This window comes from Takifugu rubripes, chromosome 10 (assembly GCF_901000725.2).
Source record: "Takifugu rubripes chromosome 10, fTakRub1.2, whole genome shotgun sequence".
NCBI classification, from domain to species: domain Eukaryota; kingdom Metazoa; phylum Chordata; class Actinopteri; order Tetraodontiformes; family Tetraodontidae; genus Takifugu; species Takifugu rubripes.
Window position 1 is genome coordinate 7,414,711 of NC_042294.1, and position 72,089 is coordinate 7,486,799.

A 72,089-nucleotide genomic window follows, 5' to 3' on the forward strand; every position below is an offset into this window, starting at 1 on the left:
GAGCCCAGCTCAGTCATGTCCTGTTGCTATCTGGAAGTTGTCATCATTTTTTCCCCTTCTCTCTGCAGGACCACAGAGGTTGTGGGAAGCTCTCCGTTTCCTGGCTGTCGTGGCTCCATGTCCGATCGTGTCTCCATCTGGACAATTTGTCACTCGATGGCTCTTTTTGGGAAAGGATTCTCCCATTTTGTTCCATATTTCTTTTCTGTTAAATAAAGCTGCTGCACAAAAGCGGCGCAACACGCCTCCGTGGTGTGCACGTCCTTTGTTGAGAGACGCATCCTCTTGGTTTACTGTGGAATATTAACACAGCTGTCCAAGCAGGAGGAGGGACAGGGCCGACACAGGCGGCGTTTGCCTGCTGTAAACACCAGAAGTGCAACTGGATGTGTGCGTTCGCAGCTGGGGTCAACTGGGGCGCGCTATATAAGCGTCAGGACAAACAAAGGACCAGAACATAATCACATATTTAAAGAGTTTTGTTCTGCTCGCTCAGAACGGCGTTCTGATGCGTGAAACTAAAGCACGTTGGACATAAGAGGAATTATTCAACATTTGCATTGACAAGATTAACCGACCAATCATTCTCCTGCTACAAATCTGCATTTCAAATGGTAATTCTTTGATTAGGCTGCCTCTCCCCCCTTGTGGTTGATAACGGAACACAACCAGACCAGAAGGAGCATGTTTAATATATGTTGACTTCTTTTCAACATTTTTTTTTAACTTTTAATTGAGTGTGTCGGGTGAAGAAACGGACATTTCTCTCCAAACATATTTAATCCCGTTTTGGAGATGGGCTCAGCTCGGTAGGTTCGTAATGACACCACAAGGGGGAGCGCGTGAGCTGCGGATGGAGCCGAAGTTGACTGAGGCTCCAAAAAGCCCACAAACTCCTCCTGATCCGCTGCAGTGGCCGTGAGATTCTAATTGCAAATGTGTGTTTTGCACTGGGAGCAAACTGGGTTATCATTTACAAACATCATTTAATAATAATGCCGATTCATTAACGCACAAAAAAAAAAAAAACGAAAGAAAAACATATCCGAGCAATCTTTTTCATCAGAGGAGAGGACTACCACTGGGGCCTGGAATGGGTGGTAAACAGCAGCGCCCATGTGCACGCTTGATGGTGGAGTAATTAATATTTTTTTGGGGGGGGGATTCGTGCTCTTAGCTTTCGCTGCAAAACCTGAGTAAATGTTTCAGCAAATGTTTCAGTGTTACGTGCCGAGGTGCTGGATTTCTCATCACCAAATGAAATGGTGCACCCTGATTTTCCCTCCAGATATCTGCAGGTCAGTTTTCAGCTTTGAATAGAGCTTGAAGAGGGATCGCGTCTCTGCTACGTTGGAGAAGAATCGAGGAAACGTCCAAAAGAAATGACGCATGGTCTTGCCGGAGGCCTGGTTTATCATCGCTGTGTTTGTGTCCGTGGAGATGTGACGGACCAGTGTGTCTGGTAGCCGGGACTCTGGGCCGAACAGAACGTGAGGGATTGTCCTCCAGGTGAGTTCGTGAGGAAACTCGCAAAATTCCGGTCGGATAGCAAAAGGTCCGACTTTGTCGATGTCAGCGTTGTTTTTACGGATGTAACAAACTTTACGTTTTACGAATGTCAAAGTTGTTGAATTGGAAAGTCAAATTGTTGTTTCGTTTAAAGAAACCTCATGCAGCAGTGGCGTCCCTCAAGGCTCGATACTCGGCCCGATCGTAGTGCTACTGGGACATAATGACCAAGTCATCGGCATCCTTCTGACACCCATTTCTCTGTACATTCTCCATCATTGGGTTGATATCGCTGTAATTCACCTGGTTTTTTTGCCCCAGTAAAAAGTTTTCAACAACAGATCATCTTAAAATATAGATTTCCATGAGTCCAGCCATAGATCTTCAGCTCCAAATTCCCTCAGCCCCCAAACCCAGAATTCTGCAGCCTCCTCAAAATCCATCCCAGAATGAGCCTCTTTCTAAAGACTTTTCTCTGCTATCACCTCACCGTGAGGGTATTTTTCTGCGCTCTCATGCATGGATTTAGGGATATTTCAAATAAACCTGCCTGATGTGGGTTCTCCAGGTACAACACATCAGAGTGATTAAATGGAGCCTCTCCCATCTGTCTGCATTTGCATTACATTTATATCATTAGCATTGACGTTATTGATATTTTTAGCCTCAAGGAAGCCGAGAAAGAAATAAAAACGTCAAAGATTTCCAGCGTAACCTGACGTGAATAGAGACGCTGCGCTTCTGTATTAAAGTTTCTGAAACCACCTTAAATGTGGACTTTCTGCTGGTATGTAAATGTTGAAGGACTTTCCATCGTTTTATAAGGCCACAGATAGTACTCATCCCACACGCTCCTCTCAAGAGGACAATAGCCTAGGAGAAATAATTCAGCGGAGAAAAAGAACTATTCTCTATTCCAGAGACGGCTCGGCGCCTCAGATGAGCTCCGCCATGCCGGGAATACAGATCATTTATTAACAGGTAGTTATTCTCTCGATTGTCGCTGCCAATCTGATTTTTCGCCATCCTCTCAGGTGTATGAGGTCATTGGTGCAATTGGAAGAATCCAGAGTGTTTTCATTACCATCTAGTGTGGTGTGAAAATGTCCCTTTTTTCTGTTCACTGCAGTTATTGCACAGATTATGGAAGCACCGGCAGGGGGCATCTACAACCAGAACTAGTCTAGCCAACATCACTGAAGACCGGCCTGATAGCTATCTCATTTATGCTGACTTGGCACTTTTTGTCGTCTGATTTTAAACAGTGAAAAAGAGAGAAGACGTATAGATTCAGTGGCTGAGAGACATAAACACTGTTGTCGCTACTGGATCGGAGAGCAATTAATCATGAGGACAGAGGTGAGAAAGAGATGAGCAGAAACGCCACGGATTTTGCTGTGTAGCTTATTTGGTTCCTACTGCTAAAGCAAACGTGTTACTTTGTGTTAAGAATCAATGACAGTTGTTGTTTTTTTTCCGATACCGCTAAAATGCTGCAACTGCTCGCATTGAAACTCGCGCAGGTGCCGCATGGCGGGTTTGTTCTGGAGGATTTAGAGAAGAAATGTGGAGAATCATGACAGCACCACCGGCCCAGGGGAGCTTTAGATGTCTTCACTGGTAAATGTTCGCACAAGCTAGCGTCCGGGAATGAAAGCATGAGTGGGTAATAGCGAACTTATTTGCATCTAAAAAGCAGCAGAGAATTGCCACTGGTAAGAGGAAATAAAAAAAACCAACAATATGTCTACAGCAGCTGACATGCAAAACACTTTCTAAGGGAAAATCCATGCAAAGTGTGTCCACAATGAGCAATTAGCCGTTAGCCTAAGTCTTTAGTGTTTGCTAGCAAACAGCTGCTTGCACACTCGTCACACTGTTGCACTGCTAGTTCAGACCGATTCTACGGGGTCATTACCAATTTTATGTTATTCAATTACTTGAAAATCCCCCTCATTTAAACCCCTTTTAAACTAAATTACTTGCAAATGGGAAAAAAAACCTGCTATGACACGATTGTAACAAGCCGAGCGAGCGGTGATGGCGCCTTTCAGACTGTCGAGATTTCTAAACAAAGACGGTGAAAAGAAATGAAACCGTAGAAAGACCACGGCCATATTTCACCTGAGAAGAAGAAAAAGAGGAAAAATAAACCTGTGAGTTTGTTGGCGGGAATAAGCACATCACTCAAGCGGCAATAATAAGATGGCCACCTGTGGAACAGTCTGTAAGTCCGACCTGCGAGAACATCAATTTTCACGTTGCGATTTCCCTGCCACCAGTACGTGCACATCCCAACACTCCCACACGGTGGCCCCACACTTTCTATGGCATAAATATTCCTCGTCTTGTCTGAATTAAATCACAGCAAATGGGCAAAAAGGCAAAGATTTTGGAGTTTTAATAAAATAATGACAGGAAGAAATACTATTGTTCCATAACTTCATGAACTGCAACTTTCAGATGTGGTCCCTTTCATTTAGGAGGGCTTTTCTTTTTTCTTCTCCCAGATCCACACCTGAATCCCATTAAGATCATCAGCTGCAGCACAAAAATCCACCTCTGCCAAATTCTTCTGCCAAGTCCTGTGGTACCATCTCTTGGAGTTAAACTACCGTCTTTTTCTATTTCCTCTAGCCTCTTTTTTCCTCCTGTGTTCCATTTGCCTGTGCCAGCTCCGCGTGTCCCGGCTGCCCTCTGATCTTCTGGCAACGATGCCTGAACCTCCGAGCAGAGCTAATCTTCAAACTCGAACACAGGAATGAACCCTCTCTTTTGGCCCTAAATGAAAAACCAGCCACAATTCAGTGGTTTTTGAAAGAAATGTGGCTTTTCAGTGGCAGCATCACTCCGACCGCGACTGATTATTGAACATAATTCATCCCAACATCAAAACTCATGCAGCGACGAGCTAATTTAACCACTTACTATAGCAACGTAGCATTGAGAGGATGCCAGATTCATGTTCTTTTTATCTGAAAGTTTCAATTTCTTGCATATTCCTGCACTCAAAGTTGTGCATATTTAACATTAACGCCTCATATATTGTATTTACAGCTCTTTCGACACTGAATTCTAGTGTAAAATTTGAATTCGACTAATCTCTAATGAAGTTTAGCTCTGTTATTTAGAAGGCTGTGAACAGCTAACGTCATTAGCTTTGCAGTTATTGTGGTTATTTGGGGTTTCCATGGCAATGAGATGCAAGGGTTATTTAACCAGGCTCCAATTGGACCCAAGTTCTCCGATAATTGGGTTTATTCAGGACGCGGTTTACTTTCACAGGGACACAGGATGTCCCCGGGATGCGAGGAAAGAGGCTGTTTACAGGGGGAAAAAAGGAGATCTTTGGTCTCGGGGGTGCTCAAGCGCTTTACATTACAAAAGAGGGAACCATTGACAGGGGAAGATAATTATTCACCTGATATTCACCATTCAGCCGCACAATCAAACACGTGTCTGTTTGTCGTTTTTGTTCCCGCATTTGATAAGATAGTGAAAACAGAGCTTCCTTTTAATAAGGAGCCGGCGCTGCCTCTCTGCTCTTCCAAGAATCAGCATTTCACCAGAGAGGCAAAAAAAACCTGCATACCAAATAGGAAATCATTATTTCTGCCTTTCACAATGTGAAAACAAGGGGCAGAAGGTTTTCTTTGCTTGCAAAATAGATCGAAAACATTGCATTTTCTTTCCCTTTTCCCACAGACTCTTTCATATGAAGTTACTGTAGAGTGGTTCTTTCTACTTTGACTTCAGACCAACACTCATTACAAAGCCCAGTTGTGATTTCCATTACAATACGAGCGCTAATTTAAGCTAAAACATCCACTGAAATTCTGCCGCTCGCTGCACTGTGAACAATTTTTAACCACTCGCTGTAAATATTCATTGTTTCCGATACTTTCGAGCCCCATACGCTGCATCTCAAGTTTGAAGAGAGAAAAGTTTGCAGCAGACGGTGGAGATGCTAGCTTTACATCAGATGTTAGCTCGATGGCATTTCACATGTGTCGGCCCTGTGGTGCCTTGTTAGCTCAGGTATGTCCTCATTTCACCCCAGGATTGCCTGAGTCCAGGAGACGAGCAATCACGGGCGAATTAGCCTGATTATGTGTAGCTGCAGAGTTCTAATCAACATTCGCGCCCCTGAGCCTTCTCCCAGTTGCCGGGATGGTTTTTCTTGTTCCAAGATTTTTTGATTGTGCTGACGCATTCATTTTTATACCAACTCCATCCCCGATGGTGACAGGAGGCTTCCTAATTTACTGCACAGTCAAGATTTCTTTTGGCCTGTTAGACTTAAGCTTTCTGTGGCCAAGAAAAAAATAGGAATCAGTGTTCAGCGCTAGATTACGATGCAGTTTAGTTGATAATTGCATTGATTTTGGAGCCATAAATGTAACAGAAGGCCGAGTCCTTCAGCCAGTTGGGCTAAAACTATGAAATTTTCATTCATGCAGGCATTTATGATCTCTGCCTCCACATCAAAAGCAATTTAATGCTCATAACTCAAACCTCTGGGTGTGAATTATCAGTAGGATAAAGTAATAAGGACAAAGGTTATTAACCATTAACAACCTGTAGTTCTGTAAAGACCCTAAACATCTTCAGGTGGTGATCAGGTGACAATCATGTGATTACAACCGGACAAAATGGTGGTGTCACCTGTACAGTTATTTAATACTTTAAACACATTTAACAGGCGTAAAGTTTTAATAACATATCCTATGTGAAAGTTAGGTTATGTTTGATTAAATGTTTGATTAAACATTAGAAATGTGTTCCGGTCACGCTGATATATCCCCTTTCAATGGATTCTTGTTTAGCAGCATTAGCATTAGCTAGCTTATGGCCATGAAGTTTTGATGGTCTTCATCTGCAGGAAATGAACTTAACCCAACTAAACGTGTCAAAAGCAGCACTGAAATGTGGAAAGAAATGAGGATCCAGGCAAAATCTGCAAGTTTCAAACGCTGACTGGGCCCAAACTGTGAGGTCAGACATTGTGCACGTCTAATTGCATTACGATTTAAATAACAACGCACAGTGGATCGTTAGTGAGCGACTCCAAGGCCAGTTTTTTGTTCTGAGGAAAAACAACAGATCAACCTGTTGTTTATGGAAAAATATGCAGCCTGAACTCTCAAGTTCTGTAATAAGATATTCTCCAAGTGCCGGTGGCAGGCCTGGAAACCATGAATTATTAATTACCGATGGCCGGGGATATTGTTCTCTGACAAAGTCTACATGGGTCAAGAACATATAATGTTTTATTCCCATTTTTGTCAGCGCCGCAAAACAGAGCAATAAAGTAAACAAGGCTGGTGCGGTTGTGTGCAAATGAGCGCTGGCTTCAAAATTCGTCCTTCGGAGGGAATCGATACGGATTCCGATTCCGATTCGGAAGAACAGGCGCCTACCGTGAGGAACGTGCAGATAATCAATCCATGTTTCTTTGGGAAAGAATCACGGTGTTATATGCAGGATCACAACCGCCGCAGTGGTGGAAAAAGTGCTGGTTCAAAGCCGATGGGGAGATTTATCTGTTGGCCAGCCTGTCTGTGCCTGGCCAACAGATGGCTGCCCTGTCGGACCTGGACCACGGGTCAACATTAGCATATTAAACCACTCCGTGAGCAGGAGTCCCTCCGCTCGTGCTCGCTCGTCCTCCAAGAGCAGGTGGTCGGCGTCAGATAGATGGAAAACGTGTTGTCCCCAAACAAGAATTCCCCTAGTGAGGGTTGCGGTTCGGGTCATTTCCATATTTCCATATGAAAGGGTGGTTTCTGGTGGTGTGGACGTGGTTTGATTTATAACAGCTGTTACGATCGCCTCCACGAGTAAAGGTTGCATCCAACATGGGAAGATGGTGTGAAGATTAGCTGCACAACTCAAACGCCGTTATTTTGTGGCATTGCTTGGGAATGAGGAAATGACGCCTCCTCTCGACAAAATGAGGGCCTCAACAGGACACGCGTCTCCCAAGAAATTGGTTCGCTCCGGGAATTTGCTCTAAAAATGAGGGTGTTTCTGTGAATCATCTGCAGGGGGATCTTTAGTCGCGCTCAAGTGGCCTTATCTTTTCTGTTGTTGTATAACAGTGATGAAAGACACACTTCCTGGATGATCTCCCCGGCTTTGTCGCCAACCGCTCCCTTTTTCCACCATGGTTACGGAGAATAAGGCATGTAATGAGCTCAGTCATCTTCCTCCTCTCGCAGGTTTATGGAGAAAGATGCCGGACTTCCCTCTCCGGTTACCCTTGGCCGCCTCTCGCCGGTGGTGTTTACGGGGATAGAAATGTGCTCGTATAACTCCCGCTCGCCTCCATAAATTAAAGGGGGGAAATGTGATTTATCTCCCCTCTCGCGTGGTTCCTTTCAGCTGACTCACTGAAATAACAACAAACATAAATAGGGGGTATAAAAAGGGGCTGTGAACACTTGAGAGAGTGGATTACGCCATGAATCAGTTTATTAACGACGGGCCGCGGCGTGGCGGCGGCGCGGGGGAATTTATTCATTCATAAAGTAGTGTTTACAACATTTATCTTCACCCAGGAGCAGACCTCTAAAATGTAACAAAGCACCCTGGGGTGGAGATGTGACACGATGGACCCAAGGCGACCTGAGGGCCACGAGCAGGCCGACACCGAGCTGATGTACGGGAAGCAAATAGATCCCCAACACCGCAGCTCCCCCGGAAAGGTTATACGTGATGCCACAAGGTGGGTTGTGAAATGTATAGAGATATAATGACATCATCGGCTCTTTAATAGAGTCAAACCCAGAAAACGGCCCCAGTTTGTGAAGAGCGTCCCGTGACTTCAGTGTTGTTGGAGGTGAATTAACCATGCTGGTGTGGTTGTGTTTGATTAGCAACCTTTGGAATGGGCCGGCCCGACAGGCTCGGTTCACTGTTCACTTTCAGCCTTCACGGCATTCTGCTTTCTACCTATATTCACAGATCCTCTCACATGGTGTCATAATTGGACTTGATTATCGATTTGGCTGCTGTTTGCGGCAGAAAAGATCCATATGCTTTAATAATCTTTGGAAAGTTAGATGGTAGAACATAAATAAGACCAATCCCCATCCAACCTTCAAAAACCTCTGAACAAGCCAAGGTCCGATTGATTACAGAATCAACTTGTCATTTATTCGTTGATGGAATCGAAATGAAAACTGAAAGCTTCACGGCGGTGGTGCAGATGGCGGCGCTCATCTGTTAGCATCCATCACAGAACTTAGATTAAATGTTGAACGAATAATAGAGTATTGTCAGCATAGAGCATGAATAAATGGAACGGGCCATGAAGGGAGGATTGTGTAGAACCCACGCAGGGGATGATTAGTGCAAACATAGTCTTTCTACCCGAGCAGAGCTCCGTTGTCGAGCAGAGCCGTTTTCAACCCTGAGGTTGGGGTTTGATAGAGCTGCTAACGCCTGCCAGCGAGTGAACAGATGACAGAACGGTGGAAACGATCCCTAAACCTTAAACTCTGTTTATACTCATCTGTGCTGGAGAAAAAATGAGGCCCAGCTATGCAATAGTGTCGCTAAATCTTCACATTTTCTCCCATTTCAAGTCTTCAAGGTCTATGACTTGCAGATGCTCTCAAAGGAGGTGGAAGAGTGGCAGGTTTCAACTCCAGCGAGTGAAATTTGGAACGTGTCCATCATGTCAGGCAGCTCCACTCGCAGCAGCGGCATCGCGGGAAGTCATTTTTTCCATGAATAAATTGAGTGGACGCTGCCTTGAGTTAGCCTAGAGAATAGAAACGATGGGTTTTTGTCTGTTCAAATGCCACAAAAACGCCTCCCCACGCCACAGTGGCAGAATATCACTGCCGCTCTCGACGAGCGGGAGACGGCAAAGTTAGAAATGAGATGCGATGCAGAGCAGATGGTGCCCTATATGTGGCGGCGGCCATCGCTGATGTGTGCGATCATGCTGGGTGAGAGTGAATCCATGGATGATTGGTATCTAACCCGCCAGTTGGCTGATTACTTGCGTCAAACACTGCGGGATGGTGTTTGTGTGGAGATGGAGAGGAATCGTTAGCACTGCTGAGTCGGCTCGGTCGCCATCCAGACAGGAGAGAAACACGATGTTCCCATGTTTGTACACAGCGAAGAAATGAAATCTAAGAGGAGAAAAACGCATTCGGCTGAGAGGATGAATTAAATGCCGAATGCGAAACCAAATTTAAGGCTTAATTTTGGCTAAATGCGTTGCTACAAAAGCATTTGCTCTTCAGCCTTGAACGTAGCCAAGTGTCGTTGAAAGAGGATGAGTCAGAGAGGGAAAGAAGAAAAGAGAAGAAGAAAATAACAGGACAAAATAAAGGAGGAGAATAAATCAGATGTTACTGGTGCTAATGATAAGAAAAAATGATAAAAAATAACAAAAACATCGATGAAATGCTGTTATACACACTACTTAACCGTGCAAATTAATGTTAGGACTTTCTTTTTTGATGATTCCATCCATTTATATTCATCTGATGGATGCAGCAGCAATCAAAATGATCATTTGTTGGTTTGCTCCTGGGATTTGAGGCATTCGAACATTGTGGCTCCCGGCGGCTCAATCTTCAGTGTCAGGAACAGTGTGAATGTGCGTATCGATGGACAAACAACCTGCCACGCTGAGAATAGCTGCCGTGGCAGACCTGTCAATCATCTGCCCCTTGAAAACCAATGAACTAGCACCATCCGCCGCTGTGAACCCAAGACCTCAACACAACAGTGGCGGCCTCCGAAGTGCCGACGAGACAGAAGCAGATGTAGCAGATGCCCGAGTCTCTGTCGCTGTCGCTGTCGCTGCCGAGTCTCTGTCGCTGCCGTGAATCGCGGAAATTAGGTGACGTGTTCGTGTCCAGCAAATAGTGAGGTGAAAACGCTAATCTGGGGTTGAGAAGAGCGGGTTTACGCGCATCAGCAAGTGTTTCTGCTCACGTCTGTCTGCCTGTGCGTCACAAAGCAGCTGGCGCTGAGGCCAGTTGTTGCTAGGAGGCTTGGCTGCATGTGGCAGGGTCAGACACGGGCCAGCAGGCGGTCGGCAGAGCGGCCAGAGCAGCGGTGACACGTGCGATCCAGTCAGAGGCTGCAGCTTCTTCTGCAGGAAACCATATTCACGTTTTAGTGTAAGGTTGGATTATTGCTTTTTTTCCTTTATATCACAGCTGTGGTTCAGGGCTGGGTGGGGGGGGGATGTTTCCATTCTGACTGAGAAAATGCATCTGGGTGAAACAGTATTGTCAGTTTTACAGTTAAAGCCTGCAGCATCTGAAAAATGTCAACAAGGGCCAAAAAAAGTTAAACTGGAAGTTTAAATATCTTTGGCAGCGAAGCGCACACTCGGCCAAACTTAATAACAGTGCAGTCAGCTCATCCCGTCTTAAAATATGCAGTTTACACGCTTTTCATGCATGGTTGAGCTCCGTCGGAAGGTTTTGAACCAACCGGCTACTTCCATCTGGGTTTGCAAGGATCTGCAGGGCTGGAAATTTGTATTCTCAACACTGACGGCCAGGAAGGGTGAGCAGAGACAGAGACGCCGGGGCGTGTAAGTGTTCCCTCCTACAGCGTGCTCTTGAATTGTCCGTGGCCTTTCGTGTGGCCGCGGAGAGATTCTTGTGAGGACTCGCTCGACAACCGGCACTTAGAATGGCAGAGAAAGCTTTCTGAGACGCAGGCGTGCTTTTGCCATTGTGGTGGCTTTGCAATTGAACGTCCTGCACGACGACTTTTCCACAGAAAGGAGGCAGAATGAAGAAAAGGTGCTGATATATATAAATATATATATATATAGCAGCTGAAAGGGTTCTTTTAGTGTTAGGATTTGCAGTGAGGGATGAGTTTTTTGCCACGGTGCCCTTCGGTGTCACTGTGTTCTAATGAGATGATGAGAGGTGAAAGATGAGGGGAGACAGAGCCTTTACACGGCCAGCCATTAATTGAGAGTGCTTAGCCGAAAATGTACTGGTAATTAAGTTTGGTTGTTTATAGGCTGCTGTTTGCGTTAGCTCCAGGACTGAACCACTAAATCACGATTCAGCGCACAGGCTCATACTGTGAAGTGGGGAACGGCGTTTCCAGGCGGCTGTTGGCCTGGCCTCCTGCTGCAGCCTTCAGTCTACATATTTAATGTGTTTAAATTAGGATCGGGCTTAGCTAAAGCTTCTGGACACAAAGACACAACGGTGCTAAATTAATCTGCACATATTACTTCTTTAGCATTCACAGACACGTCTGCATTCCTCTCAGAGTGGAGAATCAACGCTAGCTAGTCTTTTCCCTCAGTGCTACGCTGTTAGCATGCGATACCGCCATAACCTGATACCAACCGAGTACCTTATTAATCGCTTGAAAGGGGCCTTATGCTGATGTTCCCTTGCCTCTTGAGACCTGATTAGGCTAATATAGCACATCCCCATGCATGTACTGCACACTGATTCGCCCAATTAGCAAAGTGACAAACCCTGGACATATCTCATGGCATGATGACAACACATGAAAGGAATTCTGAAGCGGGATTTTACTACCTAGTAGGAGTGACACACAGAGAGATTGTGGCATGAGTAAAACTCCTACGGCTATTTGATGCTGAAGGACAGAGGAGGATATATGATGGAGTATAATTCAGCTGTCTTTTAGTCCAATGCTAAAATGTTTGAGCAAGTCAATATTTGCAGATAGCTTTGGGGAGGAAGGTAGCTAGGTCCTTTGTTTACACTCAACTTCACGATGTCGAAATAGTCTTAGAAGTGAAACATTTGTTGATTTATGTCTCTTATGACTGAGCCGGTGTTGGACTTTAATTGATTCCGAAGGGTTCCGAAGGACAACACCTCGCAGGTTTGTTTTCATTACACCGGCACGGGCGGGGCGTTCCGTGAGTCTGGGACAAGGAAAGAGCAGCAGTTACCAGAAGACCTGATGACTGTAATGGTGGAAATAGCAAATATTTGTGCCAGTGGAGTCTGGAAGATGACACAGGAGGTGATGTTAAAGTTAATAGCCACAGAGAAACTTTCAAGGCTATGTTTCCCCAAGTGAGTGTTTTCAGACGTGCTGGCGGTGTTGTGTTGTTATCCTCAGCTGAAGGTGACATAAATCACTTTCTTAGAGGGAGCTCTCATTCCACCTTGAGAGCTTGGAGTCCCATTTTTATCAGTATTAATGGTCGCCTCCTTACTTAGCCAAAGCTATTTCACACTTGGTTAGGTAAGGTATGAGAACATCCCCTCGGCTGTAGCTTTAGTTGGCTCTTTCTAAAGACTTTCCACTATAAACAAGAGCGGTTGTGCACAATAAAACACTCGCAGATATATTCGAGGCTCCGCTAGAGAGATGCTGTTAAACTTCCTCTAACTCGTGTCCTTTACATTGTCTCGGCCTGCAAAGAGTGAAAACAGAGACGCGTCGGCTCGTGCGCGCACACGGGCGTCCTGATAGGGATCGAGCCGAATTCAATATTCAATTTCCTCCTTTAAATGGGATGTTCGGTTTGCCTGCCGGGTCTCGCCAGGTTGAGGAGTCGGTGCAGCGTGCGCATAAAACGGCCTTATCAGCGAAAAAGACGACGAGAAACCATCAAAGCTTTAGAATTTCAAAGGTAAAAAGCAGGGGGGGAAATGCTTTGATGTTTTCAAACGCGTTCCTACGGTGTGATAAATTCCTAAATCTAAAATAGCAAAATGACAGCATTAAAATTCAGATATCGGTGGAGGAATGTTCCACGAGGCCGCCTGCTAGAGCCGATATTTGCGTTCCGATCCGTGCGTCACAGCGGACCTGTTCAGCCCGTTAACACCTCGGCATCACGCGCAGAACGTAACCTTTAACACCCCGAAGACACGTCCTTCTAGACAGCTCAACTTTAACGCGTGGGCTTCTCGTTGCCGTGGGAGATGTGTCTAAACTCTTTGGGACTGAAAATCGGACATGTGTGCCGCGGCTCAGTCGGAGGAAAGAGACTGAGGACAAGGAGCTGCAGATAATTACAAAAGCAAACACTCTGGGTGGCCATTTAGGCCTAAAGTATTTCTAATTTCACAGATGTGATCAACCTTGGACGAGGAGTCTCTCGCTCCCCCCGGCTCCCTGCGTGTGCTGAATAGCTTCTCCTCCCCTGGAAGTCGGTGGCGATGACGGAGTCTTAAACAGGTCTCTGCCACACACTTTGTCACTCTGCTGTCTGGAGACACTCCGTGGTGGCAGCGGTGCGCCGCGGCTCTGCGGTCCCGCCGGACCATGAAACTGCCGAGTTTGCCCTCAGAGCTGCCGGAATACCCTTGGGAAAACGCTTCGGTCCGAGTAATTTCGCTGCTTAAAACCCGACATCAATAAGGGTAAGGGTAGACATATCGCCACGGCGACAGGAATAATGACTTACGGCTTTGCGGCGTCTGTGCCGGACGTTGAAGCTTCAGCCAGCGTGAAGCACCAAGTTGACTACGTTGAACCTGGCTGTTTTCTGTGAAGGTCAATTGAGAACATTTAATGGAACTGTTACGCTCTTCTCCGGCTCCGCTAACGGCACCGCTAACGCTACCTTTAAGTGTGACTGCAGGTGTAATCTGTCAAATGGGCCCCTCACGGTGAGTCATCGGACAGGCTCTCCCGACCAGCCCGGCCCCGTGAAAGAGCCTGTTATTAAATGGGAAGTGTGGCATAACTCTTGTTTAATGGTAGGAAAACAGCGGCCAGCGAGCTGGCGCGTAGCCGAACCCACGGAACATCAATTTGGTTTCCTCGGAGATGCTGCTTGAGAAAGGTCAGAGTGACTTTGAATCATTTTGCTCCTAAAAATGAGAAGACAGAAGAGGCTAATCCATTGTTGTTGGCGTGTTGGCCTAGCCTAGCATGTAGCATTCATCAAGATGAAGCCTTAGGATGTCTTCGGGGGCAGGGAGGAATGGGAATGAGTTTAGCTGATCTCGGTGGAGTGGCACCCATGCGCACGTCCCTGCGCAGGAGCCCGCCACATGCAAATCAGCAGAATGCACCGGGGAGCCCATCTCATAAACTCGACCCTGCGGCTAAATGAATCTCTTCAGAGATCCCGCTCAGAGGCGGCAGGCGGAGTCATCCCAACGAGGAGCCCCGTGCACACGTCCTTTACTGTTAAAACAAAAAGGTCTGCAGAGGCAGATGTTTGACGCCCCGTTTTCAATATGAGCCGCTGCTTGATGAATGGGTAACCGCAGTGTCTGTTGTGTACGTCCCCCGCGCCAGGATCACTCAGCTGTCGTGCTGCCGGCCGCACCTCGAAGAAAAAGCAAAGAATATGACATAAAATCGACATTGCCGAGGGTCCCGCTCCGCACCGCCGGAAGAAGGGACAACAACTCTGTGACTTATTGGGAATAATCGACTTTTAGAGAGAGAATGCAATGAATAATTCTCTTTTGCCAAGCCAGAGAGGGGAGAAAACTCCCCCAGGGTATCGAACCAAATCGTCTTTTCTCTCTTCATTACAAAAAAAGAAAGGAAAAAAAGAAGTCTACAAAGCCTTATCAGCCTTCTGCATTCTCTACCATTGGAGCCCAGATAATTGATTATGTTTAGGAGGTTCACTATTGGATATGCCGCGCCTCGGCAGCCGAAGGAGATATAGCAGAAAATTAAGTTTACCTTCCCGGGGCGCAGTCGGACAAAGATTCACTGACCTCAAAGGACACGGTGAAATTGAAATTGCATTAAAGGGGGGAAAGTTTCATTTGGAAGTGTGATCCCGATTGGCTACGCCACACAGCCGTGTCCCTACTCCATAAACGTCGGAATGGCGCGGTGGCGTTCTGTGTCATCCACTGTTACAGGCCGCGGTTTACCGGCCGGATTGTTGCTGCTTTGGTCAGGCTGTCGATTCGCTGCCTCCGCGGGGCTCCTCGAGTTTTACGGCACCATTAAACTCCTCTTTCACAACAAAGAGCGATAAACTGTCTTCTCGGGCGTCGCGTTAGCTTGCGCGCCGATACGACTAAGCTGACGCGTTTCCCGGCCATTCCGCAGAAGGTGTGAGCAGATTTTATTCGCTCGGGTGGAGATTTTCCTCTGATCTTGTTTTTTCCCTCCTACACTGCAGCCCTGAGTAAAGGAGATAAAACAGTTTCCTCCGAAGGTTACAAATGGAGAAAAAAACTAATAAATCATTATCCGACCTTCCTTTTGCCTTGTGCTCGGACTCTCCGTTTCCAGGTCTTTGTAGTCGCTGAAGTGATGATGGACGAATGCACCGCCTAACCCTAACCCTAACCCAACCTTGAGAACCGACTCCACACATTGTCTGATTCCACCGGGCAGGATGTAATTTCACTGTGGACCAAAATAAAACATTAAAAACATTAAGCGGTGTGGCTATAAATGCTATTTTTAGCGCGCTATTTTAGTGTTTATAGCCACCACACGTATGTGTAAAATTAACAGTTTAGCTGGATTTGAAAGCTCCCTGTTTTAATTATTGCTGACAGGCCTTTATTGTTTGGAATGGCACCATTTTCCCTCTCTGCAGTACAGTAACGCAGTTTTTCAAATCCAAAAAATGTGTATTTTTATTCAAACCGACCAATTTTAGCTGCAAAACAACTTCAAAACAGACGCGCAGGACAAAAAGCCATTCTGACTGTTGAATCACGACGTTAAAATGTTCCGTCATTCAGAAAACGGGAGGTTTTCAAGGCCTGTTTAAAACCAAAACAAGATTTTGAGAGGAAGCAGCTTCTGCTCCGAGTTGTGCTTTTGAGAAGGGCTCTTTTATCAGAGTCCACACGGGGACCTTGGGAGATGAACAAGCTATTAAGGAAATAAATAACCGCCTGTACAGACACTTAGCTTGATCAAGACTGAGCATTAAATAATTACTGTAATTCACTAAGCTTTCTTTTAAGCTGCGTAACGATTCCCAGTGTTTCCCCTCCTGCATAAAAACCATCTCATGAGGGGAAATAAAGAACAACCGGAGGTCTTCTCCATCCGTCCGTCAGGTGACAGGAAGGCCGCCATCGCCGCCGGTGGGCTGCACCGGAATTGAGGGTGACGACTCTACAATAATCAAAGCCCCCAGTGAAAATTGGCATATCACCTTGTCCTTCACATCAAAGAGAACCGGAAAGAAAGGGAGCGTTGACGCTCACTTGTTTATCTGCCAGGCATGTGAGTGACCGTTCTGGTGCTGGAGCCAGTGAGCTGTAAAAGAGGGGTGGGGGGGGGGGGGGGGGGGGGGGGGGGGGGGGGATGAAAGAAATAGTGAAATGAATGACGGAGAAAGTAGCGAAAGCCCAAGTAGACATCAGCCGATCCCAACAGGGGCGGTCGGGCAGGTTCAAGGGGCAAATCCTCACGGAATCCATCCGTATTGACTGAGGTGGAGGCCGTCTATCTTTCAGAAGTGTTGTCCTGTCCACGGTCATCGCAGCGGCGCCGTACTCGCCACCTGCCTGGATCAAAGGACCGCCGCCTCCTTTGATCCGTTCCTCACATCCGCTCAGGAAGAAAGGTTCCCGTCTTCCCATAGGCTAATGAATCAAATTCCTCCCCTAATTATGGCTGCTTCTCTTCATTACTGCCGCTCTGGCTTTCCACCGGTGACAACACACAGATCACATAAGAGGCGTGATGTCATATAGCAAAAGAAGCATCCTCATTAACCCCGAATCTGCTGTCACGTAATCATCATTAAACCAGAAACCATATATTTCTGATGGAAACATAATTAAACTCCAAGTGTGTTTGCGTGGGTTTGCTGATACAAATAGCATCATGCTAATAGGACAGCTTAGCTGCTAATGTCATGAACTTTGCTAATACAGTGAAGAGGCCCAATTACTGTTAATTAAAAGTTGGAAGGAGCGCAGATGTTGATCCCAACCTCCAGCGAATGTTTGGGTTCGGAATTGGACAACTTTATTGATCAACAAGGACAGTTCATTTGCAGCTAAATTAGTCCGTGCGTGCATCTTCCTGCATGCCAATCGGAAGAACGGTGCCAGGACTGTGTCCTTTGTATCCCTCTGCCTCGATTATGTAAGCAAATTTAGAATTTTATTAGAAAGAAACACCGAAAAATGTTCTCGAGTTAGTCGTTAAAGGGAGAATAGGTCTGTCGTTGTACAGGGCAGTATCGTAATAGTGGCCTGAGGGTATTACAGACAATTCCTGACAAAATGTGGGTAGATAGACCCGACTTTGAGGGTTTTCCTGGAGGGAGAGCATGTCTCGTCACTGGACTCCAATTAGCTCAGAGTTGTCAGGACTTTTTTTATGGTTAAACTTGAATTTTATTGCCTTAAAAAATCCTTTATTCATCCCTCTGCTGTGTCCCCTCTTAATTTCCTGCCGTCATTGTCTCGGGCAGCAGCTGTTCTCATTAGCTGCTCGCGCTGATCCTCCAGAACACCGACACAATTAGAGTGGACCTGAAAATCCATACACCCCCTTAAAACGGCAACAGTTGTTGAGATTCAAACCCATGAATTAAACGATCCTCTTTATTTTAGTCTGTATTCATATCTCTGTCCACCCTTGGATATCAGAAATTATGAAAGCTAAATGCTAATTAAAATGCTAACCCACGTCCCAAGTTTATGTACAAACACAAATCCGGTCGAGGTAGATAAAGAAATCCCACCAGGGGGCATGACTGTCGGCAGATTCAACACCTTCATTGTTTCAGTGCTTATCTGTCTCACCAGAAACATCCCCCCCCCCCCCCCCCGCAGGAGTCAGAATCTCCCCGAAATGTCACGAATGTACAATTATCAATCGCTCTTAGATCTGATTTCTCTTGGATTCCATTTCGTGGGCTCAGCCGTGCGTGGCCCATTTCTTGAATTAGTTTCATTACAATGATGCGATTCAGTCGATATGTTTCGGGCAGCCGGTCCAGTAATGATGCTGAGAATACCATTAAGCTGCCATATTAAAATATTTGGAAAAAAAAGATTTAATTTTCCAAAGTACATACCTGTGTGGAACAGATACACAATTAATAAAATGCTGGGCCACATCCAGAAAATCAGACCCTTGGGTTCTTCAGTGTTGATCAGTGTTAATTGAATTTGAGTTTCTCAGTATCAACCTTGACCTCCTTGACCTTCTCCTCCCTGTGTGCAACAGGACATCACTCCCAAAGAGCCCTTTCTTCCATTAACAACAGATTTGTTCAAGACCAAAATGTGTGTTAAGTATCTCAGTTAGCAAATGCTAACAATTTTCAAGGCTTAAATCTTTGGTCTACAGGGAGGTTGAGTTCTCATTTACACAGAAATAGATTTTTCACTGACAAAGTGTAGGCTACTTCCTGGAAATGGGTTCCAAAGTGGAGCTTTTTTGAGACTTATCGGCCTCTGTTTCCATGGAAACAGGGAAAACAATGGTTTTCTGAAGGTGCGCACTCCTGCTACATTTGCAGTCAATACTTTTTCTGTTGTGCTTTTAGCAGTGTTGCATCACGGGAAACATTGCCAACTAGTGGCCTGACGTGGAAACTACAGCATTTTCAACATAGACAAGTAATCTGAATCATCTAAAGAGGCTTTGACATAACAGGTTTTATACATTATAAAATAAAGTAAGCAGACTTTCAACAGGCTTCTCGTCATGTCAATAAGGTGGATAAATAAGGGTAATACAGGTGACTGCCCTGATTCTTCAGCAACAAGCTCTTAAAGCTGCAGAAAAGATAACCTCATTAATGATGACTGCACAGGGAAATAAAAAGAACAGATGTCCCAATTTTCTCCAGCAGCATAACCGCCTTTAGCTCCTCGAACCCAGCGAGGGAATCTGCCTGGTTATGTTGTACCTGGGGGATTGTGCTGGACTCATCCGTGTTTGACAGGATTAGCGTTAGCATCACAAGTTGGACGGCAAATTGTTACACTGCGCATACCAGAGGAGTGTAGCTGCATCTGCCGGTGATACGGTGTGTAATTAGGTTCTGCCATTTCAAGGCAAGGAGCTACGATAAAGGCAGGTCAAAGATGGCGTGTAAGAGGATTAGAAAGGTGAAGAAAATGGCCCAAATTCGCAGTCCTCGTCTGACTGTTCGGGCGCAGAGGAACACCATGGAAATGCTTCATCTTATATTTCAGAAAAGGCACACACACACTCTCTCTCTTTCACGCACACATACACACACACACACGAACCAGGATGGAGCTGCACAGATGGGCAGACGATGTCGCTCTGGATTAGCCTTCCAACCTCTGACTGACAGCAGGATTCGCTCAGTGCCTGTATCAACTCAATTGGTGCTCAGTGGCAGGTGGACAGAGGCGAGGGGTTGGGGTGGCGGGTGTTTGTGTGTGTGTGGGGGGGGGGGGTCCAATCTGAGAAAGGCCAATTTTGACCTTCTATTTTCATCATACACTAACAAAGCCATTATCTCCAGGAACAGGAAACAGGGTCTGGCGGCGGCCGTTTACAAGACGTATGCTCGCCCGTGTCCGTAGAGAGTGCAGATAAAAAGCTGCCGGTGATAACGTCAACCTTGTCGCCGTGAAAGAGTTTCTCCGCCATTTCCAGGCAGCCAGAGAGCCGCTTTATTGAGATGCATATTGCTCAATATCCGCGTTCTTGTCCGCCGGTCGTCTGAAAGATGTTCTTTTTGTCTGGCCGGGTGATCGAGAGGGCGATGAGGCAGAGAGGGACCCAATCTGCAACGCCTCCTGCAGGCTGCAATTCCTCCAAGGTGGCTACCTCTGCAAACACGGGTAGTGGACTTGAAGCAGGAGACTGACAGTCAACAGAACGCCGAGGCGGCGTGGAAGGAGGTAATAGAGCTCAACATTAAAGGGCCACAGCCCAACTCTGGTTCCTAGAAGGAAAAAAACGATCTGCACCTAGATGACGTCATCGGGAAAAATGCCAGAAAGAATCAAAAAATAATTAACTTATGACGAAACTAGTCGCCAAAGCCAACATTTTTGGATTTTGTCTTTCAAACTGTGGCGTTGCCAAGTGTTGTGCGCTCCGCCTTGTGGGTGTTTTATTCGGATTTGGCTCTGACTCTGAGATTGGCGTGCGAGAAGGAGGAACACGCCGCCAGGCATCCAACATGACGAAGCTTAGACGGGTGACAGATGCTGCTCAATGGCCCTGCACTTGCAATAAAGGCTCAGATCATATGGTCAAGATAAAATAGCAGTTTAGCAGAATTCATTAAACTAACATTTAGTTTCCATCAGCTTGTTGGACCAAAGTACATAAAAGCATACAAGAGTGAGAACTACATAGTAAGGAAGAAAGTTGGTGTTATTACTGTTATAAGTGTTGTTATTACTGTTATATAGCCTGTTAGCATGCTAATGGACATATCCACAATGTTAGAATCACCTGTGAGGGTAAATGCTTCTACATATTAATATAGTTTTATATCTTATATGACGGCTGTCGGCAACTTTAGGGTTATGTATCATTTAAGTTGAAAATTTCCAGATTTTTTTTTTTTAATGATTTTTTGCGCCTCCTGCTATGTTCATGCCTGCTTCCAATACTGCTGGAGTTTTACACAAAGGTCTTAAATAAGAAATCATCATCTGAAGATCTCCTCTGCACGATAAAGGACAAAGTGTGGCGCTTTCTGAGAGAAAACCCAACACAGCCTCGCCGTGGAGAACAAAATGCCTTCTGGCATTTGACTGCACAGTAATAAGGCTTAACGCCAACAGGGTTTATTAAGGCAGAGCCTCGGCTGAGATTTCAGCTTTGGGCGCATAGACCATTTTGGCAGATCGCAATGAATCACCCTCTCAAATCCCTCTCTCCCCCCCTCTGGTCTTGTTTTTCCACAACAACGCAGCTGCCAGGGCATCAACCCACCCGAGCTGCTGCACCTTTATTCTCTTCTGACATAAATTAGATGAAAAAAAACTAAAGAAAACAACCAACAACTCCACGGATGCTTCGTCTGTGCCCTCGCGCAGGTGCACACAAGCACCCTCCGCTCTAACCCCAGACTGTAATCTCATTCGACTGTGTCATTTTGGGGACCTGTGGCGTGGTCGAGGAAGCGGTAAGCTGCTCTTGTCTTGAGGGCAGCACGCAGCGAGCAAGATAGATTAATCATGCGGGCGCCCGAGAAGAGCGGGATGGGAGCGTGAGGTGGGTGGCTGAGAGCTTGTTTTGCCAGGAATTACCATCAGTTTGTCACCGGTGTTCTCGGGAGATGCTGCAGGCACCTGCAGACCAAGTTTTGAGTGCGGTGCTGCTCGTCCGCGCAAACATCGGGCTTGGAAACTAATTATATCACCAGCGCTCTGCTAAACAAATGCATGCAAATGGAAGCCGGTGTGCGAGCACTCCCACCAGGTACTCGCGCAGATGCAAAACAAATGTTTTCTGTCGGTTCATTGTCTGGCGGATTGAAAGTCAAACTGCTCGAGCTGATTGCAGACATGAATTTTGCATCGTATCAGTAATGTGGAGGAGATTTTGAGACGCGCGGGGAGCAGGTGCATTTCCCTCTGATCCCGACAATTCCCGGAGGATTTAAATGTGAATAGAGATCCCGGGTGAGAGAACGGCAAAGCTACCAGGAAACAACCGTCCCTTCTGGAGAGAATAAACATATTTGATATTGATTATTGCAGGGAAACAATCCGACAGAGCCTGTGCTCTCTCCCGGAGACGCTACGCTCGATATTTTGCAAACACTTGTTCCGTAACCACAGGAACTGTTTGGAGCAGCGCCGAACAAGCCCGACTGTCACGGCCGGACCATTAGCAAGGGGAAAATACAAGCGCTAACGATCCAGCTACCTACATGTGCTTACAGTAAGAAAAGACTGCTATGGTGGACAAAAACGCTCACATCGCTAAGCACCACTTGGTGACATTTAAAACCATTCTTGGGTTCTTGCCTACGGTCCTGCGGGCATCGGGAAGTTGTTCACACTCTGATGTTTGGTTTTAAAGGCTGCCAAATGTGCCCTTTTACGCAGAGTTCTCATAATCTACGCTAACTTTTGTAAGTAAAACTTGTTGAGTCCAAGTGCTTCAATCAGGAGCCGTATAAGCAGAGTTTCCCACCAAGGGGAACAATAATGTCATGCTGACCCTTTTACGGAAACATTCTGTGCTGCTCTGAAGGACCCTGTTGTGAGACCAATACCTACCGATAACTAACAGCTCTCTAATGGGCCCTCATTCACTTTAACCATGGCAACCTTTCTGCTCCTGCTCAGCGGGAATATATATTGTCGTTTGAAGAAACTGTCAATACAGTCTTCTATAAGATGGACAGATGGCTACATGGAGACAGAGAGAGAGAGAGACAGAGAGAGAGAGAGAGACAGAAAGTACCAGGTGGTGCTTAACAGAATGACATATCAGCCCTACTGAAATGGCTGATTATCTCACCAACAAGGATCATTCGTTAAGATTACTGATGGAAATTGTGTTTCTTTGCGATAAATCTTGGCGTTAAACAAAAAAAAAACACCTTCAGAGTCGATATCAGTGGGAATAAATGCCTTCCCACACTTAATTAGGGCTCTTCGACCGTGCTGAGGTGTAGGAGAGATTCCCTTTCGTGTGGGGGCAAGACGGGAATCGCAGGAGAGGCTCCTGCCAGTCAGGCCGAGCAGGAGCATCTCCTCATAAATAAATCACATTTTAGCAGGTCCGACCTCTTCAACACTGAGCCTCGGTTGCTTCAAACCCATCGTTGTTCTGTGTGGAATGATTAAGGTGGGTTCTTTACCGTCTTGAACCTGGTTTATATTGGTCATGATATCTGCTTATTTCTTGTAATTCCTCAACCGTCCTCCTGCTGCCAGACCCACCGCGGCCTACGCAGACTCAGCATCAGTCAACGCCAGACTGATGCCCCGGGGCACCTTCCTGACATTCCTACCCCCTTCACACACCAACACAAACACACGATCCCATTAAAACCAGCTCATCCCCACCCACTTGACCCAATTAAATCACCAAAATAAAACAACTGACGCTACATAAACTCAATGGCTGCAGTTCGACCGAGCAAACCTTCCATTTAGCAGGGAGAATTTTCATACCTAAAACTTTATGGCAATCACACAGAGCCTGAAACTTGTTAATTTTGCTTGATTTCAGAAGCCAGATATCCTCTAACAGACGTTTCTCAGAATTCTGGGCAATAATCAGCAAAAAGGGTCCAAAGGGCACATAAAGGTCATCTGCCCTTTAAAATGTAAAACATTGTTTTAAACCTCCAGCTAAAGTTGCAGTTACAGAATAATATTTAAGTCAGCTAAGCTAAGCTGTCTAGTATCTAAAAATCTTCAAGGTTTGCGAGTTTTAGCAAACGATTAAAGCTTAATACTTTACCAGTCTGCACCTTTTTCAATCGTTTCTTAGAGAGTATGAATATATTTACAACAAAGGCCGTGTTACAGTTACTACAAACTTAGGAAACAAAAACAAAAGCAGCATCAAGAAAAATCACATTCAGCTCCTGTTTTGTCTTGTTTTTAACATACCAGGTAATGGAGCAACGTAAGTGCCCTGCATTAAGAGTGCTCGTTAAAGATGTACGACCTTGTTCGTGATGATGCTGAAAGCAAAGCAGGCTCCTCTGCTGTGACTGGAAAAATGCCGAAAGGGACAAAGTCAAATCTCAGTTTAGCGAGTGTCCCTTTAAATAACCGCCGGCCCAGAATGGGAATAGCTAGCATAAACAGCTAAATGGGGACGTGTCAGAGCGTCCGTCATCTGTCAGAAACATCACATTGATATTCCCTTTTAGAAACCCAGTTAAATGGAGTCCTGCTCATGGTCCCCCCCACCCCCATTGGGGGTTTCAGGGGTCACTCATGAAAAGTCAAAGACAAATTTCAAATGCTGAGAAGGAACTTTGGAAGATGTACGGAATAAGAAATATTGGAAGTACTTCGTCTTTGGGAAAAATGTTCTCAATGATTTTGCCACACAGATTTCTATTAAGATGATTCCGCGAAACATAATTATGGTCTTATTTACTTTCAAAACAACGTGGACGCTGCATTTATTCAAGCCTGAGCGACTGACAACCAGGACAAATTTTGGGAGTTTTCTATGCCGTGTTCTTTCAATTTCACGCCTTAAATTGGCCACTTAATACAGTCAAATTCTTTATCTGGTGCCAGAAAATGTCTCCATTGGAGACTCAGAAAGACAGAGACAGAAGTATTTGATTCCAAAAAGTAGGATTAAGGATAAGAAAAACTTCTCTGTGGTGAAAGTGAACGTGGTATTCCAAATTCCAGGTTTTCCAGGAAGACTTTACCAATGTGTTATCAAGCCTATTTTGAAAGGGTATTTGTTGGTATTTATTTAGTTAAACTTGTTGGAAGGTGTCAGTGTGAGGGGCCTTTAAACATTCCAAATGTGTAAACCAGTTAGAATTCTGTCATTTCTGCTTGTAAAAACTCCTTTTCAGTTTCCTGTGGAAAAGGAAGTTCGTTTCATGGTCTGTGCTCTTGAAACGACAAGCTTCATCCGACAGAATCGCTGACATTTGTGCCCAGATATCCAAAGTTTTACGATACGGCCTTGCTAACTGGCTAAAGGGACCGTTTCAGCCTAGAATTACCGATTTTCAGGGCTACTACGTTCGGCCGTACGTTGAGTGAAGATTGGAGTGGGCATTTTGATTAGCTAAGGATTTTTCTGTCAGGGAGGTGGAAGGTACTGGCACATCCGTCCTCTCGCTATCCCGCCGCTGATTAATGGCCCACAGTCCTCTGAAAGATCACTGAAACCTCAAGAGATGAGGCTCCCTGCCAATTACCCACCTCAATAATGTTCGCTCGATGGCTGAATGACATGGACCCACCCCGGAGGATCTGAGTGGGCTGCTATTAAAGCTGAAAGGTTTCATGAGTGATATGGCTGCATATGGAGGCGTGTGTAGGTGGAGTGTAAATAAAACCGTATATTGGACGGCTGTTTCTGTGAGTGAAGAGGCCGCCGCCGCCACCTGGCGATGTAAGCCAACGGAAAGGATTGCATAAACAAGTTCAATGAATTCAATGTAAATGAAACGTCTGTAGCTGAAAACGTCTGCAGACGCAAGTGTAGGAGGCGGCAGAGGAACAGTTTGATCACATAAGAGTCTTCCAGGGGAGGGGGAGCAAAGTCTTCATGCTGAGAACCTTCAGGGAACATACCTTTGAGATGAATGGCTGCCCAGGAACCTGAAGCCCAGGTTAGAAGTTACTGCGTCCCCGCTGAATTGGACTTCCATCTTAATGGGATGCTTGACATGCAGCTGTGATGAAAAACTTGAGGGTCTCTCAAACAGTGGCGCTCCCTCGGTGGAGAAAGGGTAGCCGTCGCAGGCATCAAAAATGCATCAGCCACGAGGGGAGTCATTTCCTGAGAGCCGAGTCAGCTGTGGACAAGAGAGAAGCAAGGCGTCAAAAACTGGAGCATCTCAGAAAAGTGACTTTTCAGATACTAATGAGGTTTTCCTTCTTTAAAAGAGCTTTTCTTCAATCTTACCTTCTCTTCTTACTCTGTTAGGATGACTTAAAATGGTAAAAGGTACACTGTCACAAGTGAGTTCATATTTAAGTTCATATTTAAGTTCATATTTAAGTTCATATTTAAGTTCTTATTTAAGTTCATATTTAAGTTCATATTTAAGTTCATATTTAAGTTCTTATTTAAGTATCCTTTACTGGGCTTCCAACAGTCACACTAACCAATCTGCAGTCTGTGGTAGCTTACAACAGGTAAAATTTACAGTCCCTTCTGGTTGATGCTATCAAATGGAAGAGCTAATATTAGCATGTGGTTTAATAAAAATCATAGAAAGAGCTGATTCATTCTTCTTTCTCATCTGCTGTCTGAGGACTTGTATCATTGGTCACAAATTTGAAGTGGATGCAGCTGTTCTTAATTTGTCTCCGTTAAAAATATTATCCAGGAAAGGATCATTTTGAGAAGAGAAGTGCAAAAAATTGTACACTCCGTCGGGTGAGGCATATAAAGACAGGGGGTAACCTTTCCAACACAGGGCCAAACAGTAGACGAAGGACCCATCTCTGTTCTTATGGAATACGTGAAACCCTTTTTGGTTGCCAGTGACAAACGGGGGCTGAAAAATGAGATTCAGACAACTTAACGACTCGCAGACGTTCCAGCTGTTGGAGGAGTTCGAGCTGGCACGTGTTCGTTAAACACGACAGGATTAATTAGACACAAGTCACACAGGTGTTTTTCCTCACTATCAGGGAGGGACGAGGGACGAGGGAATCGAGACGTTACCTGAATTCTGAATCGTGCAGCTCATTTCAGAGTCCAACGAAGAGAGAATCATCGAAAAAGTGCGGGATTTTCTTTTTCTTACACATCTCACACCAAGCAGAAAAAAAGATGCTAACAAAAATCATCAACTGTAAACTTTATTGCGAGCCTATTTTGGTCGTGCTTCGTGGTTCTAAAGGTGACACGTGTGTGAACACAAATTGAAACCTAAGTGTGCCCGCGCGTGCTGATGAGCACATTCTTTTAATTCCCCCTTCTTCTCACCTCATTACACCCTCTTAACACTGCAGAAACTGTCATTTTGTTCTTTTCTACGAATGACAGCTCCTTTCGCCTGAGTCACAAACACTGCGGGAAGCGCAGCAGAGGAGGAAATGGCTCGGCGCGGTGTGTCTGGAAGAGGGAGGGCGTGCGTGTGATCCGACAAACAATTTCTTTTTTTTCAGATATCTCCAGACGTGAGCACTCTCTGCCCTCTGCCCTGCAGCCATTTCCCCAAAGAACAGCTATTTGTTCTGGCGTTTTAGTTATGAAATTGATATTCTGGGCCATCCTCGTACCCTTGAATCGACAGGAATACAGACAAGACGGATTTCATACTCAGCAACTGTTGCATGCCTTTGCCTGGTAAAGACTCCATGCTGAGAGGGTGTACTACATTCCCATTAGCATATAGCATAAGAAAGATGTTGCAGGCAGAATATTAATGTGTTTTTTTTAGAATAATGTGACAAGAATACATCTCGGCCTGTGGGTTTAAGCAAGCAGAGACAGAAAAGAGAAAACATCTAATAGTGTTTTGGCTCCACTGGCTAGAAGGTGGGAAAAAAATTGTAATTATCTTCAGGAAAAGCGATATAAAGTCGGGGGAAGTGTCATTTGAGGGGAAGAAATCATATTTGAGAACCTATTAAAACCTGTAGGTGACTATTATTTTCCAAACACAAACCAAACGCCACCGTGAGCAGATTTTAATGAGATTGTAATAAGAAAAAGACCTCCGAAGGTTCTCTGAGCTTGATTTGCCGGGAAACTGAATCGTCTGTCTGCATTGATTTCCTGCCACATCTCCTGGAGATTAGCAAAGATGGCATCAGAAGTGATCCACCCATGACCAAGGTAACGGAGGTCAATGACGAGCTGAGGCTTTGCGTTCACAGCGGGAGATGCCAGCAAATGACTGAATTAAAAACCACTTACTTATTTAACCTTAGATTAGCAGGAAATGACTAAAAAATCACCATTATCTCTGAAGAAAGGACATAAATTTTCTCTTGGTGCTCCAAACAAGCAAATCTCCGCATGTGCCGGTCACATGTGTGTTTTACAGACATGGAACAGAGACCAGGATGTTAATCGTGCATGAAATCCGGGGAGTGAAATGAGGGTCCTGCGGTGATCCCTGCACGTATGCGGCTTGTTGGATCACAATACCTCTCGTGTGTCACTGCTAATCAGCGTGTTCTCTGAATGAAGACTTCAAGAAGAAAAATTCCAATTTCAAAATGTATTTAGCAACAGAACCAATTCCAGATACAAATATTACAGAGCTCCGGGCCAGTTCATAATCCTACAATAACAGAGTCCATTGCCAGGGCCTGAAGTCTGACAACCCAACTATCCCTTGGCCCAGTCTTTTATAAAAATCTGATAACTGGGAGTAATTAGATAGTTGTAATAAAGTTGTTAGCATATGTTCTTTTCCCTTATTTTAAAAAAAAAAGATTCTGATCAGATTTTTATGATTTTATGATTCTATTTTTAACTTTTACACATTGTCCAAGTCTGTGTTGATTCGTGATTTAAATGTTTTTTCTTGTTAAAAATGACATCATTCAGACTAATTAACCTTAACTTGAATCTAGACTGTTCACTCTTTTGTGCAACATTTTACAGAACAACAAGAAAAAGGGTGGATTAGCTATTGCTAAAGAGCGACGTTGCTTCCCCAGCTGAGTCTCTGAAGGATCAGGTAGAGATTTGTGATAAGTGGAATAGAAAAGCTTACTAATCACGTTAAAGCCACAAACGCCATCGACTGGGTAGTAATGGGGGCCACTTGGTGTTAAACAGTTCAGGGAAGCTAATAGGCTCAGAGTTTTCTCTCATTGATTGGTGGTCTGGTGGGACTGGTAAACAAAACATTTCCCATAAGGCTTTGCTCCAGCTGCTTCGCTTTCTAAAGTTGCACCTCTGGATCGACCGCAGTAGCATTAAAAAAACTTTGGTGAAACATCTCAGTCGTCACGGGAACGCCGAGTTTTTAACTTCAACAACTGAATTATGATCATCTTTCTTATATTTGGCTGCTCCTGTGAGTTCCTGCAGTGGAAAATTTGCCCCTCTGTTCTTGATTTCTCTGCCTATCTTCAGCCGGTAAAGATTACCCCGACTCTTCTTCCTCTTCCTTTTCAGACAAACTCTGCCGATCTGGTTCCTGCCGGACTCTTACTTTTCTGAGAAATACGGCCGGCACTCCCGTGGGATTTGCAGGCAATAAAGGTTGGTGTGCAGCTATCAGGAGGCCTTTATCTCCTCCACCACAACCACCTCAGTGGCGGCGATGCCCTTCTCTGTGCAGATGTCGGGGGAGGGACTTCATGACTGATTGTTGGGAGTCAAGCGGCGGCTCAAATGTTGTCAGCGGCGTGTATGCCCAGTCTTGGGAGAGCACATTTCTCAAGTGAAACATTTTGGAAATCGGATGCGCCATGTGCAGATGGGATGAGACGATGTGTTCTGATAGCATCTGACCTTGATCTGGTTATCACAGAGGGCTAAATATTCCTCCATACACTGGATTTAGCTCCCCAAGAGGCTGCGTTTCATCGAATATCATCAGCAGCCTGTTTGGCGTGAAGAAATTCGGTTGCAAATTGAAGATTTATTTTGACACCATCTTTTCAGTTTGTTTGTTTTTTTCCTCTCGTGAATAAAAAAGAGCCTCATCAACCCACTGGAGTACAGTTAAATGTCAACGTGGCAGCCGAAGGGACATTAAAATGTCACTTTTGTGCAAAATGGTGGGTTGGGTTGATGACAAATAATCGGATGTGATCCCAGGAAGTTTTGAAACTTTAAAGTACACAACTGCCCAGAAGAAAAGTTAGGTCACATGTTGGAGTCGATGCAATCACGCCAGACATCAATTATTAATTTGTCCTTTTGACAAATCAACATGATAGTTGTATGATCCTGGTTTTGACGGACAACCTCGCACCTTCACCGCTGTAATTAGTCCCAATGAGACGCATGCAACCCAATGCTAAGAATCATTAGCATCAGTTTCTCGTGTTCCTGTGAGGAATCACACATCCAGCCCGGGTTTGGAGTAATGAAACTTAAAACAACAAAAAAATAAACAACAACCTCGGACATTTTTGGATACGAAGCATGTCAATAAGACGCTGCTGTGTCACTTCGTGTTGAGCTCCCTTCAGATCAACACTGACAAACCATCTTTAGATATTCGTTTGAGTGGGAACACGGATTGAGCATGAAATAAAACTATAAATACTCTTACTAAGCTTTTCTGATGGCTGCTGGCATCCAATTCCCAAGATCAAATTGCTGGTGCCAGGAAAGCAACCGTATCCAATAACAGGGAACGCCACGAGAAATAGATACAGCAACAGAAAATAAGTTTACCAGAGTCGGGAATCAAATCTAAAGGGGAGAGGTGGATCAACTCCATCCATTATAACCAGCTAGCAGAAGTGCACACAGACCCTTTTCTGCCGATTCCTTTTCTCAATACCGATCGATTTCCAATAGTGCACCGTCCCGGACGTGAAATGCAGAGGACTTCGAACCCTAAAACAAGACGGTTGCAAGCGAATCGACGCTCTGACACACGTCTGTCGTTATCGGTACGCTCCTGCAACACTGATGAGATAAACTTGAAAGACTGAAATGACAGCAGTGACGAGCTACTGTAAACCGCTGACGACTCTGGTTTTGGTTTCCCCTCAGGGGAAGCCTGAGATCTTCACCACGCCCGACTTCCTCTTCCGCACGCCGCGATGTGCTTTAACCCGGCGTCAAACATCAGCCGATAACGCGCGCAGCATCTTTCCTCACAAGAAGCCGCCGCTCACTTCATTCCTCTCAGACGGGTGTCACTTCAGCCCTGTCACAGGTTGGTATCAGTGCCTTCTCATAAGGAAACGCATATGTAATAACACGGTAATAATCACAAATTCTCCCTCATTCATCTGCTCTTTTATTTCCAAAACTTGCATTATGATTTATGTGGTGCAGCCCATGCTAAAATGGCTAAAATGGCCCTCTGATGAACACTCCTGTAGGTTTTATTGCGTGATTGACAGTTGCGGTTGAATCATCAAAAAGACTGATTAAAGGTAATAACAGTGTCTTCAAATATTAATGTATTGCAGCGCTGTGAGGTGAGAATGCGTCGCGGCGAAGCGGCTGATAAATACAAATCACCTCTCCGCACCGAGCAGCAGGGCAATATATTAGCGCTCTCCTCCAGGAGTGCGTGGGGTTTTTCTTCCCCAACTAAACCAGCAAATTACAATTATCACAGCCGAAGGAACCAATAAATTCCGGAGGCTTTGGAACAATGGCGCGGACAATTAATTCAACAGATTACGGCTGGTTGTGGATTTATGGGTGGGAGGAAGTGATTGCTCATTCTGACAGGGCAAAGTTTCCACGAATTACGACGGACCTGCACCCCGACGGTCAGTCTGAGCCTAAAACAGGTTCGAGAGTGATGAGGACCACAGATGTTAAGGCTAGTGTGTCGCTTGTGCTAATATCGCTAAGCTAACGTTTCCTGGGGCAACGCCATCTGGACAAACCGTCAAATTGTGTCGTAAACCCAAGTTAGCATTTGACAACCAGCTTTCTTGCCTGCAAGCTACAGAGGGTGGATAAATTTAATGCTCATGTGGAATAAGTCTGGGACAAAATCTCGCTTGTAACACATTCATTTGTCATTTCCTCAAAGACAGAAAAGTGTGTACGGATCTCGTCTTTTCTCCTCAAGTACCTCAAGTTTGCGTCAATCGCCTCGAGTTTTTCCTTTTGCGATGGACGAGGCCTTCGCTGTGATGCGTTCAGGGTCTGTAAGTGATCAGAGTTCTTGAATGGAAGGGTAGGTCATTTGGTTTGTTCTTTATAGCATCTGTTGGGCATTTATAGCTCGAATGTGTTTTTATTCGGTTTTATTCTGCTTTAATGTTATTTTACTAAGATTATTCTAAAAGACGTCTTTAAAAATGCTAAACAATCTCATTTTTATGTATCCACATGAAGCCTGAAGTAAATATCTCCTATTTTAATACTAAAAGTGAAGCTGCTCTTCTACCCTCAACCACAAACATGAGACATGCAGGAAGAAGAACTCCATTGTTCTTTTTTAATCATTTTTTGCAGCCGACAACTGTAATTTAAGTCACTTTGCCATGATGGCCTGCAGACTGTCCACAATCTCCTTGTAGTACAGCGGGTTCCCTCCCACTCTTTATGACAAAACGAAGAGCTGCTCCGGCTCCACACTTCATTACCCGCGGTAATGCCACAGCACAATGATGTATGGAGCTCGTCTCACTCCCAGACTCGCTTCTGGCACAAATGGCTCAACAAACTTGTAAAAGGGGATCCAAAGTGTGTGTTTTGCTTCTTTTTTTAAGCTCCACTGAAACTTTTATTTCCTTTTAAGAGTTTGGCCCCAAAAAAAGGGGGCTTAAATGTATGAAAATCTTTGTATTTTGAAAATAGCTGTGCTTTAAAAGTGTGCGATGGTGTCTAGTAATGAACAGATAAAGACCTTCAAGTCAGAGCTGAGAGGAGCGACGAAATGACATTCAGTGTGCGGCTCCTCTGTCAAGGTTGGACCGGGAAGCTTTTCTTTGTGCTGCTTGAAAATATATGTAGATTGTGAGTGATTCCGATCCTCTTTCTCCACACTGATGGAGCCCTGAAAAATACATATTTTACTTTTAAAGCTGCAATTACTGTTGAATTAAGGCTTTACCACTCAGAAAAAAATAGGATTTCTTTTAAAGGCATTATGCACTTATCATTAAGCTGTAATGTGATGTATTTCCTGTTTGGTGGGGGTTTAACTTCTGAGACAAAATCCAGATATGTCTTTTGTAGCAGGAAATATCAAAGCTAACCATTCGGTGCTAACTGTGCTAATCCACAAGTGAAATTATTCTCAAAAGTAGTCCAACAGACGAGGGTGATAATCGTCACTCTTCTTTTATGGCCTCATATCAGGAAGTACAGCCAGTTTTTTGACCAGTATGGTCACCGTCCTATAAAGCCTCTCATATGGGCATCGTCCTGCCCCCCAGCTGGGCTTGGTGTTAAAATATTACCCCATTTCAGCTGGAAGCATTTGGCTCAGAGTAATTACAACTACACTGTGGGGAATTCAACCAATCAAAGCCCCCCTGAATATCACCTTATGATACGTGATGCTGACATGATATACAGCCTGTAAATAAAACTGCCTGCGATGTCTGACGGTCCTCGCAGTGACGGCAACATTATATTTCTAACAAGTAGAGGCCCTGTACTGATCGGCTGCCAATTGACGAGAGCGTCCTTTCAAATGGGAAAAATATAAATAAGTTAAAGCCAAGAGGGAGCTGTCAGCGCACACGGCAGACAGACCTGTCACCCACATGACAACACTTGTGATTTGGAAGCACTCGTCGGCTGAATGAGGAAAGAGACAAGCAAATCCTCTAACGTAGGTAATAATAATCGAAGCGTTGCTGCAAACTTGGCTTCCTTTACATTCGACTGAGGACGCCACATAAAAGAGCGCCTTATTTCCTTGTTGCTATTGTAATATTCAGAATCCACTCTCCAATACGAGGTCCGTCAATTCCTCTATCAAGTGTTGGGTAACACCAAGTTCCAGTGTGAATGGAGAAAGGGAGGGGGGGGGGGGGGGGGCAGCAGGGGCAGCGGGCCTTTATGCAAACAGCAAAGAGCCCCTGACAGCACGCAAAATGAAAAAGGATTAACGCTGATCGGCTTCAGTAAAGCCCATCCTGATACGTTAACAAATGCTTTCACAGCTAAGCCATAAATACCCCCCCTTCACACACACATTCTGAACTTGATGTTCCAAATTGACAACAGACTTGTGTCTCTGTGGTTTCTGTTGAATAAAAGTTTTTTTCCTACAGACGAAATGAGCATATGGCTGCCTGCTGGGTCCGTGTCATGTGTGATCCTCTTATCGCAGGTGCGGCTGTGACAGCAGCCCTCGTGCTCTCGGGCGTGCAAATCACACAAAATATTCGCTGAGAAAAACGTCAAGAAGCAACAACATCGCAACAAATGTTAGCCGGCCGCTAAGTAGCGCCGGTGTATTTAGGGCAGGGAGCTGTTACCAGAGAATTTAACAGAGGGATGCTAACAGTGCGTTAGCGCTGGCAAAAGTTCTCCGCTTTCCATTGAACTTTCCACTGGAGAATGTAAGTGACAATGATATCTGCAGTTTCAGGGTTCTCCTGATCAGGATGGAGCTCCACCACGCTGCTGCCGACTCTTCCCCCTCCGTTCTTCCTCTTCCGTCTGACTCTCTCCATCATTTTACTAACTACTGCCTGAAGACTGCCCAAGGTGGAATCCCCAAAACGAAAAATACTGAATGCAAACTTGGAAATTCTTACGCTACCATCGCTGTCATAGATGAAGTACAAGCTTTCATAAAAGTTCAATTCTGCATTTATCCATTTCCTGCTCCACAGTCTCTGGTGCTTTAGCAGTGATGGGGGCTTTTATCCTTTCAAGTTGTTGAATTCAGGAGTGTTGAGCTGTATCGAGTAAGCAGGCATTAAGAGTCAAATGCGTAATTGGTTTTCATGGTATCTTCATGGTCACGAGGCGCCATAGTTCAGCAACAGTAGTGTGAAACAAAATTAGCAGCAGACTTCATTCAGGCTGCCTCTAGAGTCCCAACAGCTCCCTGGAAAGACCCAGTCTTTCATCCTGGATCTCCTGACCAGTTTTGTCTCAGCAGCAGGTGACACCACCAGACACCTCCAGACTCCCAATATGCTGCTTTGAAAAGCCTCCAAGTGACTTTCTTGTCAAGAATTGATGATGTGAAGAACTCACTGCAGTAACAACTGAGAACTACTGTTAGAACAGTTGCCTGTGCAGATGTCTTACAGACTACAGTAGTTGTGCATGTCAGTCATGCGCTAAAACCAGCCAGAGAAAAAAAAATCTCCCAAGATCAAATGCTCACCGATTATCCTTCCATTAACCTACAAAGGCCTCTTAACAATGGTCACATGACTGGATCAAAGTCAGTCTTATAATAGCTCTTTGTCTGCTGGAAGCTGGAACAGGCAGTGAATAGCAATTATTTTTTAACAGTGGATGGAGTCAGTCAACAGCCTAATTAGAGGGTCAGGATGTGAATGGGCTCTTCATCGCTGCATGCTGCCAATCCAGTTTGAGTTATTGAAATTATGCATTTTGGAAAATTAATGGTTATTTTTTCGCTAGCCAGAGTGGTTTTGCCGATCCGGCAAATCAGGAAAATCCTGACGCCGGGATTCTGATGCAGCGACGGGGTCAGCCCTGTGATTTTGTGCTCCGTCCCCGAGATTATGCTGCAGTACATCCAAAAACAAATATGGGACATCAGCCCGGAGGAGACAGCTTTGCGAAAGCCCTGGTGAGAGCAGGGGATTGTAGGAAAACCCCAGAACCTGCAAATCAGTGAGCCGAGGATCTGCAACAAGCCAGTTGCATCAACTTAGATCCTAGTCGGGGTTAAGAGATCCTCCCTGGTGGTTTGGGAAAAAAAAAAAAATCACAATAGTGACATAACATGGGACGGACTTGGTAAAAATCAGGATAAATGCAAGATTCAAACACGCTAAAGAACGTTCAGTCGCGAAGGAACCAGCTCTCATTGGTCAGGAAGGACACCCGTGACATGCTAACGTGTGTCTGACGTTTCCTTAAATATGAACGTCCAAATGCAGTTAAATCCGTGTGCAGTCAGTTCCAAAGCCAGATGTACAGAACACCAATGGAGGACCTCATCTCTAATTCATCCCTGGCACCTTCAGTTGGGATTGTCGGGTCATCTAACTTGCTCTAACGCAAGGGGGATGATTCCAAAACATGGTGAGCAGGATTCTGTATCGACATGAGGGCACGTTTCCCAATTATCTCTAAAATCTGCACTCTGGATTAATGATGCGTTCCGATTCCGTTTTCCGTCTTCTTACGCGTCACTCAACTCTCACTTTGAGCGTCTCATTCTGGGGCTCTGAAAGCCGCTGACTGGAGGATCAAAGCGGCTGCGGCGTGCACCGAAAACAGGAAGAAAACACGGGTCAATCAAAGCCGAGCAGGTTTTGGAGGCGAGGACGAGGCTGCGGCAGCCGACGTTCTGAGCATTTCTGCCGCGTGCATCGATTTAGCCGTTTGAAAATCAGTGGTTTCACTCATTTAATCACAACATTGCTGGAAGGTGCACCTGAACCCAGCCGCCATGCACATTAAGTGGGTGTAGCTGTTTTTATTTAAGCACGCGGACGCACCACCCCTTCCGACCTTTGTAAATTTTGTAAATCTCACCCTAAAATAAAAGTTCCATCTCTGATTTGTGCCTCCCACGTCTCATTGGAGGGGATCTATTCCACAATCAACCCCCAGTCAGAGCAGTTAGTCTCCGTTGTTAGCCCTTTGTTCATTAGCATCCAGCTTATTATCATACCCAAAGGTGATACCGTGGATCAAAGACAAGGATGTACTGTTTAATATTTCTGCCTCATTACAGTAGAGGGCCCTTTGAAAAGTGGCCTTTGTCTGTCGCTGTCAATTTAAGGCAGCAATGTCCTTCGCCGTATGGCAGAAAGTGCAATATTAATAGCTGGGGATCTGCGCCCGTGAATTAGGAAGCACTTCGAGGTGAAACAGAACCCCGTTCCCATCAGTGCAGGAGCTGTAATTGGTCTTCATATGTAGCCCAGTTGACTCCATGTCACAGGTTCACCCGTTGGGAAAACGATTGTACCCATTAAACCTACCCCACTGTCTATGTTCATTTGCTCTTTCTGGTGTAATGATCCATTATTTCACATTTGAGACGCTGTTATGGCCACCCAGCCGGGTGGGATGAAAAGCAGAGGGTCGTCTTTAAATGTCTGCAGACTGGACCTCCATATCTATACAACTTCTACGACAATGATCTGACCTCTGATCTCATGGTTTCATCACCACACGGCCAAATCTGGCCGCTCATCTGTAAATCTGAAGGAATCAACGTGGCTTTTATAGAGCGTTCTTGACAGGATGTGGTTTATAATCCTACATCTTCATCAATACTTTCAGGCTCTTAAAAGTGGTGTGGCGTCCCACGGGCGTTCTGACACCTCCGAGGAGTTTTAGAGATACACTGTAGTTCAGAATGGTTCCATCTCTTCTCTTATAAGCTCATTAATCTTTCCGGGAGTGACAGTTTAGCTTTAATTTAGGCGTTGTCACTTGAGGGAGGAGCACCACAGGCTGGATCGTCTGACTCCATCTCGGACCTTAATTGCCACGACCGTCACTGGTGCCGCCGAGGTTCACGGCGAGCTTCTTTAATCTGCGTCTAGAGGTTTCCGAGATTACCTGGGCATGGCTTGCATTTTAATGGGATGTTCATGTAAAGAGACGAAGACAAGAAGAAATAAAATGGCAAGAAACTGTCAATTTCTTACACTCCAATAAAGCGAGCAGAAAAAAATCTTCTCTCAGTTTAAAATATGCTGGTTTGAGTTTGAAGGAAGAAAAATATTGTGAAAAATAAACTGTTCGTAGGTCCCGAGACTCTCCCCGCTGCGCAGAAGCAACCTCAGTGCCCCCAAATCGCTTTATTGGAACAGCGAGGCGGCGTGTAGATAGTGGAGGTTCACCGTGGCAACAAGACCTGTGCAGCCCTTGGGGACGGCTGCGGCAGCGCTAAACAAACAGGACTGGACTCTGACCGGGCCAGAGCAAGAACACAAGTGAGGAAGAAATGAAGCTGTAATCAGGAAAGTTCAGGAAATTTGAAGGCAGGTTATTCTAGTTAGCCATTCAAAGTAGGTGTAGTTTTAAACGCACCAGCAGGAATTATGTTTCCTTTGCGAGACGGTGCATTTTTAAAAATAAAGAACATCAATGGATTATTGGAAATCTCCAGATTGCTCAGATTTCTTTACAACAATTCTAATTTCGGGCGTCCGGTGATTCAAAGAGGAAAATCCAACCCAGCTGATTTTATCGGTGCTAAAAAAGAAAACGATGACGTGGGGTTGAGCAGAGCGAACCTGCTCTGAAGCATCCCTCTGATGAGAGAGGTTCAGAACCTTCACTCGCGCTCCCGCAATTAGCGGAAGAGGCCTGGGTCCGCGTGAAGGTTATTGTTCGGCGTGGTTGAATAAGCGGCGTGATGAGGTGGGCCGGCTGACTGATGAAGTGGGAACTTCCCTGGTGTCGATGCATTGATCCACTCACGAGCCGGAGCCAATGAGGCAGACAGCTCCCAGATCTTTCCCCTCCCCCACCTGTCAACAATCTATTACGCGACGCCGATGCTGCAAATGCCGTCATTACTCCCATCGCACGGCGCTTTGATTCACGCGCCAGTGGGAACTGAAAGAACATCCTGCTCGTTTATCCCGGACCCCTTACTGCTTCGGCTGCGGCGCTCATCACGCCAAGGCAGGAATAATTAAGTGTCAGTTCTTAAAACTTTGGAGCCGATGGGGTCAAGGGTGGCCCGAACCTTCCTGAAGAGACATCCAGCTGAATCCTTTCCCACAGTCTGCTTCTATAAGCAGACCTCAGCGCCTGGAAGATTTCAAGAAATTCATTTCACGGCAGAGAAAATCGATTTGACACTTTTAAGTGGCAGTAATTACTTTGTCCTTTTCCAGAAGAAATAGTTCTGCTCTTTAGTTCCTGACACACGGCCGAACAATCGGATCGATTCATCCGAGGCAAAGATTCTACAAGGCAAACATCTCTGTCGTGCTGGTATGTCGGGTCCCTTTGCAGCCATTTACACACCGATGTCAGATGATTTCTGCCTGAACCTTATTAGACAGTCATTTACCACACTACAGCTGGGATTTCTGCACATTTGCTGCTACTTCCAGGACCAATTTGAGGGAAAAATCAAGGCTTGCAACAAGCCTGGATCAGGCTTGTTGCAAATTCTTATTACACATTAAAAATGCGGTAGCATTAAAATGATGCTACATGCAGGAGCAAAGGGAGAATCAAGCCTGAGGCTGTGGAACTAGTATTCGAGCTCTTTTTCATCTTTGCAGTGTAATAGTTTTTTAGTTAGATACAACATTGTGGCCATTGTTGGTGAAATAATGGAGAAAAGCAAGTGTTTTTCTGCCAAATTTTCAACCTTAACTTAAATTCCTACAATTCTTGTTTTAAATGGAATTCAGCCTCCACGCTGTACTAATTAGCTGCACCGCTAATACCTCTTTTATTATTTACCAATGCATTACATTGGCATAAGAATGTTCTCCATTAAAAGAAATGATCCAGCTCTGGTGCTGAAATCATTTTAATAGGGAATCGCTATTATTAGTGAATGAGGGTGTTTTTGTGAAGCATCTGTTGGTAATTGTTTTTAATGACATTAGCCATTTTGCAGTAGCACACAACATAATGTTCCTATTAACACCCCAACACTGGTGCTACACACGCTAAGGAAGCACATTTAACAACTAAGAACACATTTTCTTGCTAAAACACCTCGAGTTTATACACACCAGAATCCCAACCTTCAGATTCGCGGTAAAAAGGAGGAAGACTTCCTGGGATCCTTCATCCGTCTCCTCTCTGGGGTGCGCTAATGCCCCCCCTCCTTGCCCTCCTCCCATCCTCGCTGATGCCTGACAGAAGCAGTGCGGTCTGGAATGAGATGAGGGGCTGGCCCAGATATGAGAGGGAAGCAGACGACGGCGAGGTCCTCTGCCCAGCAGGGATGGAAGTAATTACTGACAATATTATCTCCAGCTGTTGGCTGCCGGACTTTTAACAGACATGTTCTCCCACTCTTCTGGGACTTCCTTTCACTTTGCTTAATTCATGTTTCTATTTATATTAATACACACCCTGGTAAAAGTATGGAAACCACTTGGGAACATCCTGTATTTATGATGTTAACCATCCCCTGCTTGTGCTGAATTCTGTAAATGCAATTTTGTCCTCGCAGGAGCCGTTTCTCACCCACCTGGAAATAAGAGTTTTGTTTTCATCGTTAGCACCACGTAGAGATGCTAACTGTCAAGCAGAGGCGTTTGGAGGTATTAAATGTTAACCTTATTAAATAAGACACCTGGCGCAGGAGGGACCGGTAAATAATGAAAATGCAATTCCGGGGTTGCGGTCCTTAATCTGGTGGTGGGGGTTGTTTTAGCTACTTTTAGAGGGCTGCCCGAGTCAAGCGAGGCTCCCTGTAGACCTAACGCCAGCCACAACAGTAGTATCAGATCAATGTTGGGAAAGTTAGCGACCTTGGATAATGACCCAGCCTCCTGGTTGATACACGAGCTGCCCTTTTTATTGTCTGGTGCCACAAAGACACCAGGGATTCATGATGGTGCCCCTTGATGATCTAGGTGAAGTCTTGAGAACCTTGGAACTCACCGTACACATAGCATGTAAATCAGAAAACCATCAGCAGCCTGCAGACATGATAGAGGTAGTTTGCTCATTGCCGTGCGTCACCTGTTGACCAGATATCAGAAAAAGTGTCCAGGCCAAAGATTCTGAAGGGCCATCTGAACAAGTTGCTGTTTCTTTCTGCAAGACTTGACTTTAGCCCAGCGAAGCGTGGGGAGGGTTGGTAATGAGTCGCAACATTCAAAATTAATCTTAAGAGAAGATTATCAAAAGCATTTGAGAGAGAACGAGGGAGAAAACTATTGATTTCTTGGCTTGGTTGCTTGGCTTTTCCACTGAAATCTCATTAAGGCTGAAGAACCCCGCCGCCGTTGGCTTTCAATGGTGTTTACCATCTTCCACATAGAATTTTTTTAATTACGAGAGCTGCTTAGCTGCTAGGATCAATAGTTACGGATCTCATAGCAACGGCTGGGAAGAAAAATCCGGCGTGATTCTGTAAATCGCAGCTCCTCGCAGTGGAGTGACTCAAGGTCGTATACTTGGAATCTACAGCCTCACCTGACAAGGACTCGCAGAGAAGAAGAGGAAGAAAAATACAGTCGGACTGGAGGAACAGATACAAATGACTGCGATATAAAAGGCCAGACATGGTTTTTTCCCCCCCTAATCATTAAGAAAAGGAAGCGTCACCTCAAGGTCGCCCCGATCGCGCGTCCTCTCCTGCATTTTCATTGTCTTCAAATGAACTCAGATTTAGGTGCTGCTGTGCATAACAACAAGATTCCTCCTGTCAGTTTGCAAACACGAAAAGCCGAGGGATTCGTTGTGGGAAAATAAAGTCCTACCTTTGTGTGGATGAAAATATTTGCTTGAATGGAGAGCGTAGGAAAATGATCCTTCCTTAACCTTCAATCGTCTCACCAATATCCAGTATCCCTTCAAATGCTGCCTAATTTATGCAAGACAGCACGTTAAAGAGGGAGGAGTAGATTAAACGATAATCATACCAGGGTACCAGGGGCATCTTTTTCGTCGCACTGTTGTATTAACTGAAAGGTTCCACGCGCTCCAGCATTCTCCCCCAAGGCGCCGGACCCATCGGAGACCCGAGAAGAGCTGAAATAATCGACAGGACAGCAAAACAAATCGCAAATAACCCCACGATGGAGACGTTGCTGCTGTCTGCTCAGTCTCGTTTAAAGAGCAGCTCCACAGAATTTTCACAGTGGCGCCAAGAAAATGTCAACATTGATCAACGAGGAGTTGAAGGCGCAGCATTAGCGTCTCGTTATATATATATCGATACCTGTTATGAGAGCTGGGTTCAATAAGGGCCATTTCCTGGAATGTTAGTGTTCTAAAGTGTTGGTTTTGATGTATAAATGGACTTGAAATTAGCTTATTTAAACTATTCTGGACCATATGAGGTGAATCCAGCAACGCTAACGAAGATGCTGGATTCATTAATGGTCCATTCATAAGGAATGAAAGACATCCAATATTGCTGACCGTCGTGTCAGGGCAAGAACACACAATCTAAACCGTATCGACAAGTCGGGCACATGCTTTCTTGATAGTCTCCTCAATCTGTCTGGCTTAAAAGCTTGCTGCTGTAATTAGCTATGGATTCTCTTTCATACTGCCGCTTCTTCATTATTTGACACGGTGCAATTTGTCCGACCGGCACCGGTAGAGTGTTTAAACAGATGCAATATTGCTCAATGTAGCATCGCTCAACAGAGCCGCAGTCGAGGGTTTAGGGTTAGAAACCAGGGAGACAGATGGCTGACCGAGGAAAAGGAATGAAATGGTGCCAACTCGAGAAAAGAGACCGTTTTCCTCCTGAGTGCAGGCATCTTTCCTGTGATTGAAATGAGCTTTCTAGAGGATGAGCAGTACATCCAGGGTCGAGTCTGAACTCATCAGAACCCCTCAGACTCTCTGAACATCAGATTTGTAGAACAATGAAGGCTTCGCTCAGCCGTCTGTCACAACAGAACAAGAACAGACTGTCTGTAGTAGCCAATCAGCACGAACTGTGAAGCTCCCTGCCGAACGTGGTGCTTTTATCACCCCAAGATTTGCGAAAGCAGTTTTAGGTTGTCAAACCTATGTGAACACAGAGCTAAATTATCTATCAGGTTGCTCTCAAGCAAAACATTGCTTTCTCTGGAGCACTCTCGGCACAATAACCAGCAGCCAGCCATGTAGAGGGTCCAAAATATGCCTTTAGAAACAACCTCAATCAGTCTCGACCTGTCATTACCCATGACAGCTCAGTTCTAATACCAAGGAATATGATTTTAACTACAAATGCAAACCAGCAGACCAGTTTCGTCATCCCTTCTATGATAAAAAAGAGCAGAAAAGACTTTTAAACATGCAGGAAAGGGGAAAGCATCTGGCCAAAGGCATAGAAGAAGAATAATATATTATATATTTGAAATATAGTCTGACAAAACAGTCCCGCTGAAAACAAATTAGAAAAATGGCCATTTGTCCTCTGGTAAGAACTGGAAATTAAACACTTTATAGCCAAGAAACAATCAAATTCAGTCCTGCCGTACACGGACGAAGCGGTTACGTCAGCGCTATTTGAACGAGCCAGTTTCCAGATTCTTACGGTGCAGTTTCGGGGCTGTATCCTCAGGCCTGGTGCAATTACCCACCTGCAAACAGCCGTTTTGCATCCCTGCGAAGCGCTTCCCTCAAAGCGGGCGAAAATCAGACTTTGTGCTCTTGCTGGAGTGAGCAGATTCTTCAAAGTGTATATTTTTGGCTGGAAACGCAGGCCGCGTCACCCAGTGTTTCACACTCAATCTCCAAACCTCAGAAGCGCTCGGCTCTTTTCCCTCTGAAGGATTCTAATCAATCAGGAAGCCCTCTGGCCACCGATGGAAGCGCTCTTATTCCCAGCCAAGACACACAGGAGAAAGAAATGACTTCAGTTGGGATTGTAGAGACAAAATATAGAAGCCTGCGGATAAAATGAATACCTGACGTCTTTTGGTAGATGACAGCATAGAAACGCTGTCGCAATCTGGACCGGAATAAAGGAACCGTTATGGAATGAGCGTTTTGATCAGCAGATCGGCTGAGATGGGAGCTGCATCTAAACATAAGCAGCTACATGTGTAAAATTACGTTGACAATGGTTGAAACCCTCAGGAGAAGCATGATGAGAAACCGTGAAGGTTCTGGGGTCCACGTGAGTGAGCAACGGGCGACTCTCCTCGTTTCCTGTTAGTATAGAACACTGGTCTTTAAATTTCATTGGAGGTGCCCCAGCTATTCTGCTATTGTCGCTCTGATCAGCAAAATGTCATAATCTGATGAATTTGTACCTGGGAGGGAACAGTGCACCCTGACCTCTTCTCAGCTGTTAAACCATCGCAGGTGCACTTGAATGCACCACGAAAGAATTAGTTCACAAAAGTGACACTGATGTGGGTAAAAAAAACCGAAAAACTCTTTCTAAAGTGAAGAAAAGACCGAGCTGCTGCTTCTGAGCTGCCGTCACAGATGCAAACGTGCGCAACCCTCTTGTGATGATGACCATCCAATATTCACTAAATGGTCCCTTAGGTTGTCTCTCAAAACCAAAGGGCCCGCTGTCAAACCCTCAACCTTTCGACCTAAACTCAACAACTAGAGTTTGAATTGACCAAAGGCTGAAGGATGGAGCCAGGCAGCCATGAGGGATGGAAAGACGCATTACCCAAATCATAAGCTCCGCCTTTTTACCCATTTTATTTGTTTTGTTTTACCCAATCATTCGCGCGCTGGCATCTCCAGAAGTAGACATGTTGGGAACAGCAAGATCCTCTCTCGGGTCTTTGCAGAAACCCAGAGTCTGACCCCCAAAGAGGCAATTTGGAAGAAAAATGTCCCCAACAGGGAGAACCCTTGAGCAGGACCAGAGAAACAGACACGTCACAAGATAAACCTGTATTTAGGTCCAAGTTCTCCACTTCTGAAGCAGGTTAATTGATATTCAGATACTCCCTGGGCTAAAACTGATATTTAACAGCACTAATGGCACCTTGGCAGTAAGAAATAAATAGTTTATTTTCAAAAAAGGATAGTTTTGTCATTATTTACAATAAAAATTAACATTTTCTACTGGAAAATATTAAGGGGATCAAAGCAGAATGTGCTTTAATCACCAACATTCCTCTTCAGCCTGAAGGATTCAGGAACAGTTTGACCCCAGTCTGCAAGTCTAAAACATTTATGCATCTTAAAATATTCATCTTTCACAGCAATATGCCCCAAAAGGACTTTCTACCCTCTAAAATCTTAATTCTACTACATTTGTACCAACAGGAAACTGCCGACAAAGCAAAATGATTATCTTTGGTTGTCAGTGGAAAGACATCAGTCCACAATTAGTGCCTCAAGTGGGGGCATTAAAGAAATTAAATCTTACAGAAACAGATGGAATGAAATGAAAAGGCCATATCTGGGCCAAACCGGGCAGATCTAATCCCGCTCGATTCTCCACTGAAGTTTATCCACGCCGCGCCGAGGGGCTGAGGTAGCGGCGTGAGGAGCGCGCGTCGATATTTTCACGGGGATGCGTCATTTGTCATCCTCCCTCCCTCCCTCCTTCCCCCCCGCCGCCTTCCTGAATGCACTTTTCATATAAATGGCTCTTTGCTATAATGCACAAGAGCAACACAATTAGTTTAAGTACAGACGGAGCGTCGGAGATTGACGGTGAGCCTCCGCATCAAAGCAACGCTTTATGGTTTTAATGGTGCGTTTAGGAATAAATTTGCATCGTACAACACTAATAATACATCCGTCTGCCTTTATCTTTATTCAGACTTGGATTTCTTGTGCGCGCGCACGTGCGCGAGCAGGCAAGAGTTTGCTTTGCTGCCATGAAGATCCTTGTGCAAAGAGCTACCTGCAGTGATCTTTGAATACGGGTGACCTACGACCCCCAGAGTCCACAATGTATATGAACCAATCTAACAATTTAATCCAGTACCCCCAACACACACACACACCTCCCCTCCCCCACACCCCTGCTGCTCCTCCTGTCATCTTTGCTGTCATTTTCCGATGACGGCAGTGTCAACATCCAGGCCGAGTCCATTTCCCTTTGGTGAGGCGCTGCTATTTGCACAGAGACATTAATTCCGAGGGTTGTTCATGCTTGGGGGGGGGGGGGGCTTATGCCTCTAGTTTCTGTGTACATTACCTGCGGATCTCTTTTGGACAGTCTCCGAATTTCAATTTTATTGACTGGTTATTAATGAGCAGCCGCTCGGGGGGCCGAGACGCCACGCAAATTAAAATCTGTCTCGGAAACAGAAGCGACGCAATGAAATTTAGCAGCGATGAGAATGACAGATGCTGCGGTGGGGAGGGGGGGGATCACTTGTGCGCCGTTATTTCCCATTTATTTGCTTGAAAATGTATAAAATGAATGTTAAACGCCGATGCGCATGACTCAGCCTCGCAGCAGCCAAACGCCAAACGCCCCACACCCACGTGACACTCACGCCACCGGTCAATCAGAAATTTGGCGTCTGTGCGACACGCCAACAACTTCCGATGGTGGCTCATCCATCTACAGATACAGGCAGTGCACTTGGGTGAAATAATTAAAATGTCCGAGGGGGAGGGGGGGATTGAAATGCTGCTATTGGTGGTGTTAATATTCCTCCTGGATGTAAAGAGCATTACAGCAGCGGTAACGGTGAAGAACGATGAGCGGTGGCAAAAGGCAGCCCAAGTGGCCTCTCTGGCCGCAATAAAACTCCGAAACAAATACTCGTGAATCATTAGGAGCGTTGCAGGCCGGCAAATGGAGAAGTTGAGGATAAACAAGAGGAGGGGCGGGGGGGAATCACAAGCACCTCTCAAGCAAAAGTGTTTTGCGAGCATAATGGACGGTTTCCTGGATCTGGCGGCGGGTTTCGCATTTAATTATTCATGTGAACCCTGTTTTGGGTGCGACTTGCGGAGTTCGGCGCCATCCTTATCCAACCCCCAACGACTTTAAGAACTTTGCAGCTCACTCGTTTAGGGTTTTTATGCGCTCGCCATTGGCCGATAGATCAGAGTGGGAAGGTGTTTCCCACCACTCCTGCTTTTTAAGTGCTTTTGCTGAATCTCTTCATCGGAAGAGGATATTTCCGATGGATGGTTTGCGGCCGTGGTAAACAAATCGCATCACTTGTCATTAGAGGGTCCTCGTTTGTTTCCCTCCCCCTCAGACAGCGTGACAGAGAGTCCTGTAAGAACGAGGGAGCCAAGTCCTCCGTCACGCTCGGTCGTCAGACAAGGACGCGGCTCGGCACGCCGGTGACACAATCTGCCCGTTGCCCAGACGATGTTGGGTAATGAAGAAGACTCCCGCATCTGTCAGGAGGAGACTATCCTGGAGGCTCCAGTCGAGCGTTATTGTTGGAGTTGGAAATGCTGTGTTGTAATGGCAACTAATGGGGCTTTAATGGAGAGTGTCATAGTATAATCAATGTGAGGGGGGAAGCGGATGAAGAGGAGAAGCTTCATCTAGTGGATCTCTCAATATTTCAACTCGGGAAATGGCAAATTCTGTCAACACTGACTGTTATGGCAGGACTTTGGAATGTTAGCGGATGCTCTGGATCACGAGTTTTGGGTCCACACTCGAAAGGAAAACTATGAAAATAGGTCTGGTCAAGAACTAAACTGGCGTTTTGATACCTTAGAGCAGATAATGAATTTCCCCAGTGTGTGTGTGTGTGTGTGTGTGTGTGTGCGTGTGTGTGTGTGCGTGTGTGTGTGTGTGTGTGTGGAGAGAAACCTGACTCCTAATGAAGCATTTATGAAGCACTAACTTGCATATCTCACTAACTTCTCAGGGATAATACTTACTGAATAGTCCCTGTGTTGAGACAAGCTGGAGGCGTACTTTTGGCATCGGTTATGAGGAGCCTAAGGCGGCCCCCTGACCTGGATTCATTATTTGATGTCTGGGGAGTGAGAACGCATCCGTCTAAATGCTGTAATTCATGTCCTCACTGCTGAACTGCCAACCTTTGAAGCTGCTTTTATGTGATCCCTCTCCTCCGCAGCCGTGCTGGATCCCGATATTAGTTATTGTATTCCCCCGCAGCCGAAATGACACTCTATTGGCAGATAATGAGCAGGCCTCTGTAGGGCCGATTGATTCTCCGCTCCCTGAAGTAGCCCCGGTGTAAAGAGCCATGATGAAGACAGCAAAATTATTAAGAGTTTCTCAGATGAGTCTCTAGAAGCTTCCATTTGTCCACGAACGGACTCTCCTGGGCACAACAATCGATAGGGCCTCGCTGCAGATGCTGCGATGAAGAACCGTTGAGTAAGGTCTGCCAAGCCGCTGCTCTGAGACCATCTGAAGCCTGCAGGAAAATGCCCCCCCCACTGGAGACGGGAAACAACGGTTACATAAACATCGAAGGAAGACTCATTGAGTTTCTTAATCGTCATAAGAGGATGCTGGAAACACACAATGCAGCAGTCAGATGTGCCGTTCCATAAAGAGGTTTTTTCGGGGGCTGGAGATTTCAGAGCAGCTTGTTACACGCTTGCCTGACAACGACAATGAAAGTGGTTTTTGCTTACACACATTTGGATCTGGATGAACTTCCATGTGGGTTTTATGGCTTTTTTCCTTGCAAGCAGCATGTTAGCGGCAAGCTAACTCCGAGTGCTGGACAAGATGTCCAGATGTTTTCAATCTAAAACTTGATTCAATGAGGACTCAAAGGTTCAGAGCGGGGAAGAAAATGGGATTTTATTAGCCAATATGCCGTTATTTGGAAACACACTCCGCCCTGTGTTTTATGACTTGTAACCTGCGAGTGAATCAGCACTCTTAAAAAGATGATTTTCAATCCATTCATGACATCGTTTTAAATATTGGAACGACCTTTGATGGAAAAAATTGGGCAATAAAAACCAGCAGATGCTGCTTTTTGAATTAGATCCGAGCATTCCAGGTTCAGGGTTTGCCTTTGTTTATCACCAAGTGAATGTCGTAGTTTGCACAATTTCACTTTGTCCTTCAGAGATTTTGTTGAAAGAAACCCTGCAATTTATTTGTGAAAGCTTTTTTTCCCCTCCCAAATCAATGTTCACTAGAATGTTTTGAAACTCCAGATTTGTCCGACTTATTACAGACTAAATATTAGACTCTACATCATATCCTTCCTTGACAACCGCATCCTCCATCACCATCAAGCGCATCTGCAGAGCACAGATCAATTACAAGCTAGCCTGCCAAGTGATCAGGACTGTAATAACACGCTCTCTCCATCTTGTTCCGCAGCAGTGAATTACCTGGGCTACAGGACCAGGCTCATCTTCCCCTCCCTCAGCCCAAGAGGGATCTTTATTAATTCCCGGGCTTTACATCAAATACAGTCAGGTGGCCTAGTAATGAGTTCACACACAAGTCGGACCTGATTTAAATGCTAAGTACAGGTCAAAGCCAGTCGGTGACCTTAACACAGCCCAGTGGGCAGCTGTAAGGAAGAGGGGGAAGACGTGGAGAGCAAAGGAGCGATGGGCCATCAAAGACAAGCAGGGAACAGGGGGTGACGACATGGAGAAGGAGCAGAACTGCATTTTGGGTTGATTTCCGGGTGGAAGCCGTTAGGGATGCAGTAATACCCTCAGGAGGCTTCTGCTGCAGCGGTTTTTCCTTCCCTGGTCAAAAAGTGAGTCGTCTCTTTGGAGTGAGAAGAAGCAGCAACAGATGAATCAAAATAAGCAACTTGTGGTAATTAAACCTCAGGGCTCCGGAGACAGGAAGTGCTAATCCGCCCGACTCGGCTGATTCCAGTGTTCCAAAAGCGTTTACACTTTCATTAAAGCGTGCAGCCGAGCGGAACAAAATCATTTAGAAGGTCCGGCATAAACAGAAAAAAATGAACCTGTGGCGGTTGGCTCGGCGCCGCTCAAATACAGTAATTAGGACTGGCGGTGGTCAGAGCATTACACTCACAGAGGGAGACTTGAGTGGGAGAGAAAAGCGTGGCGGAATAATGTTTTCAGAGAGTGGAAAAAACCACCAAATGGCACGAATGTTGCCGGCTAATTTCAGCTACCGCAAATGCAACTTTCACTCAGACGTGGCTCAAACGCTTCAGCTCTGCTACTGTAAGACCGCCCCAAACACAATGGTCTATTACTGATCTATTACCCTGTAATACACAACAACGGGGCTTAAAATATTTATCCCAACAACCAAGTGGACAATGCGCTTTTATATGAAGACCTATGTACTGCAATAAGTCAAAGATTTGTGATTTATAAACCCCGGTTATCATTTTACAGGGAGATCCTGACATTATATAGTCTTGAATTAAAACAGTGTTATAACCGCCATTTTACAGCGCCAAACAAACACATGGGCGCCTTTAGCGTGGATTTCAAGGACCTTTTGAGGCCAGAAATTAAAAATATGCTGTCCTATTTGCCATTTCCAGAGTTAATAGCCTGTTGAGAATAACATAATTAAGCTTGATTCAGTTTGTCGTAGGTGCTTGTAAGCGTCTCGGTAAAGTGTGAAGGAGCGACGGCAGACGACCGCCGCCGGCCCTGTTCCGAGGAATCCCTGCCATCCATTAATGTAATCATAAAAGTGTTCAATTATAGATACAATAGCGAGTCACTGGAGCCCGCCACACAGGATGGGCGCGCCATCAGATAAGGGGAATTATTCCTTCTTCTCGGCACACCTCATTAGCTTTCAAAATAGGAAAATCAATTCTTGGAATCCATAAAGTCAGTAGTGGTTTTAAGTAAACGCGCCCGGTCGGTGGGAAGGAGTGAGTCAGTCTGAGTCAGATTGAGCGCTCGCTCTGCTCACACTTCCACCTACATCACTTTTATTGGCATCGTGTATTTATTTTGAAATGATTGTGTTCTTCCAGGATTTGAGAGATTAATTCCAGCCATGCGTGTGAGCTGTGGTGGAGGAGAAGAGGAAGATAAGGAGAAGCTTTAATGGCTGCAGAGGTAGCGGGGGTGAGCTCGCAACAGCGGCTCCCGCCATCACAGTTAAAACCGCCTTTGACGGAGCGGCAAAAATCGTTTGCTCAGACCTGTGGGGCCAAAATCCAGGCGCCGCATATAGTGCTACATTTCTCTTCAGCGTTGCCTCCTGTGCTGGAAAATGATGGCGGAGGGTCATTCGGAGCGTACCTGCGAATTGATCACTGCAAATAGACTTCTGACAGCAAATCTCTTTCAGACACATGTGGGTTATCACACAGGTGGAGATCCCGTCTGATTCCAATCTAAAATGGCCCGATGTGAGCCGCCGCCGGCGCTGATGGTGGAGAGCCTGGACAGAGGTCGAGCGGGGAAAGACATCAAGGTAAAAAAAAATAAAGATTCTGATTTTTACTATTTCTACACTGCATGTTGAATTGAATCAGGTGTGTTTTGCCAAGAGTCTCCTCTTGTTCTGATAGTCTTTAGTATTCCAGTACTCCAAGTTAAGATCAACTCCTACCAGCTCTCCAACTTCTGGCAGCTAATGCTAATTGAGTCAAACACAAAAGTTGGAAAGTGATTAACTTGTTTCAGTTTAAAGCTAATCAATTGGCATGTTTCAGGCTTACGTGTATCAACACGTGGCTTTCTGAACATCCGAGCCAGTCATTAAGTGCAGCCAATATCACCTGATAAAACACTGTATAACACAAGCACAGAAGTGACAATTCTTTTCAATTCATTTCCTCCATGTTTAAACGTGGCCTTTGCTTCCAGCCGCTAATTATCCTCGCGGTTGAACGGTCGCTCCCTTATCCTCAGTGTGCAGGTACACAAGCAAATCAATGCTTGCTGAGTGCCTGCATGCTTTTTAATTAGCCCTGCTTACTGCATTTGTGTGTACAACAACTAGCATACTGCTGAATTACACCCAATTCTTGTGGTACAGCGCGTAAATGGCGGCATCACTGAGTGCAAAAGGCCTCCTATCAATGGTTATCCAAGAGGAAACCTGTCTTCTGCCAGTGTTTAAGATCATAAACAATGCTAAGCTAAATGGATGTACAAGCTGATGAGTCCTGATGACTACCCCTCAACACGAAAGCTGGTATACCAGCAGTGTAGCGATTGCTGCGCTAATAAAGTGGTCCGATGTGATTGGACCCGGCTCTCGGGGATTAGCAATTAGCGGAACTTCAATCATGTGGTCAATGCGTGTTGAGCACCAATATTCAATAACATGAAGACTGAACACTTTTTTCAATGCGCGTTTCTGGCTGATTAATTTGACGTAGGTTGTGCAACGCTGCACGGACGGAATCATTTCCTCGCCACACAGCGAGCAGGATGCAAAAAAAAACATCCCAAAGGCCAAATTCATGCATATCAGAATGCACGTAGGCGGTGTCGCACTAGGTGACTTCATCTGTGCGTCATGAGATTAGTGCAAAGGTTGATTCTTTTGACTGTTATTAGCGCTAATGGTTGTAGTTGCAGACACAAGAACGAACCTGAAACACGAACAGTCAGAGCCGTGCATCGGTACCCAAGTCCGTGCACGTACAGAGGTAAATGAGAGAGCATGTTCGGGGATGAGGAAGCTCTCCAGATGGCGATCCTGCTGTGCTTTGGCAGGCTGGGAGAGGTCAGGTTTTTTTCTTTTGTTCAGCCAACAGGAGACAGGAGGACCACCAGCCTGATGAGCACAGGAGCGACAGTGCGTGGTCGCTTACAGCTGTGCCCCCGCTCTGCGGTGCTTCGTCATTTCCCGGTCCGAGGGGCTTCATTCCAGCCTTCAGGTGGTTTCATTCTCTGCACTTTCTGCTGGAAGCTTTAACCAACTCTTCGCTTCTCTACTTCAGTCCACGCCGGAGGACCCCCACCAGTCAGCACTCTCGCGCCTGCCGTGTGCCGGATTAGGATCACCCTCAGGCGTCGGAAGGAGCCAAGGGAAATCCTGTCGCGACCATTGACGTGAGAGGGTTCAATGCAGAGCTGCGTTGGTGGAGGTATGCAACCCGGAGGAGGGACGGAACAAGCAACGAACACGTCATCCCCGCCAAAAAAAAGGCCGCCAGCGTTCGTTTGTGCACCCTCGTCCGAGTGCTCCGTCCTTTGCCGCCCCCGTGTCTTTTTTTCTTTTATTTTAAATTCATGATACAGAGTTTGATGCAGCGTGAAGAAAAAACTGACAGAGGGAAAAGCAGGCAAACGCGGTTCATTCAGCACGAACGAACGCCTGAACCGGGGAACTAGTCTGGGTCGCCTCATCTGATGTTGAAGCACATCATCTTCCAGGTGCGTTTCCCTGCAGGTTGAACTCGCCGTTAGAGGAGCGGCGGCCTTGGCCCGGTCTGCTTCCACTTCACGCTCTTTCATTCAAGGTCCGTCGGCTTCCTGGACCCCCCCTCAGGCCGCGTCCGGACAAGGTGTAATCTCGCGTGTATGACACGGTCTGACAGAGTCCCGCCGAGCGGGAGAACGAATAAAAAGACCCATCAGAAACTGAAACAAGGTGGCAATCGTGTCACCATTCCCGTTACAACGCCGGGGAAATTCAATTAAACTTTATTCACAGAGAAACGGTGACAATCGAGATTGACGCTTTAACAGGAAGACACCTTGAGCGGGCCCAGGCCAGGTAAAGAGAAGGGCGAAAGAGGAGCAGACACATTTATCTCCTTAATATAAGTTCCTTCCAGATGAGCTGGCAAGGATTCATTATTTTCCCATTTTATCGGCGTTGGCAAACGAAAAAGCGGCAGATAGCATCGCGGCTGCGCTCGTCGCGAAATCGAGGAAAAAGTGCATTAAAGGGGTGAAGCAATCTAGCATTTTTGTTTTCTAGGTTATTAGTCCCATTAATCGGCCACGATCAACATCTTGACCCTGATGAGGATTTCATCTCGGAGTGTTTTGTGAACATTTTTAATCCTTTTGAATGTGTTTTCAGTATTAGATTAGTTTAGCAGATGCAGCCGTCGATGAGCTTCTGTCTGTCAGGGAGCCACCATGCAAGGAAGTATTAGGGAAAAAGAAATGTTGTTCCGATTTCCGCGGTGCGGAAGCTAACAAATAAGGCAGAAACTTCGGGATTATGCAGATGCCGGAGTCAGTCAGTGCAGCCATTATATTGTTAACAAGCACAATTTCGCCATTTGCTCTCCGCTCCCGTTATGAACTGGCCTTTTTCTCCGCCTGGAGCTGCCTCGGGCCTATCAGACTCACGCTGCCGCAGCCTTAAGAGGGGAGCAAATTTTTTTGCACATTCCAAAAGCATCATTTCCCATCGAAATATCCTTCCGAGTGTGTGACAAGACCGATGCTTTGCGGTGTGGAGGCTACTCGTGTCGTCGACATGAGTGACCGTTGTGGCTCATTTAATCGTTGCTGGGTGACCCGGCTGGAGGGTCGAGGCCCCCAATGAAATGCGACATTAGCATCCCGTTGACCTGGGGCCATTAAGTATTTACTGAGCGCTCCCCTCTCCTGCTGCTCGCTCACACGGTCCAGGTGCGAACGACCCCAACGGGTCTCGTTTCTGAACGTCGCTCTCAATTTTTAATAACCATAGCCGCCGACTCGAGATCCCAGAGGCCCACTGGAGGAATGCGTGTCGTGTTTACATCCTGCTACTTTAATCCCGGGGGCCCTCACCTGACCCGCGGGGAACCAAAGGCCTCAATGAGGCCGACGTGTGTTTGAGGGGAAGCAATAAGGCTGAGAGTTCCCTGATTGGTAGCAGAGGGAGGGAACGCTGTTTGCCAAAGTTAACGAGAACTTTGGTCGGAAAACGGCGCCTTGACCCCGCGGGTTGACCTCAATCACTCGGTCCGGCGGCGTCTCGCCGTCCCTTTGACAGTTTCCATCGGTTACCACGGCGATGGCCTCATTTGGAGGAGGCTCTGGGAGTAGGGAGCACAGTCTCTTATTGCAGGAGCAGACCTGGGATTTCAGGACGCGGCTCCGTGACCCCCCCAGAGTTCATGCGTTTGTTGGATTGCGGCGCGCAAACGACTAAATTGGTTCTTTTGTTTGGGCTCTGTATTCCCGGAAGTGCTGAAGAGGCCGGAATGCAAGTGATGCCATTTGTCCCGTCCCTTTGTTTCATGTCTCCGCCCGAGTCAGTACAACTGTGATGGTTTTCTCTTGAGCGTGCCGCAGTTTCGGACCGTCGCAGTGGGAGTCGAGCCGTTACCGTGGGAACAAAAGCATGACTTTTGCTAAATTAATTGGGTATTTTCTGCACGTATAACTTCTGTCTGTTTTTTTTCCTCCATTTATTGCTTAAAACCTATTGGACCCCTTCAAAGAAGCAGAAATGGCACAAGTTCTCGTCCGTAAAGACAGACCATCATTAGGAGATGGATGAAGGACAATAAGCCAAAGTTCAGAACAGTCCGGCCTCTTAGCAGTTTGAATATTCCAGTTTGTTTTTCCACATTCTCTGAAAGCAAAGGTTTTCAGGAACATTTTGCCATTTGCCCTCACTTTTTAAGAAATGCCTCATGAATCAAACTATTCGCCTACTATAAATCACAGACGTATTGATATCACCCCTTAAAACCAAACTATAAATCACCCCCCAGTAAAGGAAAAGCCCGAGTTCAGTTCGCCGAGAACAACATTAAGCGAGAACGCTCAGTGGAAACTAAAACCAACTCGATGCTTGATTCAGAGTCATACTGAAAAAAAGATGGAATAATCAGTGGATTTTGAAAAGTCAGGGCAACGTGCACGCACCCAGCATGCTGGAGGTCGTTCTGAAGGAGTTGTTGTGAGGGAGTGAAGGGCGGGCGCGCTCATTCCGTGCGTTTCCATCCCAGCCTCCGCTCCGGGCTCCCTGTCTGACGTCGAAACCTTTGTCCAGCCGCGGGGAACAATGATTTACAAAAGACTGCTGTCAACAAGACGATAAACAACATTTATTTATGGCACACGGAGCACTTAAAAGCTTTAATGGTGGAATTATTGTGATTAAAGTGCAGTAGTAATTCTCTACTTTGGTGAATAGCGGGATTATTTTGAGATGACTAAATGAGCAGCTTTACCCTCAGTCTTTATGGAAGACGTGGAAGCTTTCGCGTCCCCAGCCTCCGTCCACCCATGACGTCCCGCGCGTCCAACGCCGAGAAAGCTGTTTCCAATGATGTCACGTTTAAAATGGCCATTTTAAATTTCTTACTCGGTTATTTGAATATTTTAAAGAGCTGTGACATTTGAAACATGTTCCCAGTTTTAAAAAAAATGCCTTTGGAGAAGGTCACCGATAACAAATTAAAAAGGAGTGGGAAATTAAATGAAAACTTTGACCTTTGCCCTTCAAATAGACTTATAAACCCTCAAGCTCCAGGAAAATACAACCCTTTGCAAGATATTTGACAAACTCATTAAATATCATTAAAAAAAGATAATTTCATCTATCACATTTCATTCCGCAGCGCGACATAAAGAGTTTATTCGAGTAAATCTGAGGCTGAACTTGGCACGATGCTCTTGTTTGCTCTTATCCCTCAGATGTTTGATTAAGAATTTATGAATGAATATAAAGAAATGAGTCCTGAAATGGAACATTACTGGCCCATTTCTGAAGATTTGTTTCATCTACTGACCATAAGTTGAAATGAATGGTAATGAGGGATCCACAGTAAGTCACTGTCAACCATGTGAGTTATTACAGACATTAATATCTGTAGTTTTGATGTTTTTTCAACCCCAGATCCATTAAATATACATTAATTCCTGTGGCTGGTTCCATCCAGAGTGGGGGCAATCCATAGACTATTTCACACTAAGCTACAGCTCAATCAGAATTATTTACAAAATCTGATTAATGGGGTTTCAAAATGTCCTCTGTTCTTTGATCAATTGTATACAGGATGCACCAGAACTTGAGGCCCTGACCACAACGTGCTTAGCAAGGAGATGCTATTACAAACTTGGGGTCCTTCCGTGAGGAGCAGTACCACAGCTCCGATAAAGCCAATAGGAAATACTCCAGCACTGCTGAACTCTTCAGATGCCACTGAAAATATTGATACAGTAAATGTGACAGGTGCTAACCCTTTAAACAACATCATACTTGAGCACTCACAAAAAGTTGAACAAACATTTGTGACGTGCAGTTAGGTGGCTAAAGGTAAGCTAACCTTTATCATAGCATGTGTAAGTTTTATTAATTTGGATGAGCATGAGTTCTTAATGTCTTCACAGTTGAGTTTTTACTGACGTGAAGTCTCGAGACGGTGGGAGATAAAGGGATGTATTTGATACATACATATTATTGTACCACTGTTGCACAATTGTTACAGCAAAGCCAGTTTGATATTCCAAACGAGGAAATGCCTAAAATTCCAAAACACATTTCAAAGATCTTCGTGGAAACAGCAGAAATGGCAGCAGAACAACAGATATGGGGGACTTAACAATGTGACACAGACCAAAGGGGGGGCACTCCTTAGATATGGGAGGGGCCTAATCAGACACAGGTGGGAGGGATTAGGCCAATCAGGCAGGTGAGGAGGAACAAAACAGAAGCTTGTTGAAGGAAATAGAGATGAACTCAACCTGATGATCAACAATACATAAAATCATTGTGAATCAACACAGAACCGACCAATTTAAAGGCAGCAACATACAAGGAACCACAGGAGATCCGGCCAGAAGAGGGAGGCGTCACCTGAAGGGCTGCGTCATTTAAACAATTAAAACCGAGACTAAAATCTAATTGCGTTAGAGCGTCCATCTGTCATATTGTGATTCGTTTGGAGTGAGACCTCCCCAAACACACAGCTGTTGCTGCTCTCTGTCTCCTTGTCTACATCTGCTATCGGTGGCAGAGCCTCTGTTAGGAACATGGCTTTCTTTCTCTCCTGCCCTTGATATTTGTGATGAAGCGTAGAGTGTGACGGAAAATCTCCCTCACCCCCCCCTTTCTCTCCGGTTATAATGGAAAGCAGACAGGAGGCAGAGAGAGTGGCGGGCTACAGCAGCTTCCATCACTTACCCACCACTCATACATGATTGAAAGACCTCTGCAAGCTTGGAGGACTGCATCATTTATACCCAACTCCTTCAGAAATCAGCCGGGCTGCGGCTACAGTTAATATTGACAAAATGCTGGCAAATGGAGGCAGAGGAAATTCTGTATAAAATGACTCACCATTTAATATTTGTCCTCCCTGTTTTTATCTGCCCGCTGCGGTAATCTCCGAGATGGATTTAGTTAAATTGTTGAAGGCTTCCAGGGAACATAAACGGAGAGCATCCAGGGATTTGGAGCCACTATTAGCTTGACAAAATGATCAATCAGAGCAGCCACGGGATAAAGAATAAACAGGAAACGCTACCAAATAAGCTATTTCGATATGGATATTTAGCATTGTGGTGACATTGGCTGTTCTCAGGTCCTTGAGCTTGGACTTCCTCGAATTTGCATTTAGCGCAGTTAAATCGTGCAATTCGGCGGGGGCGACCTCATCGGGCCTCCACGCTGGGCTCACTGATGGACGATCACAGTCGAAGCGTGTCTGTTCATCTCTCCTGCGTGGTTTTAGCTTAAAGCGGAGCCTCTCTGCTTGCCCACGGCTATGCCGCGCTTTGGATTGACTGGTGGGAGGAAGATTGAGGGGGTTGCTGTTCTGATTAATGACTGAAATCAGCGGAGGGTTCTGTTCTCAACAGCTAACCTATTTTAGCCTGAAACAAAGAGCAATCCCAGCGTTTCATCCAGTCATCCTGATGTCAAATCCCAGCGGCGGGATTCAAATCACACAAGTCAACTGATGTTTTAGAACCTTTTTTGTTTCTTCTTCTTCATCTTCACTGCTTCCGGAGATGGAAGGCTGGCCCCTATCAGTCACAGCCTCAGCTGTGTTTTGATGCCTTTAAAGATGTGACACGGAGCCTTGATATGAAGAAGAAAAAAAAATCGGAACTTCGTGCCCTCTCCTAGGTTTCAGATGGTCAGGCGGGAAAACAAACTGCACTCTGCACTACTTGGCTTTTCACAGCCTTTTCTCACAACGAATCCCTCTGGATGTCAAAAGAAGAAAAAAAATCCTGAATCGATACCTTATTTCAAGTTGTGCAATCTGGAAGCGGCGCGTTCGCTTCATTTTCCACTTTTACCGGGACAGGAGAAGCCGTCGAACTGTCAAAGCTGTCAGCTACAGCAGCGGAAGCGAGACGCGAGCGAGGGGGGGAAAAAAGTGACATTTTAGTAACATCTTCTGCTTGCTTAGAACAGGATCTGGCGCCTTTACCATCACCATCTGTCCTGTTTGTGCAAGACATGCTGTTGCTATAAGATTTTATGGAATACATTTGAGCATTTCTGCCAGAGTAACAAGATAAGATGACACGTTGCAGCACGTTATAAAGAAAGAAACGTTATTAGCTCCTTATTAAGCATGATACATATGTGAATAGGAACTGGTTGTTGATTAATGCTTAATTAAAATGCAGCTGAAATCATCAGATGATAAATTGTGATGAAGTAGCACTCTGTAGCTAACTGCGGCCTGTAAAAAGGCCGTTATTATTTAACTTTATTTATGTTTCCAGGGTCCTCTATTCCGTTCTTCCAGACTTGAGCAATTCTCTCATGACCGGCCGGAAAACCATCAAATCAAAGGGAAAGATGCATACAGGTTCTGATGAAAAGAAGAAGGGAATCTGACAGAATATTTAAAAAATAAGGCTGAATTTAAGCTTTCCACTCACTTTTATCGTGTGTGTGTGTGTGTGTGTGTGTGTGTGTGTGTGTGCGTGTGTGTGTGTGGGCGCGTGCGTATTTAATTGACAAGGCGTTCAGTTCAGGCTGGAAACATTATTTTGTGGCGAAGGTAATTTTCCTGATAGAGTTCCGTTAAGCCTCCCAAACTGCCAGTCAGCCCTCGCCTGGGGAAAGTTCCACATCATACTTCCGAGCCCTTATTATGATGAAAAAGAGGCAAATGTTGTACATTATACATGCAGTATAGTGAGCTAAACAAGATGAGCCACTGCATAATTTACATCTAAGCCGGGTGGCTAATTGCTCTGGCTAGCATATGAAAAAAAAAACAACCTCAAAGGGAGTTGGAGCAGCCATATGACAGCCTCTCTGCCTTGACCTCAAGCAAGTCCCCAGCAAACTTTCTCTCATTTATACTCCCCCCACAACAAGTGGCGAATCACTCGACTTTCACGAGGGAATCGGGCGTGATTGATTGTTGTGGCGGCGCACGTCGTCAAGGGCCCGCGAGAAGGATGCGCGAGGGCAGGTGTGCGTTTCGTTGACCTCCCAGGCTGCTGATTAATGCCGTGCGCGCTGTTGATTTGTACCACTCAGCCGGAGAGAGGCTGGAGAACACGCGGGGCCTCTCCGCTGTAATAAAACCAGAACAGGAGCGCCGCACTTCTCCCTGATCATCCTGGAAGCAGTGAAAAAGTGATTTAAAGGGGAGGAACACGACAAGGAGCACCAAGACCTACACCACCGACTCTGAGACGTGCCCATGGCACAACGGCTACAGCAAGCGAGGCTTTGTGGTCGTCACCCGCTGTAAGATGAGGGAAGCTAAAAGGAAGCTTTTTTTTTTTGCGTAACAATAACAAAAATGTTCTCACCTCCAGGGATCTTTAGCTTCTCTCCTCGGTTCAAGCGCGCGTTGTGACCGGCGGAATCAAATCCGAGCCGAGCTGATTGATGCACCAGAGGGAAACCAAGCCAAGCAATCCATTTGATGTGTTTATACCCAAGGCAGAGGTGCAACACAGATCTGGGCTGTCTCCTCCTGGGCTGAGGGGCTTTTGTTTGACAAGGATCAGCTCGACACTCTTTGCCATTTCCTGGAAGTTCTCTGTTCTGGTCCTCCCTCTGCGCGGCTGCAGGGCTAAACACATGTTTGCGTTGCAGAACTCGGTCGGAGGCTCAGGGTCCCAGGGTTCTGAGCCGAGACTTTTGACTGATGGGTAGGTTCCCTCAGGCCGCGACAGCCAGCCTTTATGCCTAAAACGCGCACTTGTGTTAAACAAGACGAGTCAAAGGGAGCTCAGCAGGAGGGGGTTGAGATGGAAGAGAGCTAAAAAAGGATTCTGTACCAATTCATCTTATTTAGCTCTGTTAAGCTCTTTAAGAGCATTGCTTGCATATGCCTGCCAATTTCTCCCTTTATTTCCTATATTTTCCCCTTGTCATTTGAAAATTTGCTCCACTGTCTTGTGAAAGTGACGCTGATCTACAGTGAAACAGCGGTGAGGTGTTATATATATATATATACAGTATATATAAAGAAGACTTTTAAAATAAGTGAATCCAGAAATTCACCCTCTTTAAAGCGACTTGGGTAATTCAACAGAGGTCCAGACGGCGAGTGAAGTGGACGTGTCTCAATAGGTTGGAAGGTTGAGACAAAGGAGCCCTTCAAACAACCCAGAGAGAAGGTCAATGGAAGGATCCCAGGAGTCCGTTTAAACTCGTATTACAGACAGAACTCGGCCCAGTAGGTGAGGCGGACTGGAGCTGTTGCTGTTGCTCCCTGAGTCGATTTTCTATGGGAAACCAAAAAAGAGAATGTAAATATTCCTTTTGAGGTCAAGGGTAAGGTTTCTGGGTGCAATGAGTTCAAAATGAGCTTTTGACCAGTAGAGTAGAGCCCTTGGTACGGTTAGCTAAATCTACTGATCTACTGATCTACTACTACTCGAAGGGGGGGGTTCATAGACCCTTTTTTTCATCTATTGATATCACTAGTGAGAAGTTAACTAGCGGACTCTCCTCTCAACTTTCCTCCCAAGCAGCAGCATTCCATGACCTTAACAAATCCTGCCATATTTTTTAAAACCCCTTTCCAACGTGGGGAAACGTCTGATTTCTGTTTTTACCCACGGTTTCGTCACCACGTAGGAGTAATTTAGAAGTGGGGATGGAACTGATTTGCCTACAAAAGAACAGGGACAGAGAGAACCCTGCAAAATATGTTCAATTGGATCAAACATTTAGAACGCAAGAAACATAAAACAAGACGTGTGCTTATAGAAGAAAGGATGCACGAAGGCCCGGCAGCCCATCTGGATCTGTGAAGGTGGGGCAGGGCAGCGCTTGTGTGGCCATATGCAAACACAAAAGCAGGGCGGGGCCAACAGAAGTAACAAATGGGCCCTGAGGATGACGGATTAAAACTGCGGACCGGATGAAATGGCATCGGAGGTGGGGAGGGGATGCGTGGCACGATCCATCCCGGGCGGCGGGTGATCCATCAAACAGCACTGGGGTCCACTAAAGGGCAACTGGAGAGATGTAGTAGGAGACAAAAGCCTGTCCGCCAGATGTTGGATTCTATTCCTGGAATGATTCGATGGGGTGTAGGAGTGCGTGTTCGTGCGGGATGGGTGAGTGCAGCACCTCTGTGGGAATTCACTCAAATGGGAGAGAATGTAAAGACCGAGCCGCACCGGGGAAGGATGGGCGCCCCCGGTGGTCAATCCCAGCAACTGCACTTCTTACCCCTGCAGAAATGACCTTTACTGACCAACATGTCCGCAAGTTACTGTGAGTATCTGAACTGTACGACGTACAAAAGCTGAGCCTCGCAGTGAGGCTGAGGATGAGGATGAGGATGATGATGTAAAAGAGGGTTAAGGGATGAGTCGGGGCTGAAAGGGAGCGCGATTTGCTCCAGCGATTATGCAGACAGACAGAGGATCCACTCTGATGCGTGATCATACTGTTGATGGCTGGAAGAGAGCTCACTTATAGACCGTTTTGTATTTGCAAATGCACACTCACACACACACACACACACAAATCTCCACAATATTTGCCCTAGATAGCAGGTAAAATGGGCTGAAATTACCAACATCAAAGTTGATCTTTCTTCACATGTCCAAGGTCATCAGGTGTCAGAGAAGAAGCGCGCTGGTTTCAGCCACCGTTGCCGGAGCGACAGCTGCAAAATCCGCTGCAATTGTTTAAAGATCAAAGACGTGTCATCCGTGTTTGTGCAGCTTTGCTAAATGAGGTCAATGGAGGGCAAAAAGACACTCATCTTTTGTCATTAAACAGTAAAGTGTCTTTTCGAGAGCGTTAGCCGTCTATTCGCTGGTTAATGGTGGCTCCAGATTGCAAAAGGCTGATTAATTGATTAGGCCCATTAGGAAAGAGGCAAAAGAAGTGCTTTTAATCCTGCAGCGCTCGGGCGGCGGCGGCAGCAACACTCGGGCGCGTGCCGCTGGAGAGCAGATGGTGATGAATGATGGATTTTGTTAGAAGAGTAAATATTGACAGGTGCACCGGGGGGCTCCACCAAAGGCCCGCGTACTGTACTATGCAAAGAGAGAGCGCTCTAATTGGTATCTTCGCCGAGGAGGACTCTCAAACAGATGCGCTGACCTACTGGCCCCAAAAAATAAACTGGCAGGCGCAAGAAGGGAAAGAGGAGAGCGATCCAATTCCAAAGCTAGGGGTGGTGCACCGTTGTGGGCTCTTATCTGGGTCCACTTTAACCCAGGTTTATGGCCTCGTGTAATATCCATCAGAGAGTCAAAGAATCCAATTTCTAAGCAGCCATGACATCAATTACACCCTCTCGTTCAGTGGTCATTTTAAATCAACGCCTTCGTGAAGACGGTGAAATTTAGCCATCAAACATTCAATTCGGTGTGATAACGCGTTTCCCTCGGGGATCCAGCTGATTGTTTTACAATAGTTTGACGTCGACTCCGTTGTTGTGGCCACATCTTAGCCGGCGTTGCATTAATTCTTCCGCGGAAGTTGCGACTTTCCGGCTGAAGACTCTCTCGGCCGATTGTTAAAGCAATAAACTGCCGATCCCTCCCAGAGAAATGGATTATTATTGTTAGCCGACCGGTTAGAGCCCTCCGGAGAAAAATTACGGGTGACGTTCAGATGAAGTGTCACTCCCTGAACGATGGGAGTAATAGCTTCTTCCGTTCTATCTTCAGTCTCTTTTCTATTTCAGACTCCAGCAGGCCTCTTTCCTACTCATCCGCTGTCCTCGTCCACAAAGAGATGTGAAAATTTAATTATAAAGGGTCTCCTGTGTTTCTCTGTGTGGTGGAACTGATGGAGTAAACGGAGCTTCAAAGAAAGCTTTCGCAGCAGATAATTACAGAGATTGTAAGGGGGGGATAGCATTAGCATCCCCTCAGCCACCATTAGCAAAAGCTGGCCCGCCGCAGACATGGGGCTGATTGGGTGATGGACATTTTTATTTTCATAAAAACATTTAACACGGTGTCGACTGAAACAATCTGAAGGTGACGCCCTATAAATATTATTTCACAAAGTTCCTGCTTTCAATCCAGGCGTCTTTGCACAAATGTACACAATAATGTCCCTCCTTTACAATATGTCCCGATATGTTTAAATATGTAATGTGAAGGTCCAGCCCCATCATCTCTGTAGCTGAACGTGTGTACGCAGGCTGAACGAAGACGCTCGCAGCCATCTCACCAAAATCATTATGTTTGGATTCCGTTGCCCCACGAATGAGAAGATGATGATTCACGTGCGCTTTCATTATTGAGCCGCATAAATAGTCAAAGTACAGCCTCTGAGGCAGAGTTAGTGAAGGACGAGGTGAATTCAGCCGTAGACAGGAAGGTGAGTCATTCTTCTTGTGTTTCCTTCGTTTTTTAGAGGGAGAAAATTCATATTACTGATAAATTGCGAGCTGAAGAAAGGCGGCGCTATCTTTAATAAAGTCCCGTCTTTTTAAACAAAAAGTGCTGAAATAAGGTCTGTCTTTGTCAGCAGTTGGGGCATCTGTCTTCTTGCCCTTCGCTTCCCCTTCACATAAAAGAATCAGCAAAGTACAATAAAAAAAAAGATCGCTAATGTGATCTTTATTAACAAAATTACTGCCTCGCCGATAATTGCTTTCTCATTGCCGTGCAACAGTTTTAAACGGTTACTCAAATATTATGGGCTGGTCATGCGTTGGACCCATTTGGACCTTAGTTCTTTGGAAAGCTCGTCCATAGCTCTTAGGATTCTATTGAGAGCAGCTTCCTCGATGACAAATGGCGATGGCGATCGCACCGGATGTGCATTGTTTACAACAGATTGCGTCTATCATCTGAGTTGCAGCCTGTTTTGTCATCAAGAGAAATATTGTCCTCATCATTGTTTTGCTATTGTGAGGAAGCAGACGGAGTGAAGACAGTCGAAGATGAGCCAACGGCAGCAAAACAAATGGACTCGTCTCCCAAGGACGCTGGGTTACGTGTTGTGAAAGGATCAACCAGCAAAGGAAGCACAAAACCTGTTCTATCACCAGAAAAGATGTCAGCCTTTCAAAAAAGAGCATTTATGAGCGAATATGGTAAATCTGCCAGCTTTGCCTGTAACTTGGATGTAATGTGCTTCTGCAGAGCTTCAATTCAATTTGATATAAATGGATTTTTATATGGTCTGTTAGCGTTAGATTGTCTCTGGGAGCTTTATAGAAACCCAGAGCCCGGCCCCGAAACAAGAATGAGGAAGAACTCCTTTTTAACAGGAACAAACCTTGAGCAGGGCCATCAGGGAGGGACCCTCCCTGGTAATGGAGGAGGAGGAGAGGAACGACACACAGCATCCGTGTTAATACAGGGCACGAAAGCATCTTTTTCCACACACACTTGAAAAAAAATCAATGACCACTTGATCACCAGCTGATGTGATCAGAGAGAGAGGCAGGAGAACCTGGGATCCTCCCAGTTAGCCTAGTTTCCTCCCTTTTTGGATAGACTCCATTTGCATGCTTCTTCGCATTAGAAGGCCAGAAATTCCATCTAAAATGCTGCCGTGTGGCAGGCACAAAGATGAGTTTGGCTTCTTTTTAATTAGTGCCCCTCTGGACCTAACTTCACCTCACGCGCCGCCTGAACTGAGGCCCCACCATTAATTGAGTCCTTTGAGTTGTCTGGGAACTTAATTTCCCAATGTCTGACTCCGCAACAGCTTTTGCCTGCACAAATATATTAATTTCACTGGCAGTAAGATGAAGTCAGCTCATCAGAAACAGCCTGATCATTGAGATTCTGTCACTTAGAGGTCCTGCAGTGGGGAAGAAAATCAATTTACACGTCACTTATTCATCGCTAATTACTGTTAGCTGCAGTTAAATGGGGGCTGTAATTTATGAAAACACTTCATAGACATCAAAACCTTTAGGAAACACGGTTGATGTTCTCTGGACAGTTAAAATAAGATCCATCCATCCATCCATCCTCTACCGCTTATCCGGGGTCGGGTCGCGGGGGCAGCAGCCTAAGAAGAGAAGACTTCCCTCTCCCCAGCTACTTCTTCCAGCTCATCCGGAGGGATCCCCAGGCGTTCCCAGACCAGTCGAGAGACATAGTCTCTCCAACGTGTCCTGGGTCTTCCCGGGGGTCTCCTACCGGAGGGACATGCCCTGAACACCTCACCAGGGAGGCGTCCAGGGTGCATCCTAACTAGATGCCCAAGCCACCTCATCTGGCTCCTCCCTGATGGCAGAGCTTCTCACCCTATCTCTAAGGGAGAGCCCAGCCACCCTACGGAGGAAGCTAATTTCGGCCACTTGTACCCGTGATCTTGTTCTTTCGGTCATTACCCAAAGCTCATGACCATAGGTGAGGGTAGGAACGAAGATCGACCGGTAAATCGAGAGCTTTGCCTTTTGGCTCAGCTCTCTCTTCACCACTACGGACCGGTAGAGTCCACATTACTGCTGATGCCGCACCAATCTGCCTGTCGATCTCCCGCTCCATTCTTCCCTCACTCGTGAACAAGACCCCGAGGTACTTGAACTCCTCCACTTGGTGCAGGATCTCCTCCTTGAGCCGGAGAAGGCACTCCACCTTTTTCCGGTTGAGAACCATGGCCTCGGATTTGGAGGTGCTTCATCCCAGCCGCTTCACACGCGGCGGCGAACCGATCCGGTGATCGTTGGAGGTCACGGGCCGATGACGCCAACAGGACCACATCATCTGCAAAGAGCAGAGACCCGATCCTGAGGTCACCAAACCGGACCCCCTCAACACCATGACTGCACCTAGAAATTCTGTCCATAAAAATTATGAACAGAATCGGTGACAAAGGGCAGCCCTGGCGGAGACCAACCCGAACTCATTTCCAGTTCAAATAAGATGACGGGTAAATTCTTCATTTAATGATCAGTCGCTCAGAACAGGGAGAGGTTTGATCTGGTCCAGTGACCCCCCTCATTATCGTGTCCAATGCATCAAACCTCGACCGAAATGCAAATTTTGTCTCCAAAACACAAACAAGCTCGCCATATAAGTGTGGCAGCGGACACGATTGCTGTTATTTTCTCTTCCAGAGATAATATGAGAGGATATAAACGTCTCACACATGCTTGTGATCATTTCTTAATTGTTCATCATGATCACGATAATGAAATTCCTGCTAGAGTGTGGCTTATTGGTTTGATTCGTCATTGTTTTGATGAAGAAATGTTTTATTCCATAGAGGATAGAGGCAAGGAAAAACACATTTCATAGCCTCGGAATCTTATTAGAGAAGATTGTTTGAATCTTATTAGAGAAGATTGTTTCATTTGGGAGTTTATTGTGACGCTGTAAACCGATCACCTTCTGGGGGTTTTCATGGCTAAAAGGTGACCTGTTTTAAACGACTCAGCAGAATCACAGGTCACATGGCCCCACATTCAGCCTCCACCAGCAGGCTCACAAGGGACGCCAGGGTCGCGGTGCTGCTGGATCTGGAGCGGAGCCCTGTGAGCTCAGCAAGGGGGCAACATTAACATTTCACCTCATCAGTCGTACCTGGCTGGGCGCTCGACTGCAGCTCACCGACAGCGCCTCGGCTCGTCGAGTATGATCATCTTTTCCCGTGAAGCGATTGTTCGGTACAAGCCTTTAGCAGTTAGCTCATCTGCTGCACGCTGGGGTGGATCTCACGGTGCAGCTGCGCCTCGTTGACCTGAGAATTTGTTGATTCCATAGTGCCACAGAAGTAAAATCACTGCTTTAACCTTAGAATTCAACGCATGATTTGGAAAATTAGGATTTCAGAGGGGAAACTGGTTTGTGTACATGTTTATCAACCCTTTTGAACTCTAATTCTTTGAGAAAAAAACACAACATAATGCATCGATTGAACACCAGCTGGGTGGTGTAGTCCAAAAATGTAGCTTCTTCCCCATCACTGGACTACAAACATGGCCAGAGTCTTAAAAACAGTCACGTATTTTGTCCTTTGGCCCTGTTTTGTAAACAGAGTCTAAATTTTAAGCATCAGTTACATATAAACATGTTTTATTTTCTTTTTATAGTGGATCATTATTGGGGGTGGGCTGCAAGAGCTTAATGGCTTCAGTGTTTATGTATTAAGAAAAGCCTGAATAATAAACTAAGGCTTGTTTACATTAATATGAAAACAAGAGTGGGGTAAATATATGTTGTGTAAAAAAAGAAAAGAGAAATTCTCTATTCCAAAGTGACGGCGTGGTGTAAACAGCGCGTGTTCTGCTTGTACCCGCTGCTGTAAACTGTCTCGCTGCCTCCTTTTCACTGCACAGATAATTAGCGCTATAATTGTTGTCTTCTCTGTCATATATTCTAATCCTCTGTCGACTGTTGAGCAACACAGTCGCCCTCCACGTGCAGGGCGCAGAACACTGAGCACAGAACAAAGGCTGGCTGCCGTCACGGCTATTTACATATTCCTCCGTGCGATAGGCCAACGAGCATTTTTATAGCATAGCTTTTAAAGATTTTTTTAACTTCTCAAGCTGTTGTTTTGTTTTTTTTACCTCGTAACAGTCGGCAACTGTTATTCCACAATTAGGCGCTTTTTATTTTGGCTTCTCTTGCTGAGCTCTTGGATCAGGAAATGAGCCGTTGCTCTATTTTCGTTCATTAAACAAGAGTCTGAGGCGACGGCTCATTACTGACTGTTTCGACACTGTGTGAAACCGTCGCCCAATGATACCAAACCAGCCTTATCCCTGAAAACACTTTTATAACGTAGGACCAAGTGCTGCATAGGTTCGCAGAGACAAAGACCCACCGGGCGTAGCTCAAACACGACATTTGAAATATTTAGAAAATAATCTCCATTTTATACCTGCCTTTATGATTCTAGTTCTCCCTAGAGATGTAGATAGAAAGAAAAGATTTTTTTTCCAGGACGTCATGTTAACTTTGTACATTCAAAAGGCTTTTAGTCTAATTCATTTTCCCGCCCCCACCAGAGCTATTTCTCAAATGAATGTGTCCCTCAACGTCAAGCGAGCACATTCAGCAGCGCTCTGCTGTGCTTCAATCACTGTCAAGCCTTTTCTGTTTCATGTAGAATTCTCCTGCTGTTAACTACAGTTTAACATGGTGCTGCCTGATACTCCGCTGGTCAGAATGACCGGCACTGACATGCAGAGCTGTTTGCCCAAGAAGGAAATGCAAAGAGGTTGTTTTTGTTTCTGGTTAGAGGTGGAAAAACAGACTTTTTACTCGATTTAAACCCTGGAAGAAAAGACAGGATGAGCAGAGAAAATTAAATAGAGGAAGAGGAGGAAGGAGGGGGGGGTTCTTATTGAGAGAACTGCAATAGAAATCTGACCTCGAGGAGAGCGAGAAGGACTGGAAGGAACGTCAGGAAGATGGGAGGAAGGAAAAGAAAACTCACTGAAGAAAAACCGCCAGAGGACGAATGAAGGAGGTGGAGCTAAACACAAAGGCTGCGGAGGAGCTCCAATCAAAGCAATAAAGCTTGTGTGATTTTGGCCTCGGGAACTTTACCGGCTCGCTGATTTTCTGACTCACCAGCAAGTTGGAGACAAAATCAGCTGGAGGACACCGAAGAATTGAGTCCAGCTGCTTCCTTCCCAGCCGAGTGACGCCGATCCAGCTCGGGTCAGAGCAAACATGTTTTGGAAACTGTTAAAATGGCCATAAAGGCCGGTGCCCGGGCAAATTTGATTCAGCTGTCAGGTGTGAAGGGCGCGTGACTGGATGTCAGGGGCGCCAGCCTGGGCCCCTTTTGTTCGACTGTCATGCGAGGATGTCACAGATCGGCGTCTGCTGGCGTCTGTCAGCCCACGGAGGCAGTTGGCGACAGCTGACACGCGGCAGAAACAAGACACCTGTATTATAATCCCGCCGACCCACCTGACAACAAAGTCTGCCGCAGCTACACACCTGCCCTTATGCACAAATTGCACCAGAGCCGAAACACGGGGTGAGGATTATCCGTTCTTTGCATCGCGGCTTCCTCTCATGCCGTTCCTGGCTCATTAGGCAGCTTTTAACTTGACGGAGAGAGAACAGCAAGCCTCCATCGGGATGGGAAGTAGCACAGAGCTGCAGCCTCGGTGGCCACACGGGCCTTCATTGCCTTTCAAAGGGGCTCCCGTCCAGCTGCTGCAGCCTGCCAGGATCTAGAGCAGGAGCGAGGAGGAGGGGTGTGGAGCTGAGTCCGATATGATGAACTAAACATGATTCGTCGAAAATGGAAGATACCCGAGACGGAACCATCCGAAAGGTTTCCTGCAATGAGGCAGGTGAATTTGGTCGACGTTCCTCTGGAGGAGGGCCAGCAGTTGAGTTCGGGCCCAGATTCGGGCTGGACTCAGATTTTGCATTTCATTTGATATCTACCAAAGGCTGCGTTGAGAAAATTAAGCCAGGAATCTCCGAACAAACGTATCTCCCAAAACAAAACGCACCGCCATGCAAAAGTTATGGCGATGTCTTCCAAGATGTCTGAGCTCCTCTTTCAAATCAAAGCCTAAGCCGCCAAACTCGGGTCTTTAAAGCTCAGCACAAACGCAGACGAGTGTAATCGCTGCGCCGCTTTTGTTTTGCAGCGTTAGCCATTTTTTGCGTAATTAGCTGTCAGGGCTAGTGAAATGTGGCTAATTCCCTTTCTGTCTCCCTGAGCGGCCGCGCTCGAGTCTGACACTGACAATAATTAAAACTCTGCCTCACTGACTTTCATGTTCAGTGTTACATTTGTTTTCACCCCTGTAATGTGTTCATCTAGCTGGGTGGCACCCCAGCAGGCCCCGCCCACCTCCGCACACGCATGCACCCATTAGTCTGAGTAATTTGTTCTCTCTAAAGGGTTTGACCGTTTGACAGGACGAGGCCGCGGAAGTTAACCGAGCGATTGCTCACGAGTCTAATTAGGCGCCATCTGAAAAGCATTCTGAGCTGCCCGACAAGACTTTCTGAGAACAAAGCAGACATCTCTGTACATCAAAGCAGTATTTTGTGATGATAATTTGACTTTGGGATCCACCTATCATCCCGTATTTACATTTCCCACCCAAATTTTCCAATTGTACAAGAATTTTAAGCATGAATAATAGGATAAATTGAGCAATTCTGTAACGCAACAACATCAATGCTATTTCCTGTATGTCTTGTGTACTTCCTGTTCCAGATCAATCATCTGCCTAGGAAGCTCTCCACAATTGACAGGTAGGACTTCATCAGCTCCAGGAGGAAAAGAATACAACTAATAATAATGTTTTTCTGCCCAGTTGGACAAAGGAGGTGAACGATTTATGATCCAAAGGTGGCATCTTAATTGCCTCGAGCAGGCACTTTTGTAAACCGCCTCTTTGTCACTCACTGGTGGGAACAGTGAAGGCGCTGATATTTCACCTGGATCCAGCAGCAGTCAAACAGGGTTGCGGAGTTGATCTGAAATGAATTTTCTCTCCAGCTATGGCACGAATGTAATTACAGCGCGGTGAATTATACATCTGGGAGCCGACAGCTGTTATAATAATGATTATCTTTACCCCGGTTATCAACATATCATCATCATAATCATGATCATTATCGGCATCGGCGTCGTCGTTGCTTGTAGAGAAAGAATCGGAAGACGCACCCACCAACTTTCACCTGGAAAAAAGCAAACATGCTTTATTGATCTTCACACGAAGACTAGACTACAATCAGGTTAGCTTAATACAGCAATATCGTAACCACAAGATGTAGCGCACGCCCAAACAAGACATCCTGGAATAGCAACAGAGGTGTGCAGATGCTGACTAAAACCCAGCACTGGGGTTGTTTTCCCTCTCCATCTCGAGGCTACAGCATATTATGTAAATCTCACAAGTGTTTGCATATTGCGCGAGAAGGATCCGAACAAAAGATGCAAATGGCAAAAGCATCATCATATTGCATATTCATTGTCGCGGAGATTAAGATAAAAGCGAGCCAGTGTTATCATCATCTTCGGAAAAAGTTATTTACCCTCCTGATAAACACATTTATCCTTTCCGTACGCCGGTCTGACACAAACATGCAACTGCATTTAGGGAAAATTAAGGCGCGAGTCAAGTCAGAATCTTCAGAAGGGATAAAAAAAAAATTGTATTGTTCGGATGCGGATCTCCAGAGAGCTGCGTCGGGCATCTCTTTTCAATTTGCTCCATGTTCGGTATTCAGCTGCATGAATCAAAGGGACACTTAATTTTCTTCCGCACTCCTCATTATGTGCAGTAAGAAATGAGGCAGGCCCTCGCGGGAGCTGATTTGATTACTGTTTATCATTACTGCCACTCGCCATGGCGACGGAGGGGCTGATCCCGGGTCAACAAAGATGTGAGCAAACAGATTAGTAATAGAACCCTTATTTCCCCTACTTTCATGCATCGCTCATAGTCCGAAGCTTGCTTGGGTTTTAATTGCCAAGTGGCCCGTCTCCCCTAGCAACCGCGCCGACATTCTGCAACTTTGTGCTAGTGGCT

At 45.7% G+C, this 72,089-nt stretch overlaps 1 long non-coding RNA gene across 2 annotated transcripts; it reads left to right on the forward strand.

The window, feature by feature from the left end:
- The first annotated feature begins 1,368 nt into the window (after nt 1–1,368).
- On the forward strand, nt 1,369–30,873 carry LOC115251269 (uncharacterized). Of its 2 annotated transcripts, XR_003889841.1 has the most exons (4): nt 1,369–1,509; nt 29,167–29,253; nt 30,526–30,620; nt 30,724–30,873. It is a non-coding gene; the product is annotated as an uncharacterized lncRNA (long non-coding RNA). The 2 variants fall into 2 exon arrangements; XR_003889842.1 differs by lacking the exon at nt 30,526–30,620.
- Nucleotides 30,874–72,089: the final 41,216 nt, after the last annotated feature.